Below are 71123 nucleotides of genomic sequence, written 5' to 3'. Positions count from 1 at the left end.
GCTTCATGTAAACAGTACTGGCTGGCCCGAAGGCCCACTTCCTGCGCTATACTCAGCTTAATGGCTGGCTTGTTTGGCTTTGCACTGAAGCAGAGAAACGAATGAAGTGTGAGAGAATGAAGAGAGGCGGTATGTGGGTGGGGTCCCAGTGGTGAAGAGAGTGAGATTGTTTTAGGATTTAGGGGAGGAGGGATTTGGAGAGCCTGATGGAAAATTCAGAATTATTTGCTTTTGTCTTGCAGAGAGAGAAAAAAAAAACAAAGAGAGAAAGAAAATGAGAATCCAAATGAGGAGAGACATAATTGTGATTTGGCAAATATTCTGAGAACAAAAACCTTTGATCGCAAACCATCAAAACTAAATAGAATCAGATGCTGCTCCTAGTAACTTGTCCCACAAAAATAAATTGTAAAATATACTCTGTGAGTAAGTCTTTAATGTTTTCTATGCCCAGTGACCTATCTGGGGTAGTTCAATACAGATTCTACTTGGTGAACTTCACAATCTCTATCCATGGAGAGAACAGTTTAAAAATGTGAAGCATTAGTTGGAGTTTTATGCCTAAAACTTTAACTTTATGCATAAAACTGTTAATATTATCTACGCAAGCGCTGGTAACTATCCAGAGTAAATTCGGCTCTTTAATGTTGTTTCCACGTTTCTCGGAAGCTGCAGTCTCATGTTGTTGGTCTCTGATCTTAAATCTTGCATGCAGTTGGTTCCAGCTTGCTTGGGGGCAAGAAGGGACAAGTCAAGGATCATGAAGACAGGAAGAATGTTTCTAGAGTTGATATTATGGTGTCGCTCCTATTAGACGAAGGTCTAGGCATGTCGGAAAAGGATCGTGTTGTTAGTCAGTGTTCTCACAGGTTCTGTAGATCCATCTTTTGAGCATGCTCTAATGTACTATGAACATTTTCTTAGCTTGTAACTTTTTATCCAGCCTGTGAAAGTGCTTCAACCAGACAAAGGACTAAGAAAAAGAGGAAAATGGTTAGAAAAAAAGGAAAGGAAGAAAAAGGGATCCAGACATGTAGTAAGCCTGTTTCTAATCAAATCTTGGCACAAAATCAAGAAGGAACCCATGCTCAGAAGGCTGGATTAGTTGCAGTCATACATTATCCTAACCATAGGAGAGTAGCTGAGGTTTTCCAGAGCACATACTCTATCTATTTGTCTTATATTGCCTTGAAGTCTCAAGAGGACATGCCATATGTTCTTTCTCCTCATGCCATTTGCTTTCAGAGTGGAATCAAGTGTAACAAATTGGCAGAAATATGATGGTTTAAATGTGTATTTCAGCTTCTGACTTTGATTCAGGGCTTCCAGCCATAAAGGGTCACCGTAAAGAGGTGTCTTTCTTTTGGTCGTCATTAAAATCATTTTCTAATTGCTGACTTTTTTCCCCCTCATTGTTACCTCACAAGCCATGATATTTGAAGAACTACATTACTTAGTACAAATAACTTTGCTGATTTAAAAAAAAGTAATTTAAAATATCCATTTACTTTAATATTAATATGGTTATTACACCACCCACAACCATGGATTGAAAAGTGAAAGGCTGTGGCACCCACGATGTGGGACGGAGAGATTTTGCCGGTCTTTCCTCCCTACTGCTGTTAGACTCTACAACATGGTCTCTGCAGAGGACCACACACAAAAATCTCATACACATTTGTAACTCTCACCCTGTTTCCTGGATGTGCAATTTTCCCTATGTAACAAAGTATTTTATTCTATTTGTATAGTACTTATCCTACTGTATATAGTGTTCTTTCTATTTTGTATAGTATGTTATTCTGTTTATCTTATTCTATTATATTATTTTTCTCTTAATTTTTTACTGCTCTTGTACTTCTGCCGTGACCAAAAATTTCCCATGTGTGGAACTAATAAAGGTTTCTTTTATCTCATCAGTGAAAGGAGATGATAATGGGGTCTGTAGGCATACATCATTTCTAACAAGATGTCCAGCTCTTCTTATTAGCGATCACTACACTTTGTTGGTTTCCAAATCGCATTGATTTGGTGAACACAGTTAAAACTAGAAAGTGTACCGGCCTTTACTTTCTCGTTGGCTGATTTTTATTGACATGTATCTATGTGCTATTGTATGCTCATAAGCGCACAGACAATGCAAAGGTGGCTTTGACAAGAATTCAAACATAAACTGTTGACACTGACACTGGGATGTTGGGGGAGTTTATTTAGTCCCCTGCCTTCAAGGACAAGGGTGCAGAATCAGTGTAGAAAGTAGGGGAGTGGCTCAGAGCCTTTCCAGCTGCCGAGCAGAGAGGTGCCGACAGCTGCATGACTGATATTTTGGGAGCCTGCAGTAGGCCTGGGATAATAATGGTCTTGATTGGGAGGAGTGTGTTTGAAGTAAAAGGATTGGTTAATGTGCATCTAGACACCACACTGTGTACACAACCATGTCTCTCTCATAAACTGTCAGAATGATGGTACAAGTAGCAAATGATAACACACACAGTGTTAGGGACTAAAGCACAAGTTTTTCTGCTACTGTGTTGTGTTTTTTTTCCCACAGCTGAACATATTTATTTTTGTAAAGTTGCAAATTTCAATGTTATGGAGACTATGAATGTACTCACAATGTATGCACACGATAAAGCCCAAAAATATAAATTTGTGTTACAAAACTTGTGGTCCTGTCGCCAGGCAGACAGCTTTACACAGATATAGACAGGGCCCACACCACTTAGAGCTTTAAAAACCAACAATAAAATCTGAACATCAAATCTAAAACTAACAGGTAACTACTGAAATCGTGCAAAGGACTGGTGTAATGTGGTCGCTCCTTTTGTGTTAAAAGCCGTTGGAGCATCATTCAGAGTTGACTGCAGTCTGTGTATGGTATGGTAACTGATGCCTGAGTAAAGTGCGTTGCAGTAATCAATTCTAGAAGAAATAAGATCACGAGTGACCTTCTTTAAATAGGACTGCAACAGGAATGGTACAATTTTTGATTTCTGTCAAAACTGAATGAAACAGGACATCATGATATGTCATCATCAACATCATATCTTCAAATTGCAAGCCTCTTTGCAAATATTTTCGAGACATTGACCAGAGCTATGGGAGGAAGGTGCAGTTATGATTGTTTCATTTTTTTTAGTCATTCAGCTTAAGGAAGTTTTTAGACGTCCAGATTCTAACTTCTTCTACACAAGACCTAATGTATAAGTTATCAATAGTACCAGGTTGAAACATAGAGTTGTGGATTGTTTGCATAGCAATGAAAATCTATACTGTGTTTCTGAAGCATTCGTCCAACCAGAAGTATGTAGGTTGTTTAAAAAATGGAGGATCAAAGACAGATCCCTGGGGGACTCTGTAAGAAAATAGTGCATCAAAAGAAGAGGCATCACTGATCCTTACGGAGAATGACCTGCTAGAAAGATATGAAATGAACCAATCCAGCGCTAGATCACTGATGCCAACAGTTTTTTCAAATGGCTCACTAACATATTGTGATCTGCAGTATCAAAAGCTCAGATAAAATCAAGCAGAATTAAGACACAACCAGCCCAGAGTCAGATGTGAGCAGCAGATTATTAGAGACCTTGACAAGAGCTGTTATCATGTAAGTGAAGCCCAGACTGAATATATAATATATATAAGATAAAAGTGGCAGTTTGAACCCATCAAGTTTTAAATGATTGAGTCTGGCCCAGAAAGTGTCAAAGGTGCTGATAAAACCAAGTCCAGCGGCAGAAGGAAAACTCTTCATCCAGCTATGCAAGTAAAAGAGGTGACTAAAGAGTTCAGAGCCTCTAGTTATGACAGAAATGGTGCCAGACAAAACACACATCCTTCCCAAGCTTTCTATGGCAGTGGTTAAAGACTCTAGATCATGCTGACAGAGATAATCAAGACAAGAAGTCATTTAATCTAATAGAGCTCAGTCTTTAGAGAGAGGAGAGAGCTCTGGGAGTGGGTATTTTTATGTCACTTCCTTTGCTTCCATGGAGTCAGCCATTTTTTTGGATGCTGCGACAGCCAGCCAAACAGTATTATAGAGACCTCCAGCATGCACTATTGCCTCGTTATTTATTTATTTTTCTATTTTAAAAGCTCTTATCTGTTTCACACACAGATAAATATCAACGTTTCTGTGCTGGAAAGTTCTCTGTGCCTTAAAACCACAAGTGATACACATTTACAGACCGCTTCCCATAGCAGCAGTTCACAGGGTATCACCAAGAAGTGGGTTTAAAAGTAAAAGAGATTAAAGATTCTTCAAATTGATATCCTTCAAATTCATTAGAAGTTGAGCGAGCTCTGCAGTACGGGCCCCTGGAAAAAAATCACTACGACTATCAAACCATGCTGATGTGATGTTATAGCTTTGTTACTCTGAAAAGATGACGTCACTTGAAAAAGTGTGCTTTCAACATCTCTCTGGAACACAGGCTTTTCACTATGTTAGTGTCACAGGACAAGCCTCTAGTCTGACACAGCGCTCACCTATCTTGTTATGAATGTAAAGATGCTGCTAGATACTCTGGAATGAACTTTTAGTGTCAACTCCATACTTACAATTTCACTGTATTAATTATCTTATTTTGGAACTGCTATCCGATCAGTCTTCTCACCTCTTATAGTTTAAGAATAGAGCAATCACAAATATGACTTGTTCTTTTTTGGTATTTAAGCTTCTTTTTGTTCCATGTCTTGCAAAAACACTTGAGGCAGTTTAGTCCTATTCAGCAGGGGGCTACGGTGAGTCTAAAAAGCCACATAATGCAACAGCTGTTGAAGTAATCGCAGCTTTTAATTGACAGGTCAATTAACCCCCTACAGATAATTCACAAGGCAGCAAAATCACTCTTATTGACCCATTAATAAAACATGGCAGCACTCTGAGCACCTGCATCTAAAGATAAACTAAATTTATTGAAGAGAATGAGATGGCAATACTCTAATCTAATCTGTTACTCTCTCATGAGCCTCAGTAGGGCCTCAGGCTTCAATGACGACTTCTTGAGTCGGCTCCTCTCTGGCGAGTGCCGCCCCCCTTATTTTAATGGAGGCCCTCCTAACAACTCTTTCTGAGGAATTTACAGCCTTGGCCGATTCTCACTCCAGCCCAGGGCTGGGAAGGTGGGGTGGAAGTCATGCTGTGGCCTTGTACCAAAAGAGCCAGCAATGGAAATGTAAAGGCAGGGTGGCAGCAGAGCTTGAACATGAATGTTTCTGTGCTACTTAACTCAAAAATCAGCCACACAGGGGTCCACGTGTATTTAATACATCAATGATAGAAAAGAAATACATGAAATAACATCGATGTCCACCTTAAGTCTCCAAGAACTGTAAGGGTAAATGCTAAGATACAAAAAACCAAAAAGATTGCAATTTAGACCCTCTCAAGTATACAGCTTTTGATGCCAGTCAGTCCAATATGTGAAAAGGAAGGGATACTTTTAAACCTTAAAGCACAAAACAAGCATATTTTGAGCCTCACAGCTGAAGTTAATTCTTTCACTGTACATGTGTTCACTATTGTGCTTGTGAATATGTGAGTAAATCTGTGTGAATGAGTGGCTGTTGGAAGGCTCCAGTTCTGTAGGTTCTCTCTGTAATTTCACTCTCTGCTCAGCATAATCACTTCCATGTGGGCCCTCTCCAACAACAGAGTGTTGAAGGGGCCCGTTGCAAAGGTGGGAGTGAAACGCAGACACATATGGGCTCACAAATGTTTTCACACATAAGATTGTCAAGTCCCGTCTCACCGAAGTGTCAGACAGCAGAGAAGATTTGGCCTCCATTTGCTTGAGCGTCGCTGTAGTTATTTGTGGTTTAAGTTGTTCGTATATAAACAGATACAGAAAATAGATATTTTTTTCTTTGACATATAAAACCACAAATGCTGGGTGTCTCAGACCAACTCAGATAAAATCTTAGTATTCCAGTCTTTCAATTTGTGAAATTGCAGGAAGTCATTTGCCAGTTTATGCTCATTAGCAATTTCCTTTAGCGGTATTAAGAAATTTTGTGGTTTTCTTTTGCATCCTGTTAGTTTTTTGTGGTGGCTTCTGCCACACAAGTTAAATCATTGTCCAGGAATGCCCTGAGGGCTGCTGAGGACCACTCACGGACAATGTGTGAAACCAACAGAGCAGAAAACAACAGGGCCTTCTGCACAGCAGGGTCAGCATGTAAGGATACCTCTGCTCAACATATTTCCTGTGGAGATTATTGTTATGTGCAAAAACTCCTGCTAGGAGACCAAATATTTTAGGGTACATGTCAAAATATGTAAAGAGTAAAAATACTCCTGATATCACAAGATTAAACCCTTTTATTTAGTGATTGGTTCATGGATAATTTTATAAATTTTTGGTGAATACCACCCCCTGCTGTTCATACACCGCTACAAAACAGAAGTCAAAATTAACCAACAGTTAAAACATGATGAAATTGTCTATCTGCAGCAAATTAGACAGCCATTTAGTGCCCTGTTAATTTGACCAACCATCTCAGCCATGGGCAAAAAATGAAAATCAATAAAATTTTAAAAGATAATTTATTAGTACAGTGATCATAAAAAAAACAAAGACATAAAACAGTGCTATGACCCACTTACAAAAAGGGATAAAACACACAGTCCAAGGCCAGGACCAGCGATGCCACAAGTCAGTTACACTTCACACACCAACAACTTTAACAGGGAACAGCAGTTTTTCTACAAGACCCACCACCCTGTAAGTAGTAGGCTGGCAATCACCCCGACCTCAGCAAACCAACTCTGCCTTTAGGCTAGGGCGTATAGTAGGCCTTGGCCTGCACACAGAGAAAAAATGTACTCAATTGCATCTTAATTGTATAATTCAGACGGCAGCAGACCAGAGTGTGAGTTTAATCAAATACACCTGCCTTAAATGAGCACAACCCAATCATAGCCACTGGCTCACAACAACTGTGACACACAAAACCACTCTCAAACTAGGCCCATTTCCCACAGCAAATATAGACGTGAGGTAATATAAGCAATAGTCCACTATGTTACAGCCCACTGGGAGAGAAGAATAGAAAAATAAAATGTCCATCTGAAGAAGTACCACCACACAGTCAGTTACATGAATATTTAGACAATGACATTTTTTTTGTTTGAGTATTGTAATTGGACACTGGGCTGATGAACAGTTTGATGGCCAGGTGAGGCACATTCCCTCATTATTCAAAGACAAATTAAATGGATAAATGATCTGGAGTTGATTCCAAATATTGGACTTGCATTTGATATCTTTTAACTGGAATGTTCAATATAAGGTTTAGAGAAATGCTGATGCAACAACAACAACAACAACAAAAAAGCCAAATAAACCTATCAGAGAGACAGCAAAAAGCAGCAAAAAGCAAACCCCACAGCATGGAAAACTGCGGGCAGATTGACGCACAAATAAGCAGAAACTGCAGGTGGCTGCAGTAAAGGCCTCGCTGAGCATCTCAAAGGAAAAAACGTATTTGGTGATGTCCATGGATTTTAAACTTCAGGTAGTCATTGACTCCAGATCAGTTTCAATCAGTTACGAAAACCAGTCCTTATAGTTAATTCTCCAATTACATTTAAGCCTCTAACAAGGGTGGGGAGGGTATGAAAATGGCTTTAATTCATAACAAGTTAATGCAGTGTTAAAACTCTAAAGATGAAAGACTCTGTGGTTTAAAATCAACTATGGTGAATTGTGTCAGTGTGCAAATCCTCATATGGATCTGACTGTGTACTTACATGTAAGGTCAACTAATAATAGCAACGCCGACAATTCAAAACGGAAGCTTGTAGTGCTTGAGGAAATGTAGTCCACCTCTAGATGGCGCCAGTGTTCTCATTCAGTCAAAAGGATGGCGAAAGGAAGTGGCATCTGTTAGTAGCAATGACTGTAGAAAACACAACAGCAAAGAGGTGTTAACAGCTGAGCATGACTTTCCGAGTTTCTCTAGAAGACGGTTGGGTTATTATTTATTAATTCTTTAAATGCGTTTCCGGGCTTTGGCAAGTCAAAGGAAGATACAAGTAACCCCATACATGCCGCCAATATGCCGAGCTTTGCTGGAAGAGTGAGCTACTACTGCTAGACATGATGACTTTGAATCAGCTGAAGACAGAAGATGTTAAAATCAGGTGATGTAGGTTCGGGTATTTTTCAGTCAAGTCTGTTATTAGAATCCAAAGAAAATGTCTTGGATTTTTCATTTTATGGTGAGCGGATGATATGGCTGACCAGGTCAACTTAAACTTAAAAATACAGCCTAATTCTCTGTATGATAGTCAATAATAATAACAATAATAATAATAATTATAAAAAGATTAAACAAATGTAAGAAAACAAAGTATAGAAAGTTTATGATGGAGTGCCAAGAGAGGAACTGTGGTACTCTACTATATGAGGAAGTCAGGGGTGACAGAGAAGTACTGTAGTTGAGGGTGGTGCGGATCTGCTTAATGACATATTGGTGAGGTGTGCATTTCATGATAAAATAGTTTAAGGGCATGCGATTACATCAGTGGTTGGTTCTTAGCCCCTGCTTGTTTGTAATGCTATATGGATAGATAGGATAACAGATGGGTCTCGTTGGACAGATGACACTGTAATCAGTAGTGAGAGTAGGGAGCAGGTGAAAGACAGCCTGAGATGTTGGACATAGTGGAGGTAGATCAGAATCAGAAGACTTTATTTATCCCCAAGGGGCAATTAACAAACAACAGAGCAGCATAACATTGAAGATAAGGACAATAAGAACAGGCAATAAGAGTGAAATAATAAATACACAGAATATACAGTATATACCGTTTTAAAATTAAACTGACTGAAAAGTGAATAAAGTGTTGGTAGTAGAAGAGGGTAGTTTATGTTTCTGGTGTGGGAAATGATCTTATCGGCTGGAGTTAAAAAGCAGAGTGGCTTTGGGGACAAATGTGGCTCTGCTCCTCTCAGTCCTGCAGGAAATGCAGCAGTGGTGTCGCCCAGAGGGGAGCCATTGAAATGCGGGTGAAGAATGTGAGAGATTTTGGCTTCCTGTCTAAGGGCCTGTTGGCTGAAAACCTGTGCCAGAGTTCTGACAGGCAGGCCAATGATTTTAGAGCACACTGATGCAGTGTGCTGCAGTCTGTTCTTGTTCTGAAGGCTGAGGAAGTGAGTTTAAAGAATTTAAAGCAAGTGAGGTGAACAAAGGCAGTTTAAGTCGTTGGAGATGAGTGTCTTGGGTCATTTGTGACAGAAGGATAGCAGCAGGAGTAAAAGGGAAGGTTTTTAAGATGCTAGTGAGACCTACTGTGATGTATGGTTTTGAGATGGTGGCACTGACAAAAAAAAATATAGGAGACTGGAGGTAGCAGAGTTGAATTTACAAAGATTTTGGTTGGGAGTATCCAGAATGCACAAGATTAGAAATGAGTACTTTACAGGAACAACTCAGGTTGAGCAGTTTGGAGACAGAAGATAGTGAGGCAAGGCTGAGATGGTCTGGGCATGTACTGTGGAGGCATCGTAGACATATATTGGGCTATTTATGTTATAAATGGTGCTGCCAGGCAGGAGGAAAAGAGGAATATCATAGAGAATATTCATGGACATAGTGATGGAGCTCGGTGAGCTGATGTGGAGAAGCCTGGAGGGGGCAGCAGAAAGTAGAAGATAAGAAAATAAATAAAGGTTAGGTTCCAGATTTGGGAAACTCTTCTTTTCCCTTAATTTTTACACAAATAGTTGGCATCTACAGAGCACCCCCTGGTGCTCCTCCTTACCATTATTTATATAGCAACTGCTGCAGAATTATGTATTTCTGTAGTGATCTGGAGTTGTAATGAAAGCCAAGGTGTGGATGTGTTTACTGTAGATTCTTCCTTGGTAGCAGCTTCCTTGGTTGAAAAGTGACTTGAGTAGTGTTAAATGCACTTGAGAAAGCAAAGAATGTAAAACAATATCATCTATTGAAATCATAATGTTATATTCTAGGTCTTTTGTTCACTAGGTGATTTAAAAATGCTATATGATGATTCAGCAATAAAGCATAAAATAGAAGCATGAAAATTAGCCATTGAGGAACTTGTGTAAATGAAAAGGATCTAAACTTCATCGGATTGATCCAGTGGGTTTTCCTATCTTACATTCTTTTTCTGACGCTATGCTTCGTGTGAAAAGAAGCCTTTGTTTACTTTTTCATTTTAAATTATGAGGCCAAGGTTTTCTTCTCACCGGCAATGCACCCGTTTCACTTTTTAAGCATGTCAAAGATTTTCATCTGTAGATGAAATAGTTTTGACTGTGCTGTGACCATCTCCACTTTTCATCTTTGTCTGTCTTACGTAAGTCTTAGTCCGAGGAGGTGAGCGGGGCTTCTCCGTGCACAACAAGAGCTGTATGCATCAACTTAACATATACGCATAATATCCACTCTATGTAATATACAGATCCAATAGTAGGACAGTCAATGAGAAAATGTTTAGAGATGTCTGAAGCCCAAGATCTGGGGTTCTAGGTATCATTTGTACATACAATGACCTCAATTTATTTATTTATTTTAAAAAGGTCCCTAATAAATTATGTTACTTGCATTGACTTGCATTGGCACGAGTGAAGACACTGTGAGACAAATGCAGCACAATCATTCTGTTTCCTTTTTAATGAGCAGCCCTGTAGCTAGAGAGTTTGTGCCAACTTTCTGTGCGTGTTTTGTCTTTGATGTCACGTCTTATTAAACGCTTTATGTCCGACCTTATTAGATACTATTTCTGTCATACTGTGCAAGGTTGTTCAGCCGTGGTGATTTGTTTCTGTACTGCGACATTCCTTTTCAGTATTGCAGTAGTTGTTAGCTTCACCTGGAGACGTTGCAGACCCTGGGTGAATAACTTAAACTTTCATTCAGTGTGTGTCACTATGTAGAAATTCCCTGGTACCCAGGGAATTACAATAGTAAGGCAGTCAGGTTCTGGGTGTGTTGCCTGACTGACTAAAAAGGCGAAAATAGTTTCCAGCAAATGTAGCTTAACAATGTAAATGGGTCTAATCTGTCTTACCTGAACTTTTGTATGTTATTATTAACCTGCTGAGGCAATTTTGTGTTGAATTTCAGTGGTTTCATCCCAACCCAGGCTTTAGAGCCAAAACTAGGCCTGGATCGTTATGCTATTTAAAAAAAATCTTAATAAAAGCAACAACAACAGTAATAAGAATACGATTTTTTCAGACATTGGGCTTTTAACATGTGTAATAATGTCTTTGTTCTAAAAAATCCCAACAAGGATGTCTGTGTTGGCAGCTTTTTGGTAAACGAGATAGGAATTCTCCCACGGAAACTAAAACAAGCCCCTTGCAGTCCCTTTTTGTGTGATCATTGATGTGGAATTTGGGAAGCTGGGATGGGGGTGGAGTGGAGAGAGATGTTATCACCACTTCAGCAGGTTTCTGTAGAATTCTCTGACTATCAATCCAGCATTTGTAGTGTAGTTAATTCACCTAATTGAAACTGCTACACCAAGATGCACTCGTGTTGATAATTGTTGTTTACTTGTGGCTGAAACCTGTAATAAATAATACAAATTTCATTCAACCTGGCAGAGAGCACTGCTGTTCTCCGTTGAGATGAATGCCTCAAACATGTATGTTTTACCAAGAACAGTTCTCCTGCACAGACGTCTCCTGGTTACTATATTAGCACGTGGAAGTCAAAGTGACGCTGCTGCCGTTCAAAAAGGCCATCGTTCTTGTGTTGGGATATATTGTACCAGGGGAAGGGGCTCAGATTTGACTGTTGCTACAGTCAGAGGATTTAGAGTCCGCAGGGATGAAGTAAACCTTTGCAATGGTGATGTCACTGGCATCACAAAGTTCAGTTGTAGCATTGATAAGTGAGAAAGCAAACAGAGAAACCGATGAACAAGACTGCATTCACCAAACAGAACACAAAGCGACCTTTGCCTGGATAGGTAGATAAGTCCCCCTCATTCGCTCCCACTCTCCCGCTTTATATCGTTCCATGTTTAAATGTAGTGTTTACAAGGCATGACAAAAAGGAGTCCGAGTAGTGGGTTTTTGCTGTTACAGTGATTTTGAAAGCATATGAGACGTCCGCCGCGCCTGATATGGCCAAAGTGAAACAACATGATTTGTCATGTAGGTGGAGCTAGATGTAGATAATAGGAGGGTGAGTAAAAGGGACTAGAACGTGCAGTAAAGTGTGAGGACTGAGGGCAGAACTTCAGTGGTTTAGCACAGGGTGAGAGGGACACACAGAGGCTTGTTAATTTTATGAAAAAGATAGTGAGCAAGCCACAGAGGCCAACACCACAGTGACAGAGAGAGGAAGTTTGATAATCAGTTTGAGGCATGACTTTGTAATTCTTTTTTCATTTGTTGGTTTCCTGAAACAGACATGAATAGTGATGGCAGCAAACAGCGTTTTGTGTCGACCTTTAAAATGCGCATCAAGGCCCCCGGTCCATCACCTGCACCTGAGAACGGGCCAGGAGTTGTCGGCACAAGGACCTCAGTAAAATGTACTGATGCAGGTAAGAGCTGCTTTCAAGAAGAAAACACACAACTGGTGACATTTATGGATGTCAGCGTTTGAACAGGCAAGTCTGAGCACGGCAGTACTTCTTGATAACAAGTTGGCGACCATCCAGAGCGGACTCCAACATATTCTTTAATATTCACTTGTAAAAACAGATTGTTTGCCTAAACTAATAGCGCTCACGCATGCAACACAAACAGTTTGCTACACTTAAAATTAATATTCAGTTTCATGTTTATTTTGAGTTTAGCCGTCCAGTAGTGTGCTTGTTTATTGACTTGGAAGCCTTTCACTTTCATGTCAGCCCACAGCTGACATCTCATTTCCTATGTCCTCAAAATTTTGTTTTTTTGTTATAACCAGCAAGTCACATGTGCTGTATTTCTCATGGTCATTAGTTTGCTCTTCCATATTTCCATATATTATATGTCGCTGTTGCTTCCATGTCATCGATCTGTTGGGCAAATGGCAACTTTGTACAAAACCTTCAAAGTCAAAATCAAGTCAAAAGTTCAGGAACAGGCATGTCTTTGGCTGCTGTTCAAATTAAAGGTTTTAAAGAGTGTCAAGTGAAATATAGAGTTACTAAAATTAATCTTTCCACTAAACTAACAACACATACCAGCTATTTGATAAAATAGCTGCTATGAGCCACCTCTGAGCGTGTCTGTGTGCAGAAGTGTTGCTCAGAGTTGTTGCAGCATTCAGTTCCTTTTCAGAAACACCAGTGTGCTAACTGAACCATTCAGTACTGTAAACACTGGTTAAAGGTTCATAGAAAAGCACCGTTTTGTTAAATCATAACTAGTATGCTGTATATGGGTTTACAATGGGCAATAATATGTGGTTCTTCTTTCTAGGTTTCTAAGTTACACTGCCTAAGAAACGACCTGGGAGTCTGTAATGACATGAAATTGTGTATTACTACTTTATGCTCCACGTTTCAAGCAGTAATTCACCTTGGGGCAAATTAGGGTCCCTTGCTTAATTTAAACACTTTTTTGTTAAACTGTAACTAGTGTACTGTATATGGGCAAAAATGCAGTTCTAAGGATAGATTACATAATTTAATACAATAAGACTTTGTCACTTTTGTATTAATTGTATTGTAATTCTGTATCTCCTCCAAATCCAGGGTCTAAACATCTGGATCCACCTGTCTTCATACAGCCTCTGGAGGACTGCTGTGTAGATGAAGGGACTGACATTAGGTTACGTGGAGTTCTCAAAGGAAGTCGACCGATCAAAATATCGTGGCTGCACAATGGTGAGAAGAGACAGTTTACAATGCATCTCAGTTTACACTGCATATACTTTTCAGCTGTGGGTGTGGTCAACCAAAGAACGCTAAAGAGCAGATAATTATTCAAAACAAACATGTTTTTGACTTTCTGTTTTTTATGCATTCAATTAAAAATGCCACATAGAGAATCAAGAAGCCAAAAGTAGTGCAAGAGCATGCTGATGGGTTGCTTGTTTACCTCACCTGTTGGCAGGTGAAGTGGCCCGTTTCGGGAAGGCTTCCTTCAATGGCAGGGAGGCCAGTTTTGTTGTGAGGGAGTGCTTACCAGAAGACGCCGGTGCCTACACCTGCTTGGCAGAAAGCAGCGCAGGGAAGACATCTTGCAGTGCTGCTGTGGTTGTAAGAGGTGAGCAACTGGGAACTCATGAAATATTCAGCTAATTGGACAATTTACCTCTTGCAACTTTAAGTCTACAATAAATGGAACGTTCAGTGTGTTCATTACTCAAAACAAAGCCAGAGTTTTATTTCTGATGTAGTCTCTTCTCGTTTTTCTCTTCTGACCAAATTAGACTTTGAAAGTATCTGTGGCGTGCAGAATCGCGCTTTAAAGACTCCCACTTCTCCATCCAAAAGTGTAATGGGAAATGGAACGTTACCGCAGACTCCAAAAGATGAGCTACACAAATTCAAAGGATCTATTTGTATGTCTCCTACAGGCTCTGATAGGCAGAGCCCAGTCTCATCTCCAAAAGGTAAACCAGAATTATTTGATTAGACAGTGCTGGTTAATTTCTAGTCAAAAAACAAATGTAAATTAATTCCCATTTAATGAACTATAGTTAGCACAGATATAATGCAATTTCTTCTTTTCTCTTGCACACTGATCGGTTTCTTAGTATAGAAACAGTACTGATGTGTTTTGATGTACAATTTCTTGGCCTCTGTTTCAGTTTCTTCAGGAAATCCATGTTATGTTTATAAAAGGAAACGCACTTCCAGTCCTTGTGTGATTGGCCGTTAGGCAAAACATATATAACACAATTATGCAGCTCTCCGATACACCCACTGAAATTTCTCTGTACCAAGTATACACCATGTAGGGTAGTGGATAGAGCAAAGTACAGTAAAATAGTGCAAACTGATAGCCATACATAGAAGAGCCACACCTCTATCCTTCTGGCTAAAACCTACCTGCACCTGATCTGTCTTTGCAGAAGTCGTCCCAAAGAAGCGAGCCAACTCAAGGATAGGTGAGAAAAACGCTCTTTTTTTTTTTCTTTTTTTTTCCCACATACTGAGAAATTTACCCACCTCTCCAGCATCCATGTGCTTCTTATTAAGTGCTTGATAACTTCTTCTGTCTGCTGTTATTTTTCTTCTATGAAAAAATGTGACTTATTGTAGAGTTTGTTTGTGCGTAGGCGGATCTGTTGCTGGAGCTGTACTTTCTTCATGTCACCTTTGGTCTCATAATGCTCTCCTTACGCTTTAATGTGCTCTACTGAGTTGACTGAATCAACCTTAGGGTTTAGGCTGCAAAAGCAAATATGTGAAATACTCCCATAATGAGGTCTGGTTGTTTATTTTGAGAGCACAGGACATTTCATCATTTATTCATGGTTTTTATTTTTAGGAATGAAATATTGGCTTGTAATGGCAACAGCTTGTATTCAGAAGGTAAAACTGTGCACATTAAAGCCACTTAAACTTAATATTATCAGATCTACTTTAGTCAAATTCACCATTCTGACGCCACAAGATTTGAATATTGACAGCGAGAGAGATGACATGACTTCAGCTCATATATGGATTTTTTTGTGTGTGTGTGCAGCACAAAGCAGGGCAGATTATAATCCCTGGATACTGTATAATGTATGGCTATAAAAACATTTTCTCTTTACTTCCTTTAAGGGTAAACAGCTGGGAATGTGTATTTTCAAAAAGCTGGTGAAATATTTCAACAAACTTGATTACACAAAGACTTGTTGTCCTTGTGGGCGATAGGTCATCTGTATTGCATTGTGTTTTCACTTGAGGCACAAGGTCCTGCTAAATACCATAATAAGAAGGGTATCAGTTAGCTATTTCTTAGTCTTTATCTCATGCTCACACACATTAGTTTTCAGGCATTCAGCAGATATTTTTAACCCTATTGTGAACTGAGGAAGTGCAGATGCTGCAGTTCACTTTGAGTCACTTTTCTCATTTTTTTATTTTTTATTTGGCAGGCCGATCGTTATGTTTTGAAAACCCACCGCAGCACGTGGAGGTGAAGGTGGGACAAAGCGCCAGGCTGACGTGTAGTTTTACTGGAAGCCCTCCTGTAGCATCTTGTTGGATCAGAAACAAAGAACAGGTGCAGTAATAAAAAGGATAAATAGCAAAAACAAGACATCTGCTTCTGCCATCTCAAATGTATTTGACTCCACATTATATCTATTTTTCCTGTTTTTCTGTGCAGATAGTGGACGGCTTAGAGCTAAGGACAGAAAATACTAATCGGAGTAGTACGCTGGTTATAGAAGAGGCTAAACCCCAGCACACAGGTCGCTACACCATTGTAGTAAAAGACCGAAAGAGCTCAGCAGAACACACAATCACCCTTTCTGTTATAGGTGAGTCTATTCTAAAGAGTCAGAACCAAATCAAGTAAAGCAGTTCCTTGGAGACTTATTTTAATCATCCTCCCACCAGAGAGACCACAACCTCCTGCCTCCAGTCCAGTGATCTCCCTTGTCTCCTCATCCAGTCTTGTGCTATCCTGGTCAGGCCCCTGCTATGATGGCGGCAGTGCCATCCTTGGTTATGTCGTTGAAGTAAATAACCAAGGAAGTGCTGAGCCTGAGGTTTGGAGAGAGCTAACAAGCGAGTGTAAGAGTACCTCATACAAAGTTTGTTCTGGGCTTCAGCCACAACAGGAACACTGCTTCAGAGTAAAGGCCTATAACGTAGTAGGACTAAGCGAGCCAGGCCCAGTGTCACCAGTGGTGAGAATGGAGGAAAGAGGTGAGGTGATACTGGGATTTTGACAGCACATTTGTAATAAAGGCAGGTATAATAAGCATTAGATTAAAGCTGTTGTGGCTGTGTGCATACATTCAGACAAGATAAAAGAAGAAGAAGCCCCTCAGATGTATACCACTGTGTCTGTTGACTCTTCCCACAAAGTTACGGAACACTACGATATGCAGGAGAAACTTGGAATGTGAGTATCAGATATGTCAAATCCCAATTTTCCAATAATAATCTTTCCAAGTAGAAACAAGAAGTTTGTCAGAAACTATAATTACAACAAGTTGAGAACGTTTTGACATTTCCAATTCCAAGGAAGTGTGTGAGTGGGAATTCCAGGTTGAAATTCTGCCAAGAAAATAAAAATGCTTTCAAGTAGAGGCATGCATTCCAGCTTGAAAACACCTGTAGTCGTGTTTTATCCATGACAAGGAATGTACGGTGACGTTACCGTATTAGTGATAGGTGAACAAGAATCAGATGGAAATCAGCCATTAACATGAACTACTTATTGTGATAGGCCATGATGGTGTAACCATTAACTATTCATTCCTAATATCCAGAGATAGAAATGACTAAACTTTCTTCATAAGGGGAAAATTTGGGATGGTGTACAAGCTCATCCACAAAGAGACAGGACGTGTGTGCGCTGGGAAGTTCTACAAAGGACGCCGTGCCAAGGAGAGGGAAGCCGCTCGTAAGGAAATAGAGCTGATGAATTACCTCCACCACCCCAAACTGGTTCAGTGTCTGGCAGCATATGATCACAAGTCTGAAATGGTCATGGTGATGGAGTTGTAAGTATCCTTATCAGAGCAAAAGGCAAAGCAAAATTCCTAGTATTTTCTGGTGTGTCACTGCTGTTTTGTTTGTCTGCAGTATTGCAGGTGGCGAACTCTTTGAACGTATTGTGGATGACAACTTTGAGCACACGGAGCCTTCAAGTGTGCACTACATGCAGCAGATCCTGGAGGGGATTGCCTACATGCATCAGCAAAACATTGTCCATCTGGACCTCAAACCTGAAAACATCGTATGTGTTGACACCACAGGCACCTCCATAAAGATCATCGACTTTGGCTTAGCCAGTAGAATAGGTATGTGGAACAATACTCTACTTTTATGCTTGTCTACCTCGTGTGCGTCTTAATACCTACATTATGGGATTTCCATTGAACAGATCAAAACACACCTCTGAAGGTGATGCACGGGACTCCAGAATTTGTGGCCCCGGAAGTGATCAACTATGAGCCTGTGGGTTTGGGGACTGATATGTGGAGCATTGGGGTGATCTGCTACATACTGTGAGTCTAACTGTCTCTTTCTATATTCAAGAGATAGTTTAGTATTTTTCAAACAAGATTTTTGTCTAAAATTCTTTAGCTCATACAATCAAAACTGAAATTTAGAGTTTTAGCCTTATTGTGCCACCTAGTGGGTATAGATTGAAACCACATGTAAAGGATGTATATTCAACACTAATCTTCTCCACTTTTTTTCTGTGGTTTCCAGGCTCAGTGGGGAATCTCCGTTCCAGGGAAACAGTGATGCAGAGACCCTGGCCTTGGTCACAGCTGCTCAGTGGGAGTTTGACGAGGAGAGCTTTGACGAGATAACAGAGGAGGCTAAAAATTTCATAAGCTCCCTGCTCAGCAAAGACCTGAGGTGATTTCATAGATTTACAACTGTAAAGTACCCTACTTTACCTCCTTACTTAACCATCTGTAACTGTAATTGTTGATCAGGCGTAGGATGACCTGTGAACAGGCCCTTGCCCATCCCTGGATGGCAGCATTTAAGTCTAAAGAGCTCACTCTCACCAAGAGTCTGTCCAAAGAGAAGATGAAGAGGTTTTTGGCTAGACAGAAGTGGAAGGTAAGCACCAAATTACTCTTTATTTATTTATTTATTTATTATTTAAAATTTAAAATGTACATTTTGTTCTCATACACATTTGTCTCATAGAAAGCTGGCAAGGCCATGTTAGCACTGAAGAGAATGGCTCTGCTCTCTAAGGCGGAAGGCTCTGCATCTCCTACAACTCCTGGAGGAGGTGAAAATCTTGCATACCTTTACTCATCACATTGCACGCATTTTGGTTTAGTGGGTTTCCCATCTTATTGATATATATCTCCTAGAATCACCCCTGAGCCCAGAGGCAGAGGAAGCGTTGACCTCCCTGGAGCTTAAGCTGCAGGAACCCCCGGTGTTCACAAAGAGGTTGAAAGACCGGACTGTAACTCAGGGATCCAGTGCCCGTCTCTCGTGTCACCTCACAGGTACAAAGCAACTTCTTATCTTGGATTCAAGTCAGACTTACTGTAGCAGGCTTGAAAATTCAATCTTGAACATGTAAAAACATCTTTTCTTTGATAGCGTTTCAAAAGTTGTGTTCTTTTCCCTCCTGATCTCACATTTCTGTTTATCTTGCCAGGTTACCCTGACCCGGAGGTGCTGTGGCTGTGTGGTGATGAGCCTATTGAGGAGTCCCCCACTGTGCAAATAGAGTATGAGGAAGATGGCCAGTGTACGCTGGTTCTAGCCAAAGTTGGCCCAGAGGACGGCAATGTGTATACCTGTAGGGCCACTAATGACCACGGGGAGGCATTTTGCTCAGCCAAATTAACTGTCCAAAAATAGATTCATCATATCATAGTGTGTATGCAGAAATAACAAGTATAAGTAGAATTTTCTTGTTGCCTTGACCAGCTGTGTTGTACATTGTTGTTTGTGGCTTCTGATGAGTCAAATAAATATTGTTACAGAGTTACGTACATAGATTTATATTTTTATGGCATTCAGATATGGCTTCCACGCTATGTTGAAAATGATGTTTTTACGTAAAACCATGAATCTGTCTGTTATATTGGCTCATTGTGAAGATTCCCCTTCAGCCCTATCAGTTTGTAATTGCGATTTCCATTCTGAAAAGCAGGCGGGTCTGAAAATATCCTGATTAATTTGCATTGTGAACATTCAAATTGCAATTCCAAAGCGTCCCATTAAAAAAAACTTACAATAAATGTTATTTATAGCCTAAGCCTAATTCAATGCTTAGTGCCAAAGAGCTTTATTTTCGTTTCTAAATTAAACCACTCTTGCACAAAATCTCATGTTCTTTTAGTGAAATGCACCTAGATAGGTTTATTTTGACAGGGTCCAACATACTCCTACATAGTACATTAATCGAATCAATTGAGGAGATTACGAATGCTATAGATCAGAAACAGTATGCAGCTGGAGTATTTCTGGATCTCAAGAAAGCATTCGACACAATCAATCATGACATATTAATTAATAAACTGGAACGGTATGGGATTAGGGGGGTTGTACTGCAATGGGTGAAAAATTATTTAAGTGACCGGAAACAATTTGTGAAGCTGGGTGTCCATTCCTCATCATGCTTGGACATTGCTTGTGGTGTTCCACAAGGCTCTGTACTGGGTCCAAAATTATTTATTATTTATATAAATGATATTTGTAAGGCATCTGATATATTAAAATTAGTATTATTTGCAGATGACACAAATATTTTTTGTTCTGGGGGGAATCTAAAGGAGCTGCTGGATACAATTACTTCAGAAATGTGCAAAATTAAAAAATGGTTTAACAGGAACAAACTATCGCTAAATCAAAGTAAAACTAAAATTATCTTATTTGGGAATTCCCTTAGAAATGCACAAGTGCAGATTCATGTAGATGGTGTGGAAATTGAAAGAGTACTTGAACATAAGTTTCTTGGTGTGATTATAGATGATAAATTAAACTGGAAGTCTCATATAAATCATATACATAACAAAATTTCAAGAAGTGTCTCAATCTTGAGTAAAGTAAAACACATTCTGGACCACAAATCACTCCACATTCTCTATTGTTCCCTGATTGCACCGTATTTGAATTACTGTGCAGAGGTTTGGGGCAATACTTACAAATGTTCGCTATCATCAATCTTTATATTACAAAAAAGGGCCATAAGGATAATCCATAAAACTGGTTACAGAGATCATACAAATCCACTATTCTTAAAATCAAAAATTCTAAAATTCACAGATCTGGTTCATTTTCTCACAGCACAAATTATATATAAAGCAATAAATAACCTGCTTCCTGACAATATTCTAAAAATGTTTTCTAAAAGGGAACGGGGATACAATTTGAGGGGGGAATTAAATTTAAAACATCCTCGTATCCGTACAACATTAAAAAGTTTTTGCATCTCTGTGTGTGGAGTGAAGCTGTGGAACAGACTAAGTAAAGATATGAAGCAATGTCCAAGCATGGCGCAGTTTAAAAAGCGGTTTAAGGATATGGTTTTTACAGGGTACAGGGAAAAGGTAGAGATTTGATAGGGTGTTCTTGTCTAATATTTTCATGTGTGTGCGCATGCACGGGTTTGTTGGTATGGGTATATATGTATGTGTATATGTATGTATGTATGTGTATATATATATATATATATATATATATATATATATATATATATATGTGTATGTGTATGTGTGTGTATATGTATATATATATATATATATATATATATTAAATATATATAAAATTGTAGGTTGTGTATCCTTCAGGTGTTAATGGGGTTATTGAAAATGTGTATATGTGCGTATGTGTGTATATACGTAGGTATGGATAGATAGAAACATATATGTGTATATATTAAAAAAAAAAAAAAAAAAAATTACACATAACATATAATGTAATTACAAGGAGGTATTTCTGTAGTCTATTGATACTAGATAGTGGAAAAGGGGTGGGATTAAATAAGCTTATGCTTCTTCCTGCTCCTTTTTGAACATGGACGTTATTTGGAGTTGTGGTTGCTCGTTTTCCTTTTGTTTGCTTTGTTCATTTGTCTCTTTTAATTCTATTTTTTTTTTATACTTTTTCAACATGTTCAAAATAAAGATTCAATCAATCAATCAATCAAATAAACGGATACCAATGTAGGTCTGATTCTTTGTTTTTTCACTCTCACGCTGTAAAATCACATTGTGGTAGCGGAGCTTTATTTACGGACTGCAACCAGGGTGAGGGAGTCTAATTAACACAGGTGGTTTGTCCTTTTCTGGAGCAGTGTGCTAAAATATGCATAATAAAGGAAACTAATTGGGTTGTATGTTGTTGAGGTTTAAATTGGCCTGAAGAAAAAGAGTTTGCACTCTCACCAGTTGTGTGTTTAAAGTTTGTGGTTTGGGTTTAATTTGCTGGTTTGTCAATAATGAATATTGTTCACCACATTTCGACTGCATGCACTCTGCTCTGTCCTGAGGGGAATCCATGCCTGACAGACTCTTTTGCTGCATAGATCTACAAGGAAGCCCCCCCATCATGCAATCATGCATTTGAACATCATGCAAATGCTCTTCTTAACAAGGTCTTGAAGTTATTTACAATTGTAGCTCATTTGAAGGTTTACCATGAATTAATGGAGTATTTTCATTACCTCTTTACCATGATGGAAAAGGCCTGAAAGCTCAGAAGAAATGTCGTTTTTTAATGCATGTACGTTTGCATTTACAAATGCTAGGCTGTATGAGCCTTGGTTGTTGTAGCATTTAAAAAAAAAAACTTTGGGGGCGGGGCTTTCTTTTCTTTTAATTCCATTGCTGTTCTAGTGTGCTGTAATCAGATTTTTGTTTTGTTAAAATAAGAAAAAGAAAAAAAAAATAAGGAAATGACCACTGCACATGAAAAACTCATTTTTTTCTGACAGACAGATGTTATAAATACAATGTTTCAAAGTGTCACTGAACTGTGGCAAACGGGGAGGGACCTCGGTTAGTGAATAAGCAGGAAGCTATGTAGCTCCCCACGATCAAAGTGAATAACACAGAAATGTTCAGTAAGAAAACCTTTAATTTTTTTTTTGGTTTAAAATAAAATAAAATTAAAAATAAAACAAAAACCCACAGGCAGAATGACATTTAAGGATAAGAGACCATTGCACAATTTCAGAACATTTCTAAAATTGAAATTGCAATTATATCCTCAAAGTATATATATATGAGTTAAATTGGCTTTTCCCCAACCAAGGTTAAACCATAATATTAACAGATTCAGAGAATTGGGAGACATTTCTGCACAGAGCTACATGGCTAAAAATCAGCACTGAAGGGATTTGACCGGCAGGTGGCACCACATCAAAACAGAAATTCAAGTACTTGAAATTATTGCACAGATTCAGAACTACATCTGTTAACTCCACTGAAAGAGGTTTTCAAAGTGTGGTACAGTTTAAAAGACAAAAAACAACTTTAAAACATGCAAATTAAGCATATTAAAAGGACAGACAAAGCAGACAAACTGTCCAAACTGTGTTAAAAATAATGAAAATACTGAAGTTTGGAAAAGCAGTGTCCTTCGGGCTAAAGAGGAGGAACATGCAGCTTGTTATCAAAAAGCCAGCGCATGTTATGGGTAACTGAAAATCCACTTTGCAGCTCCATTTCATAAAACAGGTGCATAGAGGAACGACCAGATATGACTTTGCAAAAAAAAATTCCACGCACCGCTTTTTCGTCTGTTTTAGAAATCATGCAAAATAACCAATATCAGCGGACGACATTGGTAGCTATCACTTTGTTTGCCAGTATCAGCCATCAAGGTTGACAGTGCTATTTATCCAGAACGCTTACCCAAACATGAGGAGTAAGCAGTTACTAGTCTGCTACACTGGAAATCTTTTCTTGCAGCAGATGTTGCTCAGTACATGGAAACATTAAGAAAATTTAAATGCTACAAATGACACAAACAGAGCAGAGAGTTTACCAAAAACAAGACATTTTAATTCCACTGATAAATACTGCACAGGACGAGGTCTTCAACCACATTTGAGCTTTCAGTAGAAGTCACTTTTCAGAACATTAACTAAAAATTTTCAAAGTGTCCACATGAGCCTTAAAACTATAACTTTATTTGAATCCACAAAAATAAATAAATGCAGGGCAAGGTAAAGAAATCAGCTTGTGCTTTACAAATAAATAGCTTTAGGTGTATTCCTTGTGCATGTTAATTCAAAAATATACTATGGGTGCAAAGAGAAGATCCAGTCTCCTGTGTAAGTGTCAATAACAGGTAAAACAGTGGGCTGGTGGGGCTCCAAAAGCACCTGGATGGATGAAAGGTCAAAGGTGTCGCCTCATGCCGACCGCCTCCTCAGCGGTACCTCCTCCTGGTTTGTGTAAAGTTTTGCTGCCCGTGACTCAAAGGCACTAACCATCTGCTTAACCACTTCATCGAAGAAGACGCTGGCCAGCTGAGAGTGCAGAAGAGACTTGAACTCAAATGATACCTGCAGAATGGGGACAGGTTTGTTAGGAAACTGCTGAGGAGATGCTCTTCTGTGAGACTTACTTAAAAGAAAGAAAAAGATCAAACTAAAAATAGAAATCAAGCACATCTTTAGCAGAGGCGTTTTAAAGTTGGTAATCAGATAATCTGTGCTCCTGTTAGCAGCTCCTTAACACTGTTCTCTGATGGCTATTTCAGGCCTCAAGGGACACCGGTGTGATACTCAAGACTAAATTTAGACGATAATAGGGTTTTACGCAATACTTCCTCTTTGCTGATAATCCACTTGAGAGCCGTACAAGAACTTACAACAAGAAATTAGTCTCAGCCAAGTATGTTATCTAATTTTGCAATTCCTTTAACCCTTAGATGCACACGTGGGGTGAAAAATGACCCCCCACAATATTCTGAATTAGTCGGCCAGGGCTTGCACCTGGGTTTAGTACTGTCTCCCCAATAGATGCATGGAAGATGTTCATGTTTGATAATTTAATAGAAGAGGTGCTGTCATACACAAACATGGAGGCATGAAGAGAAGCCACAAACAGGGAAAAGAGTGGAAAAATGTAATCAAACTTAAGCTCCTGGCCTTCATTTGATTGACCATTCTTGCAGGAAGTGAGAAGAACTGGGATGTACCAGTCGGTGTGTTTTTTGGGAGTCATCTGCATAACCCATTGTACAAGGCCACTATGTCAATTCAAAGTTTTGAACATATTCGCCGTTTCTTGCACTTTGATGACAAGAGGACCAGAGCCTACAGACTGAAAACAAACCACATGGCAGTTTTCCGCTACATATGGGGCCTGTTCCTGGTCAACTGCAGGCAGAAATTCATCCTCAGGGATTGCGTTACAGTGGATGAACAACTTGTGCCTTTCAGAGGAAAGACCCAGCTTCTGCAGTATATGCAGAGCAAGCATACAAAAGTGATACAAGGATACAAAAACAGCAATTTCTTAAAATTAATGAAAAAATAAATAAAAATGCAAAGGGCCTCATGTCACAATCATGTTTTATGAGGAATAACCCAAATATGAAAATATTACAAATCTTTGTTTTAAAGATTTTGAAGAACAACAGAGTTTATAGCAAAATGCATTGTTTCTATTTGGGGTCATTTTTGACCCCAACCGTGGAAGAGTGTAGGTATTGGTAGGTTGTGCATCCAAGGGTTAATCATTAATGCAAAAGGTCACTGTCAGTGTAGTTTTATGCCAGTGTACTGCTGCACAACCAGATGGCTTCCAGTGTCAAATATTAAGTGTACCACAAACACTTACATAGAATTCCACTTTGCACGAGTCTGCTGCGTTTCCGTCTCCAGGGGAAAACCTCCATATTGTTTCAAGATGGCTGAAGAGAGATCCATCAGTACATACAGCCTGTTTGAAAACAGTTGATTCTTCATCAAGGATTGCAACAAGGCATCAAACTCATAAAAATCACAAATAAAGCATTATGCCGATAGAAACTGTCTACAGTGCTGTGCAAAATGTGGAATATACCGATTAATAATGAAAGTTTTACAAATAATTTTATGCAAAAGCACATTTTTGTTAAGTGATAGTCGAACAAGTCTAATATTAAACCCCCAGATCTGTAAAAAACATGTATACTTTAATGTAATGATGGCATTAAGACAGTCATATTTTCCTTCCATCATGAAATGGTGATTCGTTTCATCTTAACTGGTGGCCTACAGTAAAAAGAGCTTTCCACATGTCATACATGTCATAAATGTTTTTATATGTGTGTTTCGGTAGGTGTTGATTAAAAAGTAAGAGACCAGATACTTACCCTGACTTGGTAGTTTGGAACAATAGTGACCTCAGAGATGTATCGCTCGACAAGAGGGGGGAAACCGATTTCTAGCTCTGCCAGGAGGCCACCGTTTCGCCCCCTCATGACCCGAGACTTCTTGCACCAGGGAACAAAGTGCTGATACTGGTCCACACTGGCCACCACACTGTACATCTGCTCTGGAGTATACCTGAACACACAGTCACATAAAACCAGAAACACTTCAGTTTCTATCCTCTGCATCCATTTTTTCAGGTTTATCCAGAACCCAAAGAAATTCTGTAGACTGCTATACAAGATAAGAGGATTAAACTAACGCTCATCAACTCTGCCTGAAATATGACCCCAAAAACACTGTTCACTTTAAAACTCATTGTACATAGTAAAAGGTACTCAGACAAGACTCAAGTTTTTAGCATTTCTTCAAATAAGCCATTATCTGTTATTTTGTTTACATTTCACATAATTATTTTAGTCCTTTTGCAAGGGGGCACTCACCCCAACGTCCGACACTCAGTGTACTCCATCCTGCGGTTACTGATGGGAGCTGCCAGGTTAATGAAGCTTCTGCTTGGCGTGCTTACACAGGTGCTAGGGGAGAACTGAAGGCTTGCCCTTCTTGCTTCCAGGATCCCAGAAGAACCCAAGATCCTGAGGAGAGGAAATCATATTTGTGAGCTCTTTAATCATCTGTTCAATCACTATGCTATTATATAAAAATCCCACAATATTTTAATGTATGGCCATCAACACAGTATTTTTCCCCAAAGGCAATGCCAAACATGTATGCTAACATTCATTGTATGTAGTATCAGAAAAGCAAGAGGGCCATATCTGTTAAATGTGCATCTTAAGCGTTGGTTTACTTACTTTTTTCATATACTACAAATTAAACCTACCATTCCTAAAAAAAAAAAAAAAAAAAAAAAAAAAAAAATGTACAAGATTAAACTATATTTGAATTATCCTGTGACCAATAAAACAAGCGCAACTGCAAATGCCCGTTACTCAAACACCCACCTGGGCAAACCTTGGTTTTAAAATTCCTTTGACTCACCTGAAATTTGCTCTTTTAGTGTTTCCCCGGACAACCTTTGAAGAGTGGGCTTCATATAGCTCCAGCAGCGCTTTGAGGAGAACAGGAGTCGTCTTGTTGGTCATTTTTCCCCCTAGTTTGTGGTGACGCGTACTAGAGTGTTCAAACCAACTATAATAACCGGGCTTTGTTCCGAATGAAGAGACGCACCGCTTATCTAATAAAAGAGCAGTGACGTAACGGGAAGCGCGGCAGCCTTTGGCCAATCAGGTCACTTTGAGGTGAACTTTAAATCACCGGCGATTAAGACAGCAATACTTCCTAAATTAGAGCAAAAAATAGCTAGGCTACTCTCAAAATGTGGAGTTTTTTGTTTGTTTGTTTGTTTGTTTGTGTCTCAAAAGATAAATTTACACAGATAGACAAATGTTGGGCAATAGGATCTATATTCTCAGTGGATTTCTGTTTTGCTCTTTCTTATTACGGTTTCCGGGTTGAACCATATGGAACGCCAGGACTGCCATAATGAATTAATTAAATACACCATTAAATAATTAATTAAATGTGGCAATAATTAATTAAAATTGGAATTAATTAATTAAATAAATAGTTATGACACATGTAATTAATTAATTATTGACACATTTAATTAATTATTTATGTATTTCACATTTTAATTAATTATTGACACATGTAATTAATTAATTATTGACACATTTAATTAATTATTTATGTATTTCACATTTTAATTAATTATTGACACATTTAATTAATTATTTAATGATATATTTATTTATTTCATTTTGGCAGTCCTGACGCCTGGCTCTCGTCATGAAATAATTTTATCTGTCAGCCTCACCCATCAAACTCAGGGGGCGGGGTTAACGCTGCCCATGCAGCTTCTCTAACATTTGATTGGTTGCCGTGCAAAGTAAGTCAAAACAGGTCGATCCTAGAAAATCGATTGCTTGTGTAGACTTGGGGCAGCCAGTTATCCCAGAATGCAGATCAAATCACAAGCAGCAATGGTGGTGGTGTAGTTTTAAAATACCCCGTTTTTCTGTCACCAGCTACACTTTTAACAGTGTTTTAGCCGCGAATGTCGCGACGTATGTCTGGTCAGGTTGTCAACATAGAACATGTTTGCAAAAGTGCTCAGATGTTTTCAGAGATTTCACTAGCTCTGCTAACAGTTAGCATGCAGAGTGCACCGAGGGGGTTACGTTAACCGGTTTGTTTACATATTCCACTCTCCGTGTTCCACATGTTGCATTCGCAGATTCTCATTTTCACCGAACGATTGTCTCTTTCCGCCTGGTCTTGTGTCTCTGTGCTTCTGTAACATAAAGAACGAGCTGACATTTTTCTCACGAAACCAGCGATCAGCTCAACAGACCCTCAGTTTACCTGCATGCATCCTCCTCCTCATCTGTCAGCTGTTTAACACCTGCTGCTAATTCAAGAAACACGCCTAGTTACCTGGTGATAGTCACAGTTTAACTGGGCAGCCGGTGCTCGATATAACGCAATGTCAGCGCATTTTTCTGCACAAGATAAGTAAATATAGTGTTTTCCCCGAGCGCAGAGCTGCTGGAGCTCGTTTCCTTACAGAGCACTTTATAGGCGAACAGCTTTATCAGCGGCTGATGTCCAATCACGGCACACAGCTTTCAAACCTCAGCTGAGTTTTAGCTCTCAGTGGTTAAACGCTGGACTTCATTCACTCAGGTTCTGTCTGTCGGGTCACGTTTACTTCGCTGTTTTATTTACAACTGAGCAAATCGGTTTGGCTGAGGTTAAAGTTACGTTTCATAACTGCATAGTTTCACAGACGTTTAATGGTTCACTGGCACATGTGTTAGACTGAACTATCATCTAAATATCATCTGTTTTTTAATAGTTATTCAACTGTATTCTAAGCACCAGCTGTCTGTTAGAATGTGATTTTTTTTCTCTCTGTTGGCAGAGGTATAAAAATGCGCAGGAAAATCTGACGTGCATGGCAAACTTCACCGACGATATTTAGGGAGGAATAAACACACATCAAACATAAATGAACCATTTGTCTGTCTCCATAATTGAGAGAATTTTCTCTTCTTATGTCAACACTCTCTCTCTCTTTTTTTTTCTTTTTTTTTTCTTTTTCGGTCATGTTATGTTTACCTGTCAAAGGCTTGTTACAAACTATGAAACACATTGTGCAGACTTCTGGATGTTAGAAGAAAACGAATACTGCTCATGAATGAGACTAAAGGCAGGAAGGTGTCCTTTAAAACTAAACATGTTAATAGGACCTCCCTGTTTATATCATAGTTTATGATATAGCACGTGTATTTCAGTAATAGCCTGCTGAGGCCACTATACGTGCTGGCCTCATATCAAATGTGAAGGCAGACTGAGTCTATGTTTGACGTTTGTTTATATCTAATCTTCCTTTTCAAACATTTAAACAGCAGCGAGTCTGCAGCTGAGGGAATACAAATTCAAATTGTCGGAACAGGTTTGCTCGTTTCTTGGATTCATTTGGTGATTTATTAAATGTATAACTGTTATTCTAATCTGCTGCTGAGTCTCTTACACTTTTCTTTATGCTGTATATTTTCACGTCTCTGGAATAGTTGGCAGTTAGATAGTCAGCTGGGAAACTTTGTGTTAACTCATGGAGCTGAGGATATCGTGGATATGCTGACCTCGCTGCGTGGTGTACAGAGCGAGGTCAGCATGATTAATATTCACAATAAAAATATTAGCCGAACATCATGAAGTCTGTATGTGTTTCATAGTGTCGAACAACCTTTGTACAGTTAAAGCCAGCAGTTACTACATGACGGAAACACCAACGTTATCTCTTTTATGTGTTTATACACAGGTCACGCTGATTACTGAACAAAAACCCAAAGATCAGATGTTAAACAGATTTATTTGCTCTCTCTCCTCCTTAAACATGTTTTTAATGTTAGTTATAATTCAGAATTGGCGACTGAAACACGTAGGACACATAAGAACATCAGGAAATAAAACATCGATAAATATAACCTCAGTAAAAGAAGTCAGCGGGGGTTACTACAGCTGTGTACCGGGGCCTGCGCTTTGTCGGTGGGATTGCTTGCGAGGCGAGCGGGTCTATCCCACGCTTTGCCGTGAGACTGGGCAGACATCTCCGAAATCATCGAAACACTTTTGCAAAGAGGCTGTATCTTGACAAACCGACCAGACACATGAAGATTAAACCACTACATTCTCGGCTAAAAAAATATTAAAACGGTATTTGGTAACACACAAACAGGGTTTTTCAAAGCTCAGTTCTGTTAGCTTCCACATGCCGGTTGTTGTGTGCTAGAAACAATGGCCACCAGGCCAAAGCAATGGTTTTGACTCGATCAGCGTTAACCCCGCCCCCTGAGTTTGATGGGTGAGGCTGACAGATAAAATTATTTCATGATGAGAGCCAGGCGCCAGGACTGCCAAAATGAAATAAATAAATATATCATTAAATAATTAATTAAATGTGTCAATAATTAATGAAATGTGTCAATAATTAATTAAAATGTGAAATACATAAATAATTAATTAAATGTGTCAATAATTAATTAATTAAATGTGTCAATAATTAATTAAAATGTGAAATACATAAATAATTAATTAAATGTGTCAATAATTAATTAATTACATGTGTCATAACTATTTATTTAATTAATTAATTCCAATTTTAATTAATTATTGCCACATTTAATTAATTATTTAATGGTGTATTTAATTAATTCATTATGGCAGTCCTGGCGTTCCATAGAACCACACTCAAAAAAATGAAACGTTGACTTTAATTAAAATTATTTTGTCAACAGGTTCCACGAAATTGAATTATGTTAGTTTAAAGCAAAAATCTTTAGTTCATCTAATTTAAAAAAACTACTTAAGATTAACAAGACATATTTAAGACTAACTAAATCAAGTTATGTTGTATGAACATAGATGATATATTTTCAGGTTAGATAGTTTAGATTAGTTACTTCAACACATTTCTTATTTGTGGCAGTAAAATGTTAAATTTAAGTTAGATTAATTCAAATATTATATTTTCAGCCACCTTGTGCTTTATTAATTAGTTTTACAAAAATCTATTTTGTCAACAGGTTCCACACAAATGAATTAAGTACATCCAACTTATTTTTTAAAATTTATTTTATTGCCAACACATTCAGTGAGCATTTGTGTAAACCCAGTCCAAAATAAAACACAACAGCTCATTAGGGTTAGTAATTAACAGTATGTAGACAGATGCAACATCAAGACTTTAAATTAAATGTCTGTATCTACCAGAAATAGAAGAAAAAAAAATGCATTGAAGATCACATAACACATTGATAAGATGACACTTGAGTTATGCACATGTGATGCTAGTAAGGTCTGTGAGTGTTTTTTTCTTTTAGTGTCTAAAATGGATAGCAAAGTTGCTATTTGCAATGATTGCTTAGGGTCAGTCCAGTAACACAATGCCAATGAAGTGCTTTCCTTTAACAATGCAAAGTGAAGTGTCCACCTCAACAGCCACAATTTAAAAAAAAAAAAAAAAAGTAACAACAACAATAATAATAATAATAATAATAATAATAAATAGTCCACTGATATTAGCAATCAAAGAAAATTACATCACCATCCCAAATAAAACTTTAACAAAACATGCCAACATTATGGTCTAACAATAAAACAGCTTGTCAGCGTTCAGTTTTTTTGCAACAGCACAGCAGTAACCATTTAACACTCGCCACTGTCAACATTTATTTTACCAGTGTTTGGGCAAAAAACTTCAGATGGAAACATTTTAACATGGAAACAATTGTTCGTCTTTAAAAGTCCACAAAATATACATTCATCCTGCATTCCCAACTTGGATGATCTGATATCCTCGTGTTGGTGTTGTTCCCAGACCATCATGAAAATGTTGTTCCAGGTTCAACATTGCAAGTGACCAATCACATTGTTGTGACGTTATTCTATTCCAAGCCATTCGTGCATTTATGAAATTCCAATGTTGCAAGGACAATATCAATTCTGCTTACTGTTTATTAAAGGGTTACGGTTAGGGTTAGGGTCAGTTGATCGGCGGACAGAGGCGGTTTCACGCAGCTTAAGTACAGTTTTTTGTTTTACGCCGGTTTTTCCCGAAGTCGCAAAAGTATGACGTCACAACATTCTGATTGGTCACTTGCAATGTTGATCCTGGAACAACATTTAGTATGATGATCTGGGAACAACACCAACACGAGGATATCAGATCAACCTCCTAACTTACCCTTAATTTTAGTATGTATTGCAATTACCTTTACAATGCACACAATGTAACACAAACTGAATATGAACATATTTCCACCTCATAACAATATGCCTTGAACGCTAATATACACACCACCCTTCAACATTTCTGGTGCAGTATCATCTCTCAATTAAATCCTTTAAATCTCAATACTTTTGATTGTCTCTTAGCTTTCAGTCTTGAGGTTAACTGAGATTCAGTGCATATATCCCACCCATTAAGAGTGCACATGCAGAGGCCAGGTCTTCCAGGTCATGCAGGACACACTAGATGGTTATACCCACTGTAGGGTAATTTCCAATAAACCAAGTTCAAAAAAGAAGAGTCTATGGCTGACGCGTGTTCCTGGTTTCCAAAAGAAATGCTTCCAGTTGCATTATGATTTGAAGACTGTTTATTTATTACAAACGGAAGATGTAACAATGAACTCCTTCCTAAAAAGCATGAAAGTTCCAAAAAATAGCAGTTATCCAGAACTAGCTGTGCACACGGTCAGAAAACCGTGAGACTCCTAACCTCTCTGTCCATGCTCCTCCCCTTCCCTCTCACACAGGGTTTCATGCTACTATTGCACTTACATAATTAAAGTGAGAGGTACCCCCTTTTAGGTTCCAATCCCAAAACAGTGACTTAAAATTACTTTATGTAAACACATATATTTTCACATTTATTAATCCTGAAAAGATGACTTATGTAATGAATCTATGAATTATAAAACAAACATGAACTCAATCGTAAATAAAAATATAAAGCAGACGTCTGGCGCTTACACCCACATCGGCTGGAGGAGTGCTGGCATCAGCTCTTTCGATGGTAAAGATAGCAAGGGTAATTTGTTCCAGCTCCCTCTGAACAGCTGTAGCTTAGACACAAAAACATAGAAAAATGGCATCCAGTTTTAAAAAAAGAAAGAAAAAGGGCCAAAGCTACCCTTTAATGACGTAAACACAATATTAGGAACATGCACCCCAGTGCGCCACTATTTTAGACTACAGATTCAACGATAAATATAAATAGTTTGGGTATACAAGAAGATTTCCCAAAACATTTAAACAGGTTCCATGCAAATTACAACAACAACAACATTACAACATGCAACAACATTAGTTATTCAAAATTTGGTTTAATACAGATAAAAAACTAAACTAAAATTACCAACCAATTATTCTTTGAAGAGGATGCTTGGGTCTTCATTCAGGTAAAAAGGTAGTGCCCTGAGGACACACTCCCTCCCCTTTTCAATGGTTTCCTTCTGTAGAGAGTGGCAGAGATACAGGAAGAGAAAACAGATATACTTTAGGATGACAGAAACTCACATTATACGCAAAATGAATGACATAGCCACTGCACAGATAGACATGTACACAAGACCAACTAATCATCACATGGACATGAATAGTTAACCTGTTGGGCAGGGTTTCCACCACATTATATATGTCCATAATGGAGGTAAAGACAAACTAATACATCATCTTTTTTGCATTCAAAACATAACATAAAAACATTCACTTCTGGTTTAACCTAAATCAAGGGATCAGATTTTACATATGTTTAGGTAATTTAAATTTTCCAACGTTTTGAGTACCAAACTTTGTCTTGCTTAATATAAATGTAAGTGCACTGTGCAGCTACCATACACTAGCTGTTTAAATTTGAAAATGATCTTATTAGCCATAATATTTTGCTACCAACAGAATAACGCACCTGTGTGGCTGGGGCCAAAGTTTGTCTAATTTTCTTCCCTGCAACGCCTCCTTTTTTCTTGAAGACTTTTATGAGCTGGTCAGTGTATTGGTCAAGTTGTGTAAAAAGCCTTGGAACATGTGCAGCAGTAGTAATCCTCACATATTCTGCTTCCACCTGAAAATATGTCAACAAACACAACATACTGTACTGTAAATATACATACTATATGTACACATATACAAACTAAAACTAATGTAGTAAGACCTCATTAAAGCTATAATTTTAACACAAACATTTACACAAAATGCTAATGGAGCCATTACAGCTTTTATTGTTATTTATCAAGTTCCAAAAAATATTGATCACAGCTGATCTGAAAAGAATTTCATGCCTCAGGCCCTTGAACTGCAACCTTTACCATGGTTCAGATGTGGAGAAGAAATAACAGGGGCATGGCATGGGTCACAAAAGAAAACTTAACTTATAAAACAGTTTTGTTTTTAAAAGTATAACAGTTCACATACCACATACAAGCTCAGCAATACCACATACACCACATCAGTATAGGAGGGAGCAGGTAAAGGCAGGATCTGAGATTTATAAAGAAAAAAAATAATTAATTCCTTAATTTCAAGAAGCAAATTATTGTTTGAATTACAACTAAATAAAATACTACTCAGAAGAAAAGCAAGAGATTGACACTGCCATGTGCTAACTTTCTATAGAAGCAATTATCACCAGGTCTGTCGACCTCCATTGTCTGTTCACTCATATGTCTTGAATAATTTTATTAAAAAAAATTAAGTGTGTACTTTCACAAACTGTAATTTATAACTACATTGATATGTATAACTCCGCTAGGAAACATGCTGTATTTACAGACCATTTTTACATAATACAGATTACTGATAGAGCAGAACAATGGTGTCACAGTGGCTTTCGCCCTTGACTTTTTGGATTTTAAATGTCACTTTATGCTATCCTTGCTATCCTATTCGATATTTCCGACTCTCGGATTACAGAAAAGGAATCCCAAGAAAGCAAATGGAAAAATAACCCCTTGAAAGAATAACCCCATGAACCCCTGTAGCTAATCCCTTAATAAAACAAAAAACAATAAAAATGTTTCTTACACAGTCCACAAAATAAGCATGTCCAGGACCCAGTAAAACTAATGTAAAACAAGCACACGCAAACGATATAACATGTCTTGTAAGACAAACGCAAAATATAACCATGCTGGACATATAGATACTACACAACATAGTCAAAGAAAAAAGTGGTCTTACCTCTCAAAGAAACAGCAGCTTGGCGCCAAAACAGCCTTTTTCAGTTAAATTTGAAGTCTTGCGCATGAGCAGGCACAAGCCGTGAAACCTTCTTGTTCTGCGCGGTTTCATTACAACTGTTTTTGCATTACTGCCACCTTGTGGATATACAAGGTATATCGATCCTAATTGACTTAAATGTTATGCGATCAAGTAACACATTAGTATTATGTACGTTGAATAATAGACACAATTACGTAGACTTGATTAGAAAAACATATGTTAACTTAACAAAAACATATATTTTAAGTAAAATGAAAATAAATAATTAATATACACTGAACAATCCACCTCATTCATTTTTTTGAGTGCACGTGTTTCCTCAAAAATGTGTGAAAAAGGCCTAAGAAGTAGATTTTGTATCGTTTAGTGTGTATTTATGAAGTGATACTAGGACCAACTATAGTTGCATAGCCTTATATATAACCCACATGTTGAAAAGGCAGGTCCACGTTCAGTCAGCTGCATGAACCCTAGGATTAATTTGTGACTGAATTAAAGTGTTTGACAACCAAGTTCAAAGAACTTTTTAAGGTTTCAAAGATCAAGCCAACTCGAGTCCAGGAAAGCACATGATGTGTGCACATGATGAACTTGGACTTGAATACAGAGTAATAAAGATAAAGTTCACAGTGACTGTAGAGGTAATGTTTAATGTAGAAGTAGGCTAGCTTTGGGACAGGAGAAAAACTAGATTTAGTTTTCATACATTATACAACAGCTGTTGCCTAATTCTTACTACACAGATCTCCGTAATACAGCTGACACTTGAAAGTCAGCATGCCTTTAAGTGTTGCTGAATTAAGTGGCTATGAGGTAACACAGCGAGAAGAGGCGGTGCAAGATCCATTTAAGTATCTTCGAGAGTGGAATTAGGGCACTTGAGAAGGGAAGGGTTTAAGAAGCACCATTAGTCTTATTAAGGACAGGTCAGAAACTTCTAGGTGCAGACAAGATAACCTGTCTCATGTTAGAATAGGAACTACTCATGGGCTCAACAACCCCAGACTGAGCCAGACACAAGGAACGGATGCTGTGCCAGCTGGCCCTCCTTCAGTCTTTATACATTTAACTTTACAGAGTTCATTGCTTTAAAAGCTAAACGTCAGTATGTTAAGATTATCCCTGTAATCTATTATAACACAACAAGATTTCTTTACTTTCCTTTTAAAACTCCTTAGATTTCATTTAAAATGGAAAGCCACTCAAGGCCGTTCTTTGTTTCTCTGATCTTGAATCATAATTTCTATTAGCCTTTGTCTTTTTTAATGTCACTGTTGTGTAAAGATGTCACTGAAATAGTATTTTTTGTACTTGCATCTTAGTAGCTACATATAATCGTTGACAGGCCTGTAGTCGATCAGCTGATAGATATCATCATACACCCTTTGTAATGGGTACATAAGAAAATTTGCCTACAACATGCAGGCTTCTGGGATAAAACACACTTGTTAAATTTCCAGTGTTATTATGTAATTATCTATAAATTAGGTCATTTGTTTGTTTTCTGTGGGAATATATATGATCAGTGGACAGAGTTAGTAGTCAGAACTACTGTTCTTCAGGAACTTCACTGGCTCCCTGTGAAATTCCGGATAATTTTCAAACTTCTTCTGCTCACCTTCAAGGCCCTTCATAACCTCGCTCCTTCTTACCTTTCTGACCTGTTAACCACCACTTGTTCTGCCCGTTCACTTCGTTCTTCTTCTTCTGTCCAGCTTACTGTACCTTCCTTCCGCCTCACCACCATGGGAAGCAGAGCTTTCAGCTGCTCTGCTCCCAGGCTGTGGAATTCTCTGCCCCCTGAAATAAGAAATATTGGTTCTCTCCCCCAGTTTAAATCCCAACTCAAAACTCATCTGTTCAAATCTGCATATTCACTGTGAATACACTGTTTGTTCATGTTATCTTGTGCTTTATTTTATTGTTCTTATTCTGCCATTGTTTTACTAATTGTTTTATCCTATTGTAAAGTGTCCTTGGGTGACTTGAAAGGCGCTCATAAATAAAATTTATTATTATTATTATTATAGAACTAGCTGTATAAATGGAAACTGTTGCACAATTTCACTGTTTCACATAATCCCTTACATAACAATGAATACTTATGAAATATGCTTTATGATACTTTATCTGCATTATCAAATAGTCATAGCAGTTTTCCCTTACTGCAGACAGAGATACTGTGCAGGGGCCACAATAGCACCTGTAGATAAATTCACAAAAAGTATACAAGCCAAATTATTCAAGTTATTTCAGGTATTTAAAAACTTCATTTATTGATATATTCTTTACATATTTATGCCAGAATGGGAAATTTAAAGCAAGCATTCAAGCAAGCTATAGAAAAGAAACATATAGTGTCTGTCATTCATACAGAAGTCCCCTATATGACCATTTGTGCTTAAAACAGCAAATCAAAAATCGTCTACGAAAATTCTGCACGCAGTGTTTTGACTTTTATAATGAATGCAGTGATTTGAAGCACGATAGCTCAAAGTAAAAAATATGCAAGCTAGTGTGGGTGGAACTAGAGGAATGCAGAAACTGCTCTATCGCTCAAGCATCAGGAATAATGCTTATCAAAAATGTCTCCACCAACTAGAACAGAGTCTATTTTTACATTTTTGTCTTATGATAAGGAGTACTATGTTTAGGCCTTACACAAAAATAGAACATGGAGTGAATCCTGTGAACTCTACTCTAGACTGTGTTTCAGGAGTCAAGGGTATTTGAGCAAAACATTAACCCGTGTACATAAAGTAAAACAGGAACAACATTTACACACGAAGTGATGCAGTCGTTACAAAATTATTGCTCCTCAGGTGAGAAAATGATTTTGCTCATAGCACTGATGTATGAGTCATCTGGTTCTGTGACCTTCAGTTGGGTTACAGGTGGCCCAGTAGTGCTGGTGAAGTATCTGAAGGCAGGGCTGGGTGACTGGATGGCATCTAGAAATACCTTCAGGAAAAAACCAAACACATAATAGTAGACACGTTTAGAGATTTAAATAAATTTTATACATATGTGTGTGGTTAGCACATGAAAGCTCACTCATTTATTTGAGCTCTAAAATGATCAATGTCTGGGTTAAATCACTGAATGATTAGTGTTGAGGGATGTATTAATTTTATTTTAACAGAAAAAAGAAAATGATTCAGTGTATTTTAAAATGATTTAATATTACTTAACTCCTTTCTTATTTTGCATGCCAGCCTGCAGACATAATATGTTATTTCAGGCTGTGTATTGTGGATGTAAAAGGTCAACTATGGACAACAATTGTCATACTTAAAATGCATTGTCCCTATAAAATTAAGCAAATGTAATTAAATGTTGCCATTGTTTAAAACCTCAAATAGAAATTAATGAAGTTATGATTTTCTGTAAACATGGAACATACCTTCACAATATCCTCAGTGTCTTGTGCAGCATTTTGGAAAATAGATCTACAATGCTGCAGGTATTTTTCATACAGCCTTTGTGTCTGGGTGTCAACCTGTTGGAGAGACGTATCCCCAAGCTCCGTCTTCTTCAGGTTGACCAAGAAGTCAGTGTTGACTGGACCACACTCAATGAGACTCACACTGTAGGATGTAGCATTTGGACAATGGTGTATCTTAATTCATATTTGCGTCTTAATTTTATACACACAAGTAGTCTTTGAACTAACGAGACAACATGCAGCCAACTTATGAAACTTACTGAATGTTGAAGTGTTTCAGGAGAATAGCCAAACTCTCACATGCTCCCTCTATTGCAAATTTACTGGCACAGTAGACCTCGTTAAATGGGAGCCCTATAAGAAACTCTAAAAGCTTATTTTGGAAATTCTATGCATGGTAACAAGTATCAACATGATCTAATTATAGGGTTTCCATCAAATCACTACAAAAACTGCACATGCAGAACATTGTTGACATTCCTCAACCATCTGCACTTCTCACCATGAAGGCCTCCGGTGCTGCCAGTGACCAGAATGCGTCCCTGGCTCTGAGCCTTCATCTGTGGCAGGAATGCCTGGATGGTCTGGATGGTACCTAGGAGGTTAACCTCCAGGATGTGCCTCATTGAGTTCAAAGACTGCACCTCCAGTGGCCCCATCAAACCCACACCAGCATTACACACTGCAAATAGCAAGGATAAGCACATTAACCCACTCAAATCACATTTTCCAATCCTAATCGGAACACACTGGCACGGGTCCATACCCAGAATGTTTATGCGTTTTTCCACAATCCTATCTCTTGCATCCAGGATGGACTGCCGATCGGTCACATCCATTTGGAGTATGTCCAAAGTATCCCTGTGCAGGCCTTTCACGCTCTCCAAAAGACGCTCCTTTTTAGACAAGTTTCTCATTGTTGCATACACTGAACAGAAAGCTTCAGTTAATGATGAGTTTGAATGTGTATGTAAAAAGGAATTTACAGAGTTGACCCCCAAGGAGGTAAATGGTTTTCACACAACATTTAATTAACAATGTACATGGAAGATTCATCTGCTAAGTTATTTGTGTAGGTCACATAAAATTGCACAGTGTACATCATCTTAGTGGTTTTACTGGTTCTTAAAAGCCAGTCTTTAATGTAATGTATATTCTCAAAGAGAAGATTGACACATACACAGCTGTGGTTACCTTTGAATGTTTTGTCTGGGTCTGAAGCAAGCCGGACAGCCAAGCTGAGACCGATCCCCGAGGAGCAGCCTGTGATGAGCACCACCTTTTTATCCATGGAGCCTAACTCACCTACATTAAAAGAGCCGGTGGAGCAAAGCGAGGAGGATACTGCAAAATGAGCCACGGAATAAAATGGAGGCATGTTAAAACTGTTTTTACATCTTACGCTATCACAAGGACATTTAAGACTAAACATCTGCCCATTATCAGCCAGCTGGAGTCCTTCTATTTTTTTCTCATGTCCTTGTTGATATAGTTTCATTCCTTCCACCTGAGATGCGTGGGAAACAGATTGTCATGTTTTTGAGTGGTTGATGAATTTTCCAGCAATATAAGTGCATGCACGTTTATATAGGCTGGCTGTGGAAATATAATGTGTGTGCATTTCAGAAAAATATTAGTTTAGAGAAAGAACAACATTGTTTTTTTAACATATTAACAATGTGTCTGTGCATTGGCTACATTTTTAATTGGCACCGATGACATGAGCACCAGGTGGCAGCAAAACCCTGTACTGGACTTGTACCACACAACTAAAGCCACACTGACCTCTGGGGGCTTGATCGAGGAAAAGAAACATCTCACAATAGTGAGAAAGGGAACAATGGATTTTATTTTAGGACATCAAGTCATCAAGTTTAAGTTTTGTTCATTAAGTGCTGTTCTCATAAGGTCGTTGACTCACATCCTGTTTACAGATTTGTATTGGGTGAAGGTCTACGTATTCTGTGCTCCATGTGCTACACCAGCTGATAAAAAAACTCTCTAAAAATGGTATTAAATGACCCTTTGAGAGAGATTAGTTTTCTTTTGTACTGTTCGCAAATTTAAGGATAAGCTTCTATAATTAGAAGCTGAGTTAAATTCAAGCACAAGGGAAAAAATTGAGTGTTTTCATGCAAAGGTGTAAAACCAGTCTAACGTAATCCTCAGTCTTGTCACCTTTGATCACACGTGTTTGGAAAAGAAGCATTTCCAAAATAAAAACTGCAAACTAAATGGGTTTTTAATGCTGGGAGGAAATAAACGAGGAAGTACGTATATTTCAATTTCAACAAGGATTCTGTTCAGGTGTTTTATCGTGCAAGTTCTTAATGATGATGATTAAATTAAGTTAATATTTGCATAGGAGTGAGTTTTAAATAGGCTCCCAAGAAAGTATAGATAAGAAATAATAAAAATTTAGCAACCATTTAGCGATCGTGAACGGTCAGAATTTACAATAAAATTAACGTAAATTTTCTTTCTATTCAGAACCAGCAAAAGATTGTTATTAAGAATCATACAGTGTATTCTATTCTACTATTTCTTTAATCTCTCCCTGTGCTGTTATCATAACATTTGCATTCTTTTACAGCTGAGTGTTTCTGGTAAGTCAAAATAACTTGCATCTCTATGGAACATTTCAGCAGGCGGATTTAAAAAGAATTTCTTATGTTGATGGGACCAAACCAAGTAGGAATTTCCTGCCATTTTGTTGCGTTCCTCTCCTTGAGATGGCATCAGCTTGGCTGCTGTCCCAGAGTCTGTGGGACAGATAACAGCAGGCCTTGAACCTCTTTCAAATATCTTAAACTCCCAAGCATTGTTCAAACTCTTGTACTGGTTGACCTCAGAAATTTAACAGGTTTTATTTTGCTGTATGTTTTATTCATGCCGTATGCACATATGTTCATATGTACGTTGTTATAGTTGTTGAATAAAAGGTGATGAGAAGCATGGAACTTTCTGTGGCTGCTATGCGCAAATGCCGCTGGAAAATGAAAACTGATTATGCATGCATCTTTTTCTGTCTCCTTTAATCCGAAATGCACAGGCTGCACGTCCTCCATTAGGTGTCTTTAGGCTATCTCCCATGGGAGGTTCCTGCTCCACATGGCCTGCAGGCTCCCTTTGGCCCAGTAATTATCAAGACAAGGTCTAGTGGAGGTGCACGCTGGCCTGGAAAAGCCTTTAAAATGCCTGTTAAGCAGGACCAGCTCCCAGCACTCAAATTAAACAGACTTCTGCAGATCTCACAGCTGCTGATGAAAAAAAAACAAGGATATCACACATACAGAGCTGTGTCTTTGTGGCATTTTTCGGAGACAAGTAAAGTGCTTGATGGAGAGTCTGCCGTTGAGGTTGCAGAATCAGAATCAGAATCAGAATCAGAAAGGGTTTTATTGCCAAATGTTGAGCAGGTTTACAACATTAGGAAATTGCTGCGGTGCTTCAGTGCAAACATACTGTCAAAAATTACGCTTAAATAGACATGAAAATAAAAATAAGAATAAGAATTAAAGTGCTAAGTAGATAAGGCTGGCCTTCTGCACTGAGATCACAGGGCAAATAGTGAAAGAGCTACTGTATATAGTACTTAAGGGGGGAAAAGCATGCCAGCTTGCTCCTGTCTGTCTGTTCATGTGCTCCCCCTGCGGTGGACTGAGAGTCACATTGAACTTTGCTGTTCCAAAACAGACCCATGTGATGTAGACCCAGCAGGGTTTCAACAGCAGTGAGCGGCTTCAGAACCAGATGGGCTCAACAGGATATCCCATGTGAGAGTAATGAGCAGAAGTGAAAGAGCTGAAGACGTGTAGTGGTGGTTGTGGTGAAACTTAAATGTCACGCTATACCTGATAACAAGGTTAAATGAGGCTTCACTGGGGGCGTTTAAAGTAAACTAAGTAGCGTTCTCGACACTTTTTCCTCTTTGTATACGTGTAGTACAACAAAAAACCATTTCTACGCAGGTATATCAGAGCTTCCTTATCTGTCATGCCTTTCTATGAGATAATGTTATCACAATAGTTCTCCAAAACAACAGTAAGACAAAAGTCTTATGAAGTTGTCTCGAAGCTGATACTTGGTAAATATTCATTGATGATATTAAGGCGCTCTAAAATTATTACATTTCTTTTTTTGTTTGCTTCTCTGTAGGTTTTAAGGACATGCAAACCTGCTGTGACTCTGATTCTTATATAGGTCAGGGTTTTCTGTGTCATGTCGTCTAATAAAAACTGCAGTCACTAAAAAGTCTTTGCACAGTTGATGCAGATAATAAAACGGATGCTGTTCCTTTGAAGACAGAAATGCCACACAAATGGTATAATTTGATTGGTGTGTCTCGTGTTGTCTACATGCCAGTAGATAATGTGACTTTGTTTTGATTTGAACTTTAATTCCCGTCCAGCCACCTGAAAGCTTTTATTTCACTCAATAAAATGTGCACGTGTAAACTACAAAAATAAGTAAACTGTCTGTGTGTGGGAGTCATTCTGGGCTTCTGTCTGTTGCAGTTGGCTTTATTTACTCATATGTTACAGGAAAAAAATAGAAGGTATCCCCTGTCCTGTGAAACCTACTGCACAACTCGGACCCAAGCGAGAGATCAAATGTATTCCCCGTTCTGAGAATTCATCCAGGAAGATAAAACCCAAACCGAGTCTTTATATCGCATGCCTGCTTAAAAACTGCCAACTGTTGAGAGATGTGGCTTTTGCAAATTGTTTCGTTCTGACAACCTTGGAGCTCATGGCAGGTTTACTTCTGTAAAGATCAGTTTTTCACAGTTCTTCACATGGTAACATACTGTAGAAGCAGTGGGGCTTATTCGGTCCTGGTAAAATCATCATAAGTGAAACAGGAGAGGATAAGTGGAAAGTATGAAGGGTTTTGAGCTCACATGTACTGAGGCATTTTTGTATTTTCTGATGTACAGAAGGTAAACGATTTTAACACAAAAGCTCATTATTTACTATCCTTTAAAATGTATACTGTTGTAAAAGTTTTATTCTTAAGAAATCCAAACAATCTTAAAGCATTACTCGCAAACAAGCTGTACTTTCATAATTCAGTGTGCTTGCTGTGAGTCGAGGAAACAAATATAGACGTCAGTATTTCGGGTGAAGGCCATTAAAGCAAAGGTCATGTATAAGTTGCATGGGAGGACATTATATTTTATACACGTTTTTTATTTTTCTCAGATATTTTGATATCAGAGATCTTTCAGGGTTATTTTTTTAAAGTACCGTGCTTGACACAAGGCTCTACGTCAGCCGTAACCCAGATGGCCATTGCTTGACCTGCCGGTTTGGCATTCCACGGGACCCATTTGTGTACAAAACCTCTGCAGTCCAGGAAATGTCAAGCATTGTGTCATGGGAAATGTCTTCTTGCCTTGGATTAACTTTTCTAGACATTCTTTTTCGTCATGACATTGAGGACATCCTGTTCTCTTCTGGGCCTTTAAGCACTGGAGTCTGTCTTGGGACTAGACCTGGCAGTGGACTGATATCTTAGTCGCATCTTGAGCAAAATGTCAAAACAGCACAGTGTTAGCATGTACGCTGTGCCTCCTGCAGCTGCACCATCATAAAAAAAATTGTTTGGTCGACAGACACAAATCTATCTGACTTAGTATCAAAAGCTTTCTCTGTTGTGAGATCGAACTCTTTAGATAACATACACAAGAAAATATGGACCATCAAAATGTAGATTTTGATCAAAAAAGAGTTTTTAAGAGAAACTCCATATCCAGCTTGGTGGAGCTCATCAAACATCAGACTAAAGCCTTAGAAATGAATCATTTCATAAATATTTGGTGGATATAGTGAGAATGCCCTGCAGCAGATATTTCAGAGTTTTAAATTCTTGTTCAGCTTGCGGTGTCTTTGTTCCAGGTGCAGCTGGTGAGAAACAGCAAGCATTCCATGCATCAGTGTTTCTCTGTGATGTGGTGATATAAAGTGATGTCTGGTGTGTCAAGGCATGTAAGTGACTCAGGTATGCAGGTGTATCTCTGATACTGTGCAAAAAGAGTTTGCAGCAGTAAGGCAAGCAGAGAGTAATACTACCACTCTCACTTGGCACAGATGCTTCCTTTTTCCTTCAGTCTGCACTTCCTCTTTCTTCTAATTTCTTTGAGTGATTCACTTTTTTTTTTGTCTGAATCATTTCTAAATAATGCTTCTCTATTAGCATTGTTATCACCCTTCCCACACGCACTGATGAAATCAGGAGCACACCCACCCCACACCTGGTTACCTGGACGCACTTTGTTTACAGTTAGCTTAGAAACACTGTAACCAGGAATGCAGGCATTGCATAATGCATTGTGTTAACAAGTAACAGCTCATTCGCAGAGATAGACATGCACACAACTATCACAGTACACTCCTTTTCTCTGAAACTGCAAATGTGTTTTTGCATTTTGCACTCACACATGCCTCTGCCTTTCTTTTTCCGAAGCCCTTTCCTGTCTGTGTGCAAATGCTTAACAAACCCACTTCCCCTAACTCTCAAATGCACAGTTCACATAGTTCTCAGCTGTCAAGATGGGCAGTCTTTAGATTTTTTTTATTGAAGTTTAATCGCAAAGTTTGTTTTAGTGTCTGTTTGCGTGTAAAGGGGGTCCTTTTCTGAGCAACAACCGTTAACGTTTTACGTAAGCTCTAGTAAAACTTTGGCACGGAGACAATAACTGTTGTGCTAAGAATTATAATAACACTCCCCAGGACACGCCAAGGTTATATAATATTTTTTTGTAGGCTTTCAGTTCCCGGGAGCCAAATTTCATGCACCTGTGGCATGCAAACCTCTTAACTATCAGCGTGAGAACGTTATCTATTCTTTTTCTAATTAACATATTTAAATGATCGTGTTTTCTCACCACCCTTTGTCACATTCTCTCTGTCCCTTGCATGCAAACTACTTCTTGTTATTAAGAGAATAGGGAGAAATGCTGTCTAACCTCATTTTTAACATACCAATTCTGGTTTAGTGTTTTTCTTGTCGCCATGGTTCTCTTTTTTGGTGTGGTCCTTGCCTGGTTTGTTTATGCCATATTTGAGAAAAGGATTCAGTGAATCAGAGATAGTCATGCCCTCCAATGAAAACAGATTAATCCATTCCCAAATGACTCACAGAATCCCAGTTGCTTAGAGTATAAGGGTGAAATTTGTTTTTCTATATGCAACTATTTTTTTTCTGTTCACTTCCTGTTTTGCCTCCTCTCATAATTTGCTTCATCCTTGTCAGGATATTTTTTTTTAATGTTATAAAAGTTAGTTTTATATATAAAATAAATCAGTTTATGCACAAAAGAAGTACCTCACAAACCCTACAAATAATCATGTGTATAAATATTTTTTAATGCTAATATGCATGTTCTGTTATATGCATTTAGAACTTTCTTTTTTAATCTGGTCTATTGTTCCTCAAAGTTTTGACGTCTGAGTGCCAGTGTACTATTTTTTTACCCAGTAGTGTTGCTTTATTTAACGTGTATTTGTTGAGAAGAGCTGAAATTACTGTATAACATCATCACATACCTGTGGGCTGCTCCTTGTGAACCCTGGACTTAGCCTAAAAACTGAGAAGAATCTGATGTCTTGTCAAACAAAAGACTGTAATTAACATTAAAATCCAAACCTTGGACTAAAAATAGGAATCTGAAGAATAATATTGTGCCTTTTATGACCAAAAAAACCTCCCTAAATGAATGTTTGTATCTCAAAGAAACCGAGTTGATTAGACGTGTTTGTTATTTTTTGCCTGAGCGAAGGATGCATTTAGAAAACATTCCCAAAGAACATCTGGGTCTTATCACCTCTTCAGCATCATTTCCTCCTCATAAATGACCAGGAGCCAAGTCCCTAAAGTATGTTTGTGCTTACTGTAAATGGTGCTACGTGCCTATCACACATAACTCTCTATTATGTCATGTCAGTGGAAACTAATATTATTACTAATGTTAATCTTTTCTACTCCTCCTAATATTTTATCCATGATTGAAAAATTAGTTTAGCTGGAGTCAAAGGCTGAGGTACAATTTGACAGTGATACAAGGGGTCACTGTGACATGCTGGTGAATTTTTCACACACCCTTGTTGTAGACAGCGGTTGAATATGTCTTGTAGTTAATGTGAGGAGAGACCAAAGGTCAAAAAAGGCTCTGGGAAACGTGCTGTGCTGCATGATCCTCTGAGAACTGTAAAACTCATCTAACATGAGCAGATCACTCAATTATATCTGGGACAAATATTTTTGCTGACAGTCTATCTTACTTAGTAATTATTACATAAGAATTTCTGGCCTATAATTTAGGTTTGGAAAGACGACTTCTATGGAAGCAGCAGATAATATAGAAGATAGAGGAGAGAAGCCCAAAGATATTAAACTTTGTTGCTTACGGTGTATGAGGTGTTTGTTTTTCACGACTTACCACACCTAACAAAGTGGGTTTTAACTGACACGCATGGCATTCTTTCATCGTGGGCATGTTTGGAATGCCACAACCTAATAAGGGCATAATAATGAGCTATACTGTGCTCAGTAAAGTCCCAGCTTCCAGTTTCTATTGTGTGGAACACTATGAACTCACTTTCACATTCTTTCTATATTTACTGCTCATTTAAGGATGGTAACAGGATTAAAGTGTCTGAAAACATGGGTGGTGATCGCGTCCTTCACACCCTTGCATACTTACAGTAAACGGCTTGGTTAACACCTGTGTTTCCTGACTTGAGAGGTTCCTTTCATTCCTTCTGTATAAAAGAACTTCAATCACAACAGAGTGACTATAATTTCTACAGTAAAGTACCATCATTATGTAAACGTACCCAGTTCCTGGAATTAAATGGTCCTTGTGACTTATAAATATATGAAATTGATTATATAGGATCTCATTATATATTTTTAACCCAAGGATACATCAGTTTGCATGTACAGTCGCTGGTCACTTTGATAGGTACACCTTGCTAATATCAAGCTGGATCCCTTTTTGCCTGTTCTACTTTCTCATGGCATAGATTCAACAAGGTGATGGAAACATTGGTCCACATTGACATAGTGCTATAATGCAGTTGCTGTGGATTTGCTGGCTGTATATCCATGCTGGAAATTGCCAGATTGAGATGATGTGAGTTTTGCAACATGGTGCACAATCCTGCTAGAAGCAGCGAGTTTTTAGCTCTTAGGAGTAGCACCGAGGCGTTCGTTGCTATCCCATGTGCTTTAAGGTTTTGCATGCTGTGCATTCAAAGATGCTCTTCTTCATACCTTGGTTGCAACGAGTAGTTATTTGAGTTAACGTCATCTTCCTATCAGCTTGAAACATTCCTGCCATTGTTTCTGACTTGAGCAGGGTATTTCACCCAGAGAGCAGGTAATCACTGGGTACTTTCTCTTTTCGGGCTATTCTCTGCAAACCCAAGGATGGCTCTGTAGGGAAATACCAGTAGATCAGCAGAATGTTGGTTTGTCAGCACATTGAGCTCTTAAGCCTATCCTGGTATCTTATTTTTATCTTTCGCTTGTGTTTTTCCCCAGATACCATTAGCAGTTCAAAGTCCATTAAATAACCTTTTTTCCCCCATTCTTGTGATTGTTTAGAACCTCAACAGCATCTTGACTATTTCTATGTGCGTAAGTGTATTGAGTTGCTGGAGTGTGATTAGCTGATTAGATACTTGTCCCAGCAAGCAGTTGAGAAGGGTCACACCAAACAAAGTGGCCAGCGAGTCCATGTATATGCTGTATGTACTGTATTATGAGTCATGTATTTTATTGGTCAACAAACTGATGTTGGAATGACAGAATCTTTGATACTTATCTGATTGTATCAGGATGTTCTTGCACTTTTTAGAAAAAATTATTCGAATCATTTCAGCTCGAGATTCAGAAGAGATAAAGTTGATCAAAGCAAAGAGTAAATACACCTCTGGGCCTTATCCATGTGAGCTTTGAATTAGTTCAATTCATGACTATCTTGGCTGTCTGACTCTCAAGGCTTAGCCAGATCATATGACTAGTCTGTCTCCGCAGTCTTTGATCAGTGCTTTGGTTCACAAACAGTAGCAGACATGTTGTTCTCCTCATTAATCTTCCGCTTTGGACAAAGGTGAAAATGACACTAAATGGACCGAAAAGCTCTTGTCTCTTGTCTGATTTGAGAATGTCATGTTTTTCATGTATTGTTTGAAACCTTAAATTTCTTCGTGCAACCTAAGGCAAATAATCTTTCACAGGTTCACACTCCTCATTTAAATGGTTATTGTTTTAAATACAACATGATATATTAAAAAGACTTCTTATGTAACTGCAAAAAAATCAAAGAAACCGTGAGCTTGTTTTTACAGTAAACAAATAAAAAAGAGTTTTTGTTTTCAAATAACTCATCTGTCTTCAGTGCTGATGTATTGTGCTTCTAGTTTCAGTCAAGTTTTAGCTTGACCATGGCTTTGCGTCAGCAGAGATTCCTTAAAATCCAGCACATGGGTTCTGCATTCTTATCGACCCTCCATATTGCTATCGCAACGTTCATGTGACACAAATATTCGAAAGCTGCAGTCACAGACTGAGTTGTTTCCTGTCCCCCAGGGGGTGTGAGAAAAATGCTCACTGAGCTCAGAGTTATGGCCAGCGAGGCGAATGTCAGCACAGAGCCAAAAAAAACCCCTCAAAGTGACAATGGTGTCTTCTCTGACAGACGTTTCGCTCAGTAGATGAGGAGGAGGAGCGACAAAAGAGCAATTCAGTTTCTAATAACACAAGAGTCGCTGTCTATAACAAATCCTAAGTTGTGAATGAAGATAAGAAGGCGTGCAATAAAAACATGAAATTTCTGGAATAGAAGAAACAGGTGGAGAGATCACTAACACAACATATATACTGTGCTTAAATCACTAGAATTAATTAGCAAGGTTATGTTAAAACCCAACAGATGGCACTAATCCCTGTCTTCATCTGTGGGGTTTCAGTGGTTTTGAATTAGAAGAGGGATTGTCATGGGTGGGTGTTCCATCAATGTAAGGGCACGCCCTCAGTATGGCCACAGACGTTGGCTCGAGGGTGGTTAAATCAGTCTGACTCTCTGGCAGAATGCTTTATGTTCCTATTCAGTCTGAGGAAGGAGCTGTAGACCACTGGACACTCTCCAACTCTGTGCATATTGTTAGGAGGGCCATTCGTTTTACATTTTCTTTTGCCAGTTTCAGTCAGTTAAATATTTCACTTCTAATCCTTCACAGGATTGTAAAACTAGAGCTTCACCTGAGCACTTTAGTGAAACGGCACACAAACCCTATTCCTTCCTGTGGAAAATTAGATCGTTACTTATTTTGGGAAACGTTTCATTCATTAGTGACCGACTTCTTGTCTGATTTGTTACGTGGTCAACTAAAGCTGAGGTGGTAAATAAAGAACACAAAGGCCAGAGGAGACACATAAATATCTGGCTGTCGACATGAGCTGTAAGTCATAGTTGTGGGGTCCTTAAGTGCTAAGCTGATGGCCGATGGAAACATTCACAGCGTACATGCACTTTAGAGTACATGCCTCGCTGGGAGGTCTTGTAGAAGTAAAAAAGCCAAAGAAAGATAGTGGGAACAGAATATTAAATTATGCAGCTGGATTCTCAAGTCTACAAGGTTCTTGAGCCAAATTGTGAATTCAGCAAAACTGAAAAAGTTTTGGTCGTATGAATGAGAACAAAACACAGGAAACAGTAGCTCGCTACAACAAAAAGAGATGAATGATCTTCGTAGAAAAGGAGGAAGTGGTCCAAACCCTCATCTTGATTTAGTCCATCTGAGACTTGGCAGAAAGTGAAAAAATTGATTTATGAGCTGTGGATCAGGTTCCTGCAGCACAGTTTATATGAAGAAGCACCGGCATTTTTGTTGCATGAATCCAATGTATTTTTTGTGTGTTTTGCTTATTATAAATGCCAACTCTTTTCCATAGAAGACTTGAGTATCTCTTGTGAGATTGCCAGACCCATATAGAGCTAAAAATCACATGACCTGTTGTCCATGAAATGTGCTCTATATGTAGATATAGATTCATTAGTCCTACAGGATGATTTTGATGGTTCACTTATGCTTCTTCTGTACTTACCATGATGCCAAACACACAGAGAAGAAAAATCGCAATCTAACAGTCAATTTTCCATTTGGTACTTTAACTTTAGGAAAAATGTTCTTATCCTTTTCCTTACAGCTATAAATCCTTTTGACTTTAATGGCCCAGTGGCTTTTGTTTTTATCAAAGTCCTTCAGAAACATTTTTAGCACAATTGTTCATAAAAAAGTAGCATGACCAAAACTATGAGACGGAAGATGGGCTGATTGCAATTATTGTTTGACATTTTTGTTACTGTGCTTACTGCTTTTAGGTCCACTGTCTTATCTGACTTTTATACAGAAAGACAAAATGGCAAAATGGCAAAATATCCCTTAGTGTACCTCAGGTAAAGATTGAGGCTGGTAGTAAAACAAAATCTAAGTGCAATATACACTCTATATTAATATGGAGAGACTATTTGTTAACCCAAAGCAATTGCCAAGAAACTAGTGGAGAATTCAGGATCCTACTTCAGTTATTTTGTATCCCCGAGTCAGAGATATGATGCTTCCCTTGATACTACTATGGCTGTAATCGATAGTTATAAAAGTGGCATGCGTGGCATTTGCAGAAAACAAAGATTAAATATCGTCTGACCTTTGATTCCCTTATCGTGTTCATCACGCAAGACACAACGAGGCAGCATAAAATACTGGTTTCTAGGTCATGTGATAAAAATAAACAAACAAAATACATATGTACATATGGAAACACGTATGCAAGAGCGAACAAATCAGTAATATGTATAAGCATACCTTCACCCTTAAAGTTTTTTGACTATTTTATGGTGTCTGTCATCATTTTTGCTTATGTTTCACCTTTTAAAGATAAAGTATTCCCATAAACTAAAACCACAAACTCTCTCCCCAATGGCATTGTGGTGGGATGGATGTAAGGCCAAGAGGCTAACCTCTTTAAAGATTTACTTAGCTGAGGTTCAAAGCATTTTTCTCCTCCCACACACATTTTCCACGGACAAGAAAGCAAAAAGGGTGCTTATTAGATTTGAGCAGAGTTTGGCAAGTCCCCATATAGTTTTACACGGAATGTTATTTACTGGCTGACCTCATCACCTCTTCAGGTGACGAACAGGGCTGTGGCGATGCTGTCGGGAAGTGTGCGTGCGTGAGCTTTTAAGGAAGGAGATTGTTGGGCTGTCACCATGGATATGCAAACAAACACAGAGAGCTGGCACGCTTCACCAGGTAATCACTAACACTAAGCTGACCTTTGACCCCTCCCTTGGCTCGGATGACATATGGTCACAACTACCTGCTGTCACGGGAGTCACTGAGCTGTGTGAGCAGCAGTTTGTAGACTGTGGCTACACTGACAGGGCAGCAGATTTAGGTACAAAATAAAATAGCTCTGATCTGCCGTATATTTCTCATCAGTTGTCTTTGTGTATCTTCTAGGCTGGGAAATATTTCTTTACATGAAACAAATGCACTACAAACATGTCAGGAAATTCCCTCTGCATGAGTTTGCAGAAACAGACAAACGTCAACAAAAGTTCGTTGCTGATTCCCTTATAGACAATTTTCTGTCTACAAAAACATCCAAGTGCTTATTTAGAATTTGTAGTTTAGAGGTTTATGGATTTAAAAGACACTTTTTCTGTGCTTATTTTCTCTTTTAGATTCTGTTTTTCTTTACTGATGTCTCTGCACGTTTGACGAGCACTACCCTCATTTTTTAATATCCCAGACCACAAACTACCACCGCCACCCTCTCCTCCTATGCTCAGTTGCCAGATAAAATACATTTTTCCATTTCTCTCCTGAGTCAGACATTCTGACATTTTGCTTCCATGTTTCCTTGGTTTGCTGTGTCTTCTATCGGCATCTTCTTCTACTCAGATTCTGACATTTATGTCACCTATAGTCCTCATAACCTCCTTCTAGTTTTATCGTTCTCAAATCAAACCAAATTTCCGACACCATTTTTATCTTCCATTGCTCGGAAATCACGTTTGTCAGACTGTGACTGTTATTTTTTTTTAATGTCATGAAGTCCCAACTGAGAAAACAGCTATTTGTTTTGCTTAGAACCCACTCAGATAGGCTTCTGATGGATGACCATGGCTGCAGAGCTTTGATGACTAATATTTTATCTGGTCCATGAAGATGTTTATTATTGAATTCTCTAAAGTTATGTTTAATCCTTTATCAAACAAAGGAAGTGGTGTTTGGAAAAAGAAGGTTCAGTAAATTGAGCTTTGACAGGATTTATGTCCCTGTTTTTAGATTAATGAGACAATGATGTGGCAGCGAGGGGGGATGATCGAGACCAGAGAAAGAAGCAACAGCTGAGAAAGCATTTTCAGTTTCTAAGTTGGTCTGTCTGTGCTGTGTTGCTACCTATGGTTAACTCTGGCAGCATCTGTTAACGCCCACACCCCAATAGCCTTAGGGTGGTGTAATATCTAAATCTGTATGTAGCTATTTTGACCAAACTAGACTGGCATTGTTAAACTGCTTGCAGCAATTTTCATGGGGGTTTAGGTTGCATCTATTCTATACTTTTTGAGAGGGAGAAAAAAAGCCACTACTGTGAATACAGCAATGATTTTTGATTTTGTCTGACCATCACATACAGGTCTTTTTTAATTCATCTGCCTGCATAAGAAAATCAACTGTTTGCCACAATCACTGTCTTTACGTGTGAACAGTAGACTGTGCACAGCTATAGTTGCAATCCTTTAGCAGATGTGGCAAGAGATTTTCATCTTCATACCTGAGAACAGCTTTCATCTTGTCTGTGTCTCTGCCTGCTCTTCCTGTACTGCTGTTTTGCAGAAACCCACACAGAGCAGAGCACGCTTTCAAAGAAAACAAATCAGTTGCCACAACCAGTCTGCAAAGAGCCAACTGCATATTTGTGGGGATAAAAGATGCATTTCACACTCAAGTTTTCCACTGCAATCTTTGGATCTACAATTTAAACACCAGCTCTACCCTTGTGCCTTAACATCGTGTCAGTTTTTCCCTCTTCTGGTCAGGAGAGATGTGCTAAAGCTAGAACCCATATGTGTTGCCCCTTCTAAAAAATCTGAGTTCATTGAATGAATAAGTTTGTTTGAGAGTGGGAAGTTTGCTAAATGCACTTTACCCTTGTTGCTAACTGCAACACTAAAGAGCAAAATATACATCCAAGCATGGAAAGAGGAATTTAGTATATGAAGCTCTGCTAAAATCCAGAAATAAGAAAGAAACAGAAATAAAAATGATTTTAAATATTTGTGTGTTATTTGTAGTAAGATTCACAGTATATGGTGCTTTTTGCTTATTAAATAACAATTAAATATATGTCTCATGCATGCACTGCATGAGACATATATATACTCCTGGTCCCTTCATTAGTTACACCTTCCTAGTACCAGGTTAGATGACCTTTTGCTTTTAGAACTGCCTTAATTCTTCAACCATATTGGTGTAATGACATCATGCAGCTGCTGCAAATTTATACAAATCTCCCATTCCACCACATCCAAAAAGGTACTCTATTGGATTGAAATCTGGTGACTGTGGAGGGCATTTGAGTACAGCGAACTCATTCTCATACTCCAGAAATCAGTTAGAGGCTATTTGAGCTTTGTGACATAGCGCATTATCCTCCATCAGAAGATGGACACAGTGAACATGAAGGGATGGACATGGTCAACAACAATAGTCACAGTGTAAATGAGGCATAACAAAATATTCTTTACAGCATTACAACACCCGCAGATACATTGCAGGATTGATGCATGCATTTGTGTTGTTTATGCCAAATTCTTACCCAACCATCCAAGTGTTGCAGGACAAATCAAAAGATGTCGCAGCAGAAATTGAGACATACCAACAATGGTTTTTAATTTTCTGTTGTCCAATTTTGGTGAGCACATGTAAGCTGTAGCCTTAGTTTTCTGCTGTTCGTCTGCTGCTGTAGCACAGCCACTTTAAGAATTCACATGTTGCCTGTTCAGATATGCTCTTCTGGATATTTTGGTCATAACAAGATGTTGTTGGACTTAATGTTGTCTTCCTGTCAACTGAAAGCATTCTGGTCGTTCTCCTTTGACCGCTAGCATCAACAAGACTTTACTGCCCAAAGAAGTGCCACTTGCTGGATGCTTTCTCTCTTCCACACCACTCTCTGTAAACCCTAGAGATGGCCGTGCAGAAAAATACCAGTTTTTAAGCAGTTTCTGAAACAATTAGAGCAGCTCATTTGGTACCAACAACCATGCCGCATTCAAAGTCATCTAAATCCCCTTTTTCCCCATTTTGTTGTGCCCAGTTTGAAGGTTGTCTTGACCATGTCTAAATGCATTAAGTTGCTGCCATGCTGCATTATTGAACTGTTGAAGAGGTGTACCTAAAGAAGCAGTAAGCGTAAGTCTTAGAGGTTTAAAACCTTTGGTCCTGGAGGGAACGAGACTGGGAAATTGTTTATTTTGCTGCCAAACAAGATAATTTAGAATTATGATACACCAGAATAATATACTGTGTATATGGTTTGCAACAACTCTGCTTATTTGCAGCACCCAAGGGACTGCCTGTTCAACTTAACATAACATTAAGGAATTATTTGTTTGTTAAAAAAAAGAACTTATCGGCTTTACAACAAGGAGCAAACAGCCAACTAACCTACGTCTGCCTACAGTAATCTATCATTATAGAGTAACACGATAACTGAGTAGTTTTTGATAAGGCCACACACTATTTCTCCTACAGGCCTGTTTTCTTAGTGTTGAACTTCGACTACAACCACCGCAATGAGCTCTTGATCCTATCCCGATGCCTTATTTTTATCCCCCTTCAGTGTTTTTCTCAGTTGCCAAAAGGATTAAGAACCTATCTTTTAATACCGCTCGAACGTCAACTGTGCACGTCATCCTGCAGTCCTGAGGTGATTGACTTCCAGCACCAGCGTCTGGGAAACCACCGATTCATCCCTGTGAGGAGATGTTTGCATTTTATATTAACCACAGTGGGTAACGCGTTAAGCAACTAAATCATGCAGCGGTTTTGGACTATTTAGTTTTATGAGGTGTGAGACCTTTGCTGTTCCGTTCACACTGAGCTCACTGCGAAGAGATGGAAGATCGCACCAAACTGTGATCTATGATCAACACCATCACGCTACTGTACAAATGAAAAAGTTAATAAAAGTATGATGTCATGTGTTAAATGGGACTGCTGCTAGCCTGCCCTCACCCTGCTAGTGATTAGCTCTCTACCCAAGCAAAGTGATGCCTGCTATTAAACTCCTGGGACAAAACACAAGTTGCTCGCTAAGGACAAATTGCACAACTGATCCGATACATAATGAAGCCCTGCATAAGTAACCAAAGAAGACAGGGAACGCCTATAGACTGAGGCGAGATTACCCGCCTGATTCTGAAGCCATTCATTATATGGAAACCTCTCTCTGCATAAACAATGGGTTAGAACTAAGAACCATAAACAGAGAATTTAGGCAATAAGCAGTTTTTATCTATGGATTTGACATTTTGCAGCCCACATATACTCCGTTAGTTCTTGTTAAGAAAGCTAATTTCCTACGAAAGTTTGATTCTCATGAACTGCTTGTTCTAGGAAAGAGGTTATCATCAGCCATCAGACTTTTTTTCATTCACAAGTGAAGGCAAATAAGCAAAGAAAGGAAATCAAATAGTCAGCAAACGGTGCATGATTGAGAGCTCTATGACAAAACCAAAAACAGGGATAATGCATCAGTCAGACATTTCCCTCTGCCACGTCACGGCATTCCTCACTCAAGTCATCTCTGCATTACAAGCTAAGGGTGGAAACAGGTTATTGTGGTCATTCAAACAGAAAGGAAAAGTCTGGGATCTTATCAGAGTATGAGATCTTTATATAACTGTACTGCCCTCCGAGCGGTCTCATAAGGGAGCAGCAGAAAATATTCAATAGCATTGTGTCGCTGAGTCACTGGTGAAAAGCATTTATGTAATGAGAATCCCCCTTTAAACGATGCCATAGGCAACAAAAAGAGGAGACAAAGGACATCTTTGAAAATTCTGACAAAAGACAGTCTGTCTCTCTAACACATTTACCTAATGAAGGCATAAATAAAGCTTACCCCGATTCTTAAATGTTCACATCTTTGTAAACATCCTTTTATTTCTCTGGGTGTCCAGGAGCTCCTGTAAGAATCACAACTTCTGCTATCACATCCCTGTTTGAGGATGACTGCCACCTGGGATTTATATAAAAGTGCATTTTTAAAATGACAAGTTAAGTTGGTCAGAGAGTGTGTCACTGAATCGGCAGCTCACCTCAACTTTACAGAGCTAGCATGCTGCAGCTCAGAGTTAAGCTATCTAGCATGCAACTCTTGCCAATCTCAAAGCATCATTAATAACCAGAAAAGTTCCAAAAGCCAAATTTGACTCCCCGATCAGAACAAAATGGACAATAAGTGCACTCAGTTACTTGCTATTGAACATAATTGAGCACATATCCGCTAAAGAAGCAGATCAAAAGTTGGCCGAGACTAAAAGCAGAGCTAAAATTGAGTATCTAATGTACATCTAGCAGATGAAACGAATCATAACACTATTGCCCCATAAGTGTGGAACTTGTAAATGAATGCTTGTATTGTGTCAGCGCTACTGTGATTTTAAGAAATGAATGGCAGTGAATGCCCCACCACCACCACCAGAGAGAATACGAACTCAGGGGAAAGACTGGAACATGATCACATACCCTTGTGCCCTATCAAGTCCTGACTGGGCCTATTTGTTACAGTGGCTCTGAGAGGGGTTTTTTGCGTTTCCCAGGTCATGGTTGAACTTCTCATATTTATGTTTGTCAAACTGAAGGCTGGCAGTCTAATTTGCTGGTATGTGTTTTCATTAGGTCTCTGGGGCCGAGTAAAGCTCCTTCGCTAACGTGGTTCCTCTGAACTTTGACCCTGGCTTTAATGGGAAGCCTGGCACAGAAGGTGGGGTTAAAGGGGGGTCAAGACTTCAGTAGGTCCACTTAGAGTTAAGGTAACAATTTGAGGAGGCATAACATGTTATGTAACCCTGTCGCTACACACTAATGACTCGGCAGAGCCTGAGGAATGTGGTCTTTCAATAGGTGTCTTTTACATCAGTTTCTGTTTGTGGAAACAAAATTAGCTTTGGTATGGTAAGATTGGACAAATCCTGCTCTGTGTGCTAGATAAGAGCTATGTAGGGCATGTGACCCACCACTGGAAAAGTAATCAGCCACAGGCCATAAAACCAGTACAGAAAAAACGTTCATACTGTCATTTTTTTAAACTCTGTCGCTGATATTCCCTCAAGGCAGAGCAGCTATTAATTTCTTCACTGAAACATTAGAAATGTAGGCTGGTAGGAGTCTTTCAAGGACTTTTAGAGAGGACAAAGCACTGACAAAATTGCTTTCATCATTTATTTTATCAATAGATTTTTTAATACGTAGGTCCTATATTTGCATATCTAAAATCTAAAATAATAACCAAAATATTAATTGATTGTATAAGTAATGGTACCATCAAACTCCCATGGTTATGAAGTCTTACCATCTACTGGAAAGAACACCAATCGCTTTGATAAAAGCAAACACCTCACAGTGTTTGATATCATGCTTTTATTTCACGTAGTAGAAACTGAGACCAGAAACACAAAATCCACTACTAGTTCTACTAGTATCAGATGGAGAAGTTGGTTGTTTTTTTTTTGTTTTTTTTTTATCTGTGCGCCGTTTTGTTTACTTATGATTGGCATAGACCTTGACCTTTAAAAGCTATATATGGAAAACTTGCAGGATGCACGCACATTAAAATTAGTGGACTTTCCAACTTTCGGTTGTGCCACATGACCTGATGTGTTATCTAATGAGATGCTTTGAATTCTTGTTGGATGACATAAAGGTTCAATGACCAGACAACGGGGGGGGGAGAGAATGCGGAAGGCTCTCAAACCCTCAGGGTAGCATCATGTTCATGACTGAGCTTAAATGTGACAACAGTCAATCTCACCTGTTCCACAGCCAAGCCCAGAGCAAGTATCGGGAAAACAAATACCAACGACATCAAGCATACTTTAAATATTTTTGAGCGTGAGAGTTTTTGTGTATGTTTGTAGTTTTAAACTATTTGGCTTGTTGTACCTATTGTTTGCTCTGGGAGTCCGTTTTGGAAGTTTTAATAGAAGTAAGTGGTTTGTAAACACCTAGGTTTATGTCTTATTAATTTGCCCTTGTGTACTTGGACGCTTATCTTTCTTTTAGAGTTTACCTTTATTTTAAGTCTAAAGCTGGTATGGTATCCTACGATTGACAGACTCATCCAAATGGCCTTATGTGGGGATATAAAATAGGTTTCTGTTTATATGTTTATTTTTCCTTATACTCGTGTATTTTACAACAGGCTACCGTTTAACCGAGTGATTGTTATCAGCTAAAGTTATACTTATACCAATCAAAGCAAAACTAATGCTATAAGTGTCTATTTATACGTACCTGCCGTGTTAAGATCGGGTCACTCACTACCGCATGCCAACCAGCTGGCTTGCACCTTGAGAAGTCCTGCTCTGCAAATTCATTGGCCTCTGCTGCTTAGCGTCAGCGCAGGGGGCTGGGCTCTGATGAGGACTTTGCTGTCAGGAATGCATAGTAGCACTAAAACCCCACTGACTGTGTCGCGCTGCTGCAGACATCACCTTTATGTTTGGGACGCACTTAAGCTGGATTACATACCGGTGGTTTCGAACAGCTTCTGTAGCCTCTAACTGACCTTTTTTATTTAATAATTAATATTATGCGAGTTTTTACTTGAGCTTACAAGAAAGTCGTCTCCTTTTTGTATTTATTTGGCGAGAAAGAACTGTTTCATTACACGGCACGACTTCAATGCCACCTTCAACAACCATGAACAAAAGCGGAATGGTTACAAAAATCAACACCAGGATAAGGACTGACCCGTTCGCTGGCAGCTACGAGCTGGTGGGCAAAGAACTGGGCAGGTAAGTTTGTTTGTTGCCTGAAGATTTTCGTTTTTTTTCCTCCAAGCAGTCATTGACAAAAATCCTAATACCTTCGTGCGTTGGCTGGACGTTGCAACAATGTCTGAACAGATTTAGGCAAATCGCTCAATCATATTAGAGTTACTCTCTGCACGTGTTACTGGGAAGCCTGCTAATTGAATATTTCCAATTGCGCTTTCCATCTGCTGGCGCGGAGCAGCGCTTTGGCACACGCAACGCGTAATGTTAATGCGCTTCTGTGAGTCCTGGCTGGAAGTTGCTAAATAGTTTTGAGACTCTGAAAGATTTTTTAATTCTAAACAGTGACAATAACGAGTTGTGTGGAAATGCATGGACTGTTCTTATACATTATCTTTGCGATTTAAGGAAGAAAGTTTTCGACTTGCTTATTATTTCTGCTGAGGTCCCGCGTGCACGATCCATTATATCCTGGTGTAAGTGGTACTAAAAATGAAAAACCTCAAATGTCAAGAGTGCTTAAGAATGGACTTGGAGTAATCGTTCTGAATGCGCGGCGATCTACACTGACATCAAGAAACATACGTGCAACAACTAATGATCAAACATGCGAAAACACAAAGCAAGACTTTCTAATCCTGGCCTATATAGTTCATTCTTGCTGCTTTCTTGACTATTTTCCTGTTTCATGTACCTGCTTTCCCACAAGTTAAATATCCTGTCTACCAACAGTGCCTTTTTTTTTTTTTTTTTTTGCTCTGGCTTCCTCTTTCTTTAGCCACATATATATTTATGTCTCCCAGTTGCTGGTTTGTGGATGCCAGCTGAAATTCCAGATTCCCGCTGTATTTAACTGGGGATTCCCCAATGTGCCAAATTACAATGACTTTCTCTAGTAAGCACTGCAGCATGAATAAAGAAGATGAGCTGTGTTTCGCTCCTTGGGTTTCACTCAATTCAGCAGCTGGTTGCACTCTCTGTTTTCACAAATCAACTTCAGGTTTGTTCTTTTGCACATGCTCAGTAATGTCCTAGTAAGTAGCCAATTACCTTTTATAAGACACCCTGGGACATGAGGGAGAGTAGCATGACCTGTCGTGCTGGCTTTAGGCTACCAGTGTAGTCTACAGCATCCTATAAACTTTTTTCTTTCCCTTCACTACCATAGATCAACTTTCACCCCCCCCCCCCCCCCCCCCCCCGTTTTTTTTTTAGTTTTTTTTTAGTTTTTTTTTTACTCCCTTTCCCTTTCTCAACATCCTGAGATCAGGCTTCATAATCACATTAGGTGCAGGAATGTACGTAAGTGCCGCATGGCAGGAGATTAGCTTTATTGTACATTTGAATGCCGAACATTTCAACTGTAAATACCAGGCAATAATTCAGCGTTTGCAGAAAAAAAAAATGCCTCCTGACCCTTTTTAAAGCCTTCTCATTATCACGCTCTGCATGGTTTCCTGCAGAAATGGCACAAAATATGTTGTGGGCAACCTGAAAGCAGGAAGAGGAACTCAGGTTGTGTGTCAGACTGTCTGTGAAAAAGGCAAATAAGAGCTGTCATTTTTCATTACGCTTCAGACATGAGTCAGTGAGCCTCTGGGGAAGACAAAATGCAAACTGCACAGGAAACCAGTTTCTTAATCAAATTATCGCCATCTTGCGCAAAGGAATGTTTTGTGTCACAGTAAATTTGGTGATTGATAGCAGATGAGTTTCAGACAGGTTCCTGAAGAGAACTGTTTGAACTATATAACCGCAATTGCTGATTATTTGAGAAAGCACTTCTCATCATTAGCCAGAGTATGTTAAGACCTTTCTGTGTTAACAGTGAGATGTTGGTATTTTTAATCCAAAAAAGCAAAAATGTATTTTTTAAAATGTTAAATTATAGCGTGATATTTTTTTCTTTCTTTCTTTCTTTCTTTTTTTTTTCTTTTTTTTAATAACAAAAATATTCTTTTCATCTTCCTGGTGAACATGGCCGGCTACAAGATGGCCTTGTTTAGTAACCTCTGACCTGTTGTCAGCCTTTGAACGGACCCCCCCGGGCTGCCCTTTTCAATAACCACTAGTCATTTCTTTTCACTCTAATATGTAGCACCCAGCCCACAGCTCTGAACTTGGCTAATTAAGGATGAAAAGCCCCTGATGGCTTTTGCCTTTTCAGTCTGAACAATGACTCGTCACTACACTGCGAGACTGGGAAATGGGGTGGCAGCCAGCACACAACCAGACTCCATCCAGAACAGTAGCTGTTTTTTGGTCAGCAGCACAGTCAGCTTTAAGCAATACTGTGTGGGAGGAAAAATAGCTTCATTTATTTAGTTATCTTCTAGCATATTTTGCTCACTTTCCCCAAGCCTTGTGTGTTGTGTCTAAAGTGTAGCTTAAGAAAACACTGAGATGTTAGTTAGGTGTAGATGTTAAGATTACAGTGACTGTCTTCATGTTGCTTGGGTTCTAACTCGACTGTCAAACTGTGACATCCCCCCCCCCCCCCCCCCAGCGTGTGACCTGCTCAGTCACATTCATGTGGGTGGTCTTGGTCTCAGGACTGCTGTGTTTAGCTGACTGGTCAGCTTTTGTACAACTGTCAATGCAGAAGCAGTCTCTGGCTGAGGGTCTGGGTGGAGGTGTCAACACAATTCCATTTGTCCCTGCTGCTGTCAGCTGTGAAGAAAGGGAAGTGGTGCACAAGGCCTCATTTTCAGCCTGGGAGAGACGGCTGGTGATTGTGTTGGTTTGACCCAAATGCAGTTCTGAATACATCGGACATCCTGCCCTCACCCACAGCTGACCCTTAGCACCTTTTATGACTCTATTAATGTACATTCGGGGGGGGAGTCAATGTTTATTAAAATTAAACGTAGATAGTCTTAATGCTGTGTTTTACCAGTGACATTATGCAACCAAGCTGTCACATCTCTTTGTTTTTGCTTGACCTACAAAGTCGCAATACCCTTATCAGAGCCCTGCCCTCTATTCTGCCGCTCTTGCCAAAAGTGTCAGCCTTATCTGCTCTCCTTCAGACCCTCCTGAAGGCTAGAGGAACAGGAGAAAGAAGGGGGATCTCTCAACGAATGCCTCCTTTGCACAGCATATCAGTGGTGAATAACGGTCTAAATTTTTCAAATGATGCCACATAAGCACCTTATCTCTGGACTTTTCCATAACCGCACCCTCGCTGTTGCACTTGTAGCCAATTGGGTTGCCTTTCCAAAATGCCTCATGTCTTCTTAACAGTCAAATATTGAGTGGATTGTATGCATTTTAAGTGACCTACATTTAACCCAGTAACAATTTGAAAAGGAAATGGACCCATGTCTAAACAAATTAAAAATAAAATAAAATAAAAAAAAAAATAAAATAAAAAAACACAGGAAGGTGGTTGTGATTTTTCTTCATGGCTAAACACTCTGTTGCTCTTTTTGTTGTTGTTGTTTCCCAGGGGAAAGTTTGCAGTTGTGAAGAAGTGCATTGAGAAGGCGACAGGGAAGCAGTATGCTGCCAAGTTCCTGCGAAAGCGACGGAAGGGCCAAGACTGCCGCATGGACATCTTAAATGAGATTGCTGTGCTGGAGCTGGCCAAGGCAAACCCCTTTGTGGTGACACTGCATGAAGTCTATGAAACCAGCACTGAGATCATTCTCGTTCTTGAGTGGTAAGTCACTAATGTTCTACATCACAAATATTCAACTCTCTTTCCCAAACTAGCAGTGGTTTGGATAGCTAATGGCATCATACAGCAGTAATCTAAATAATTCTTCCTGAATCTAAGTGTTTGAGCCATAGCAGAGAACTTGAGGGGGGTGATTAGGTCACCAGGTATTGGTGAAGAGAAAGGTGGGGTAGGCTCTGTGCAGGTTTCCCAGGTGTACCTTACAAATAATTCTTTTTCATAAGCACAGGTTTAGTTGGAAAAGCCTCAAATCTTACATACGTCATGCAACATCCTGTGTTTTGCAAGATAAGAACGTCAGAGCTTGGTGCTTCTGTGTGAATAATTAGATTTTATGCAGTATGGTCGGCTGATTTGCAAGAATAATAAAAAAAAAAAAGGAAGTATTTCCTGGCATAGTTCTAGGCAAGTTGCTAGTTCTTAAAAAAAAAAACCCCAAAAAAAACCACCCACGTGTGAAATGCACAGGCTTGCACTAGTTTAACATGGTCTCTACCTTAAATGGAAATTCTCTGTGTCTGTGGTTAGTCGCTCGTCTCGCTGTAGCGTGAACACCTCAGTTTCTTGTTACGCTTACTGATTGTGATGAAGTGTCACTTTAAATGCCACAGTAAAACTGCAGCATGCTTACTGTGTAAAAATGACAACATTAAGCTATGGATTACTCATTTAGATGCTACCGCTTGAATCTGGTTAAGGCAGTGATGACTCTCAAACATGCATGTGAACACAGCAGGTGGTTCACACTGCTGATTCAGTTCCCTAACAAGGTCAATTCAGCATTTGGCTTTTAATACTGTGGTTCAGATTTAAAAATCTTTAGGTATCTAGCGAGTGTCATCAAACTCCTTTCATGAAACACTTTAATTAGGATTTAGAAAGATCCCTTAGCATCTTAACCACCTCACTTCCCTCATTACACAAAGGAGTTTGTCCTTGAATCATGTTCCAGGGACCCTGTTCCACAACTGCTCACTTCTCAGGCAGAAATCCTTCTCCTGCTCAGGATCCACTCCAGTTATTCCCTTCCCAGACATGGAATGCTTCTGTAGAACAAAAGCTTCTCTATGGGGAAGGCTATGTTTGACCTCTTGACTAAAGTGCGAAAGGGGAAGTAGCACCATAGTTCACCCCTGCATGCCTGCAGAGAAAACATAGCAGGAGGTCAGTCTACAGTGGCCCACATTTCCTCTTCAGCCGCCAAAGAAGTTACGCTGGGAGTTGTTGGTGCGCTGGGATTTGAAGCAGAGTATGCATGCACGACATCTTAGCTCTGACAAAGCTTCTTTTTTTTTTTTAAATGTCAGTTATTTTCTGCTGCATGTCCTAAAAGCTACAGAAGAACTAACAGCAAGCGAATGAAAAACTGCATTCACAAACCGTCTGACCTCGGCATGAGTTTCAAGAATTGCAAACCATTTTCCATTTCCTGTGGGTTTAAATGTAAGCAGCAAGCAAAGCGCAGCTCCCAAAAGTAGCACACAGCCATGCCGGTAAAATGTCGTGTGCACACACACTTTTTGTAGCCACAACCACTTCCTTGTCAATGTTAGAGAAATGAAGTCAAAGTCTAATCATCTTCAAAAATACAGCTCCAGCATGCGTCAGTACCAAAGAAACCCCCAGGGTAATGACTAGTTTTAGACATGATCACTTTCATGAAAACCAAATCGCCTCTAAGTTCTTTTTGTGGAGAGTAACTTGAGGTAATCAGTGAGATAGGTTATCCATGGGGGGGGCAAAGTTCTTCCTAAATGCTATGCAACATAACCCAGGCTGTACTGGACTTTAACTGAAACATGCTCTAGGTGACAGAGGGCTATCATGTAGTAATGAGCCAAAAAGAATGATTACTAATCAAACAGAGGATTGACTTGTTTTGCCCCTTTTGCTTTCTTATCTATGCATTCAGAGTTTGGGTGGGAGTCAGCTGTTCTTAACTCTTGTCTTAAACCAATTATTTAGCTCAAACAGTGTGGTTGTGATAGGTTTGTTCTTTTGGACTGTTGTAGGGAGGATGTCTGCCTGCATTCTAAAGTAGGGAATGCATCAACTTCCAAAGCACAGCAACAATATTCAGACTTCAGGGAATTAGCCTGTCATTCTTGGCCACAATATATGCAAATGGTCTTTATTAGGATTTGAAAGCAAGGATCATTAAAGTATCCATCAGACTAACTTATTCCTTCAGTTCCTTCACCCACATGAAGGCATCAATAGCCAGCTTGCATTCATTTGGTTTACATGTGCAGATCAGCGTAAACCTATTGAGCCACTGCTCTTAAGTACTCTGGGGGTCATCAGCTGGGATTGACTGTGTTTACAGCAAGCAAGTATTTATTGCTAAGAGTTTAAAAAAAGAATTAGGTCTGAGAGAGGTAGAGTGCCCAAACCCAAAACAAAATGCTTTCTATTTTTACTGCTCAGGTTATTGAAGTTGGCAGGTTGAGAAGGCTAACGGGGATTTTAAGGTGCTGCTTGTATAACAGTCATGCCCAGGACCTAACGGGGACTGGAAGGTGCAGCTTATGTAACATTTGTGCCCAGGGCTGGAACAAAAAAAAATTTCCTCTGAAGATAAAAAGCATGTCTGCTTTCTAAATCCCCCACATATGGTTGCAGTGTTTTTTGGAGGGAGTCGACTGTCAGCTTCGTGCATTGCTAGAACTGACGGAGCACCTAACATAAATCCACCATGTCTCCACATTACTTAACGTTGTTATACAAGCACAGCAGGGCTATGCAGGAATCTTACTATTACTCAAAAATGAGCAAGCAGTTTGTTTCGAGTAAAGGAGTAGAAAACGATGCATGCTGGGGCTCATACAGAGCGGGTACAAACTTCACACTTCGCTGCTTCTTTCTTTCTGTTAAAATATTTTTACAAAGTGGTTAGGTGGCGGGTGTTTTTATTTTTTGTCTATTTCCTTCCCCTGTTTTAGTGAATTTATTTCAGTATATGAGGTTGTGAAGGAGCTTATCTGAAGCTGCTGATATGACCATTCTTATCTCTGCAATATTCCTGACAAGAGGAAAGTACTCACACAGGCGGGGTACCTAACACTGTACTGATTTATGTTGGACTCGCTTGCAGTGTGTAGATGTGGATGAACTTTGTTTCTCTAACACAAATGAGGGGGAAATGGTTATATAATTGTAAAGAAAGCAGTAATGGCTTTATATTTTTTCCCTTTTTGTGCGATAGGTTGATAATTTGCATTGCCAACTTATGTGACTGAAACTGAGTGGAAGGGTGTGTTTGTAACTTTCGAGGAGCAATTTATTATTACAAGTGCAAATGAAAGTGAGCCAAGCTAAACTTCACTGGGTGGTTATCCACTCAAAGTTATGTTCTTCTCATCTTATCCTTAGTTTCTTTTTATTCAGTTTTCCTTCCTGTGTTTTTCTTCCAGTGCCGCCGGTGGCGAAATCTTCAACCAGTGTGTTGCGGACAACGACGAAGCCTTTACAGAGAAAGATGTGATACGACTGGCCAGGCAGATCCTGAACGGGGTGGCCTTTCTGCATCGGAATAATGTGGTGCATCTGGATCTGAAGGTAAATGCACAAGAAATGTTAATGACAAATATAGGACGGTGCGTTCTCTCAAGAGTCAGAATGGGGAAGATATTATTTCTCTTATGCAACCACAGCTCATTCAGCGTGCCACGACTTTGTTCCCGTGAGGAATCACTTTATAAAAGCATCTGACCTAACTATCATGTTTTCTTCGATGTGTCTTGAGGTAACAAAGCAGCCGTCACTGAGATTTTCTTTTCTTTCTTGATGCGTCGGGCTTCTGGTTACACATTACACAATGTGTTCTAGATAAAATTATCCGTTGAGATGCACTAAATTGTTTTAGAAGGGCTTTCAAATGTTTGAGATCTTGTGTCAAACTGTTTTCAAAAGAGAAATCATTCATTATCGAAGCATTCCTGTGGTTCCTCAGGCTTTGCTGGCTCAACTCTGATATTTGGATTTCTCTTTCTTGTATGTATCCCATTGTTCCAGCTAAATCTGGCATTAGGCCAGCCTGGCCTGGATTTAGGTTGTATGTACACTACAGTATTTACATAGACTAACCATAGAGCCATTTAAGTGTTTGGCAGAAATGCCTTTACCTCTCTTCAGAATTGTCTGATAGGCTTATTGGATGATCTGGGCTCAAAGGCCCAGTTAGCAAGTTGACTGATGACCTAGACCCCTAATCCTGTCAGGATCAGTTTTCCCAAATGCTTTGACTCGTAGATGCGTAATTAATTACCTCAGGCTGCTCAAATCAGTCTTTATCTCCTTATGTAACCTTTGCCTAATCCGCATGTGTGCCCTCTCCAGCCTCAGAACGTCTTGCTGACCAGTGCCACACCTCTAGGGGACATTCGTATTGTGGACTTTGGCTTGTCTAGACGAATGGACAACATCACAGAAGTCAGGGAGATCCTGGGTACCCCAGAGTATGTGGGTAAGTCCTGCTTTCAGCTAAAAATTACCCAAAACTACATGTCTCTTTTTCTTTTTTTAAAAATGTGAGCACATTTTAAGGTGACTAACTTTGGTCATGTGTTTCTGTTGCAGCCCCAGAGATCCTGAACTATGAACCCATTAGCACTTCTACAGATATGTGGTAAGTGTGCTACTTTAGATAGTATTTCCACTCATGTTAGAGGACGCCACACACAGCTAATTTAATCTAGATAAATATTCAAGACAATGACATCACCTCCCTAACGTGCAAAAGACAATTTTGTGTCTAGACCTTTGACCACAAGACAAACCTTGCTACATACTTGCATTTAATTGGCTCATCATAGAATAGTGGAAGCCAGCCAGATGTGTGGGGCTTTGCAATACACTGTGTAACCATAAACGACAATGACTTGCCCCATAAACACCTTCTCCTTTCTCCTTCCTCTTTACCAGGAGTATTGGGGTTCTGACTTATGTCATGCTCACGGGCGAGTCTCCTTTTCTGGGTGCTGACAAACAGGAGACATTCCTCAACATCTCTCAAGTCAACATAGACTATTCACCGGATACATTCGAGGGCATCTCCTCGCTGGCTGTTGACTTCATCAAATCTTTGTTGGTTAAAAACCCAAGGTGAGGCTCTTTTTAAACAGTAAAGGTGAAGATGAATAGATGTTATGGCTTAATGTGGAGAGTTTCCATCAGCATCACTTTGAGCAGATTAACACACCAAGGATGTGAGTCAGGTTCACACCGGCACGAAAGCACATGTCGGCACACGTCTAAATGAGCGTTTGTGGTAACAAGATTTGCGTCACTTGGGCGAGAAGTCGTTTCCTTTCTTGCAAATGCTGGTTGTGAATTTTACTCATTTAGCAAACTTTTAGTTCAGCATTTTTGGATTGACGTTAGATCAAACACTGATGCACGTCTTACCTTTTCCCTGCATTACCATTTCGTTAAATTCAGCGGAACCTCTCAAAGATCTTTAAAAAAGATACCTTAATGTGTTTAGAAAAGCATCAGCAGATGCAGACACACAATCTCCAGTCAGTATCATTTAATTGCAGGAGTACAGTGGCAGCACTGGAAAAAGGCAGATATTTCACCGTCTGAGTAATCGGTTAGAGACGGAGGGGAAAAAATCTTGACAGCAAATGGCGTCATCTTTGTGGCTTTTCGTGCCCAATGTTGAAAAGTAATTTGGCCAACTTGTAAGAAAATGTCTTGAGTGAATCTGAAGATCTAGGAAATCAATCTGTTATGTAATGTCTCTGGGATTTTTCCACTTATGCACAGTGTTATTGTGTTTGTGTATACAGGAAGAGGGCCACAGCAGAGGAATGTCTCAATCACCCCTGGCTGAACTCCTGTCCTCACTCCCACCCACACCTCCACAACAGGTCGCCGTCCTCTTTGGATGAGCCGGAGACGAGTCAGTCCGAATCGGAACCAGAGAGTCCAGCTCCGTCCCCTGAGCTAGACGTGATTGGATCATTTCTCAGGTGCCCAGGCCAAGGTGAGCTGAAGGCGGGCCGTGGCGCCTTCTCTTTCAGTGAGCCCCCTTTCTGCACAAGACCCGAAATCCAGCAGGAGCTCATTTGCTGACTGATGTTTCACAGTTGGAAAGGGACTCAGTAAATTGAAACTCCATGGAGCAGAACCTGAAAACCTTTAAGCCTTGAGGTGCTTGGTTTTGATCGGAACCAGGACCGTGTTTGAGTGGCTGCAGTTTGCCCGCCTGCTCCTACTGCTGCGACGTCTGTGAGCTTGATACCTCTGCCTGCGCCTGTGTGTGTCACTGTGTATATGTTAAATAATACACGCTACTCAGTGCTAGTTAGAATGATTGTACAGGAGGAATATGAGAGGGCTTGAAGATGCAGGACAAAGGAGTGGGAGAAAACAAGGACTTTGTTGAGGACTGCACTGCTGCCTTATGTGATAAATCTGAACTTGGCTCAGCTGAACACTGGCTAGTTCACCCCTGCACACATACTGCTTTATCCCCAATTAGCCTTCGGACGGGGTTTCAGAGGAGAGATGGCCTCCCACTTCTTTGGATGACTTCACTCAGTGTGTGCTCTCATCTAAACAAGTTACGTTTCAGTGACCCAGACAGACCTTCTGTGACGAGTTGAAGAAAGTAAAGCATTCTGACAGGTGGATCTACTTAAGAAAAAAGAATGGAAAGCAATGAGCAGCGCCCTATGCGAAAGCCAGACGTTAACTGTATTGTTTATTAATGTGTCTTGTACCATTTTAGCCCCTCAAACGGTCAAAGCCACATCGATGCCTGAGGTTAAGATGGATATGGTAGCATTGTTATTATTGAGGACAATCATGAGCACTTTTATTTTGTTATTGGACTTTTGTGTAAAACCAAAGGCTCATCAAGCACAGTTAGGTGTCACACGATGTACTGTACATATTAACCAGTCTGCAACACCCTCTGTTTTTGTCACGTGACCTGTTTTTTTTTTTTCTTTTTCATTAAGTGCCACTCTTTTAACCTCACTTCTGTTAATGTTACAGTTGAAATTTTTACAGTTTTTTTTTTTTTTTTTTTTTTTTTTTTTTTTTGGTCGGTTTTGACCTTTGCACAAGTTGCACATTTTGGCTTTTGTTTTTGTTTTGCTGCAAGGTTGCCATTAGATATCATGCTCGACAAATTTTGTGACATCAGCCTTGGAAAGAGGGAATCGCAGGGGCTGGATTTTGGTTTTTTTTTTTTTTGTTTTTTGTTTTTTTAAATCTGGAACAGAATAAAATATGTCACGGAAAACTGAAGCCCAAGATGTCTTTGAATATGTGATGTTTGCCTTTAGATGCTCGGGAGCAGAGAATTGACATTTTCTCAAAAGAAAGTACTGAAAATGTATATTGAGTTTGTAATATTTTTTTTTTTTGTTGTCGTTTTGTTTTATCATTGTATAGATGTTAATGTCATTATATTGTATTTGGTAACTTTGTTAACTTTTATGTATTACTGTGTTTCGCCTCTCGAATTTCAGGAAGGTTTGCACTTGTCCTTGTGGACGTTATGTTAAAATAAATAAATGTTGATGGCTTGCATTATGAAATTTAACAATCATGAGAAATACATTTGAATTTTGTATCAAAATATTGAGTCTGGTTGTGGTGAGTTTTTCCTCCTCCCTTTCCTTTTTTCTT

General features: G+C 39.1%; 5 protein-coding genes and 1 long non-coding RNA gene across 9 annotated transcripts in view; 3 read left to right on the top strand and 3 right to left on the bottom strand.

Moving 5' to 3' along the window:
• LOC308410768 (frizzled-2-like) overlaps window positions 1–1839 on the top strand; it is a 5496-nt gene extending 3657 nt beyond the window's left edge. The window contains exon 1 of the mRNA XM_080904361.1: window positions 1–1839. This exon is cut by the window's left edge and continues 3657 nt beyond it. The gene's annotated coding sequence lies outside the window, so the exon portion shown is untranslated.
• A 6052-nt stretch (window positions 1840–7891) lies between these two features.
• Window positions 7892–20253, top strand: mylk5 (myosin, light chain kinase 5). 3 transcript variants are annotated; one of them, XM_080905103.1, is made up of 18 exons: window positions 7892–8149; window positions 12401–12538; window positions 13679–13810; window positions 14040–14192; window positions 14359–14541; window positions 15004–15039; window positions 16018–16145; window positions 16251–16404; window positions 16484–16795; window positions 16892–16994; window positions 17395–17598; window positions 17681–17898; window positions 17982–18105; window positions 18314–18466; window positions 18547–18676; window positions 18767–18854; window positions 18940–19080; window positions 19236–20253. In XM_080905103.1, the coding sequence occupies exons 1-18, from the start codon at window positions 8137–8139 to the stop codon at window positions 19439–19441; spliced, it is 2616 nt and encodes an 871-aa protein (XP_080761229.1). In that variant the 5' UTR covers window positions 7892–8136; the 3' UTR covers window positions 19442–20253. The 3 variants fall into 3 exon arrangements, with proteins under 3 accessions (XP_080761229.1, XP_080761231.1, XP_080761230.1); XM_080905105.1 differs by having other exon boundaries at window positions 7892–8154; XM_080905104.1 differs by lacking the exon at window positions 7892–8149 and adding an exon at window positions 12185–12246.
• A 2471-nt stretch (window positions 20254–22724) lies between these two features.
• Window positions 22725–27132, bottom strand: LOC308411863 (coenzyme Q-binding protein COQ10 homolog, mitochondrial). Its single transcript, XM_080905900.1, has 5 exons — window positions 26958–27132; window positions 26399–26551; window positions 25898–26090; window positions 25381–25482; window positions 22725–24098 (listed from the first exon to the last, which is right to left on the bottom strand). Exons 1-5 carry the CDS (start codon window positions 27059–27061, stop codon window positions 23946–23948), a joined length of 705 nt encoding a protein of 234 aa, XP_080762026.1. The 5' UTR covers window positions 27062–27132; the 3' UTR covers window positions 22725–23945.
• A 3968-nt stretch (window positions 27133–31100) lies between these two features.
• On the bottom strand, window positions 31101–35315 carry LOC308412247. Of its 2 annotated transcripts, none has more exons than XR_013974543.1 (5): window positions 35226–35315; window positions 34461–34526; window positions 33955–34110; window positions 33410–33502; window positions 31101–33112 (listed from the first exon to the last, which is right to left on the bottom strand). It is a non-coding gene; the product is annotated as an uncharacterized lncRNA (long non-coding RNA). The 2 variants fall into 2 exon arrangements; XR_013974544.1 differs by lacking the exon at window positions 35226–35315 and adding an exon at window positions 35070–35218.
• A 2760-nt stretch (window positions 35316–38075) lies between these two features.
• On the bottom strand, window positions 38076–40003 carry hsd17b1 (hydroxysteroid (17-beta) dehydrogenase 1; the record flags this gene model as incomplete). Its single annotated transcript, XM_080905466.1, has 6 exons — window positions 38076–38228; window positions 38671–38854; window positions 38973–39066; window positions 39215–39394; window positions 39479–39640; window positions 39907–40003. The coding sequence occupies 6 exons, from the start codon at window positions 40001–40003 to the stop codon at window positions 38076–38078; spliced, it is 870 nt and encodes a 289-aa protein (XP_080761592.1).
• A 19491-nt stretch (window positions 40004–59494) lies between these two features.
• Window positions 59495–70703, top strand: stk17al (serine/threonine kinase 17a like). The gene is made up of 7 exons (XM_080905943.1): window positions 59495–59821; window positions 63249–63461; window positions 66893–67037; window positions 67818–67944; window positions 68058–68106; window positions 68403–68582; window positions 69272–70703. Exons 1-7 carry the CDS (start codon window positions 59709–59711, stop codon window positions 69555–69557), a joined length of 1113 nt encoding a protein of 370 aa, XP_080762069.1. The 5' UTR covers window positions 59495–59708; the 3' UTR covers window positions 69558–70703.
• The last annotated feature ends 420 nt before the right edge of the window (window positions 70704–71123 follow it).

The sequence above is a fragment of the Rhamphochromis sp. 'chilingali' genome (assembly GCF_963969265.1).
Source record: "Rhamphochromis sp. 'chilingali' genome assembly, chromosome: 15".
NCBI lineage: Eukaryota > Metazoa > Chordata > Actinopteri > Cichliformes > Cichlidae > Rhamphochromis > Rhamphochromis sp. 'chilingali'.
Note: the sequence above shows the minus strand (reverse complement) of the source record. Positions and strands in the feature narration are given on the sequence as shown.

Coding starts and splice junctions, on each gene's coding strand:
- mylk5 (XM_080905103.1), top strand. Junction 13,811..14,039: donor AATATCGTGGCTGCACAATG/GTGAGAAGAGAC, acceptor ACCTGTTGGCAG/GTGAAGTGGCCCGTTTCGGG. Junction 19,081..19,235: donor TCTCTCGTGTCACCTCACAG/GTACAAAGCAAC, acceptor TTATCTTGCCAG/GTTACCCTGACCCGGAGGTG.
- LOC308411863 (XM_080905900.1), bottom strand. CDS start 27,061: ATGACCAACAAGACGACTCCTGTTCTCCTCAAAGCGCTGCTGGAGCTA. Junction 25,483..25,897: donor TTCCAAACTACCAAGTCAGG/GTAAGTATCTGG, acceptor GTTTTCAAACAG/GCTGTATGTACTGATGGATC. Junction 24,099..25,380: donor CGTGCAAAGTGGAATTCTAT/GTAAGTGTTTGT, acceptor CCCATTCTGCAG/GTATCATTTGAGTTCAAGTC.
- stk17al (XM_080905943.1), top strand. CDS start 59,709: ATGCCACCTTCAACAACCATGAACAAAAGCGGAATGGTTACAAAAATC. Junction 63,462..66,892: donor ATCATTCTCGTTCTTGAGTG/GTAAGTCACTAA, acceptor TTTTTCTTCCAG/TGCCGCCGGTGGCGAAATCT. Junction 68,107..68,402: donor AGCACTTCTACAGATATGTG/GTAAGTGTGCTA, acceptor CCTCTTTACCAG/GAGTATTGGGGTTCTGACTT.